This window comes from Brassica napus, chromosome A9, assembly GCF_020379485.1.
Source record: "Brassica napus cultivar Da-Ae chromosome A9, Da-Ae, whole genome shotgun sequence".
Classification (NCBI taxonomy): Eukaryota; Viridiplantae; Streptophyta; class Magnoliopsida; order Brassicales; family Brassicaceae; genus Brassica; species Brassica napus.
In genome coordinates, this window is record NC_063442.1 from 32416847 (window position 1) to 32488643 (window position 71797).

Consider the following 71797-nt stretch of genomic DNA (forward strand, 5'->3'; position numbering starts at 1 on the left):
ACTGGAGCGATGTCCTGCTCAAGAAAAGCCTACTGAGAATGAGCAACTTCGGGTTGCTCAAGTGCACAGATTATTCCCCGAATTTGATGACTAAATCAAAAAATAAGGGACAAACTGTTTGGGAAAAATACTCCGGTATCATATTTTTCCAGACCCCGGGCAGGACATCGGCCTTCAGGTTCGGTGAGACAAAAGGCAACATGGCGAGACAAGCATGGGGCCATTGCAAATTCAAAAAAAAAAGCATTGATAAATGAGTTCGAAATCGTATATCGTCTCTGGTGAAGAAGGACGCAGAAGGCATGGAAGTGCTATGGTGATGTGGTTTGGCTTGAGAAGAAACTAAAGAGAGGTTCTATGTTCTGTTTTTCATATTTACTCTGTTTTTTTATTCATTCATTCAAAAACTGATAGATTTAAATCTCTTTTAAACACAAAGAGGCAGTCATTGTAAAAACATAACTTGAGATTAATATTTTTTTACATTCATTAGAAAATCATTAGAAGAAGGTGAGAGAGTAGTAGTAGTGACTGGTGGAGGTGTAAGTCGATCTCTCTACGAAAGAGCTCGTCCAAATGCAGGAATTGAAAAGATTCTCAATACATCGGTCCATGTGTTCCGTTTATTCGACGGAGACAAATGGACAATCCAAGTTTGGGGAGATGTGATCCATCTGATGCAAACCAGTTTCTAGCAATCTGGTTTTAGTGGTGACTTAGATTCAAACACTCTTTCCACTGAGATCTTATGTGATTTAAGCTTCACTACGTTACTTACCTACTTTCGCAATTAGTCCCCCATAACTTTGAGGATTAAAAAAGTTAATTGCTATCAGTTTTCGTGCAGTCAAAGGTTATTGGCCCACTAATTAGTACTTCCTCCGTTCCTAAAAGATGTATGTTCTGGAAAAAAAATTTGTTTCAAAAAGATATATTTTTTACCTTTTCAATGTATGATTTTATGAAAAATTGTAAGTTTCAAAAAAATTAATGGTGATTATTGAATTTTTATTGGCTAAAAGTTATGGAAAATTGTTATTTACAAAAAACAATGCATATTTAATGAGTTTTCTTAATATATGTGAAAAGTCTAGAATATGCATCTTTTAAAAACAGAGGGAGTAATTAATTACATTGAATCCAACGCCTCTACTAAACTACAAAATAATAAAAGTAAATTTATAGTAAATTTATGGTATAAGTGCGGGACAACTACGGATAAGTGCGGTGCGGTTTAAATATTGATGGCAGAGCGGTTGGTTACCATTCGGAGCCTTAGTTTTCAAGAATGCTCCTGCTGGTCAAATTTGGACTTTTATCACCAATTAAAAGTGCTTACCAGAATAATAGTCGATTAGCTCAGTGGTTGGCCGTAAACCGATCAATAAGACCGACAGATTAAGCATATTGCAATAAAATAAAACGGTTGACTGAATAGTCAGCTATAAAAAAAATTGCAACAGAAAAATTCAGGTGAAGACTATGATTTACGTGACATTGAATACTGAAAATAATCAGTATTGGGAATGAAATTAGGTTATAAAGGGGGACCAAATCGTGTTGTCCCAAATATCACACTATTATTATTGTGATACGGTGTTGGAGTTTGAGAATAGAAACATTGAACAATGAAGTGTTTAGTAACTTGACTGAACTCTAAACTAAAACTGGCTAACCTTTTCAATAAGAACATTGGGATCATGCCATTCTTCTTGGAGATTGAGAAAGGAGTAATCGTAATTACATTATTACCTCCCTTGAGCAACCTTTAATTTTGGCGCCATCACTATCGGAAAGGAAAAGGAAGAAAGGTACGTTGAGTCCATTTGACCAGAGGGCCAGAGCTCTCTGATTTTGGCGGCAATGGGTAAGGGGTATAAGTGGCAAAAACGTAAATCGGTGAACAAAGTAGAGATGTGTTATTTTCCTTAAGCTCCATGATTGTCATCATTAGGACTTTAGGAGTATGAGTGAGTATAGGTGTTGTGTTGTTGCTTTCTTTCGTCGGATTTAGTCTATCAAGACATCAACTCATCAAGTCTCGGATTTGTAGTTTCTTTAAACAAAAAAAAATAGTAGTAATGTATAAATTGTGGCTAATAAAATTTTTTCACCAGTCCTTTTATTAGTGACTTGATTTTTTTAACCATAGATTAATTTCTCTATTATGCAATTATGTGAAACTCATAGTGGCGAAGTAGAAATTGCGTCTTCTGCAATTATTCACTAGTTAACAAACAAAACAATTCTGCCAGCAATTTGTAAATATCTTAAGTTCAACTTATCATATATTCTGATATTCATATGTAGTACGTGTGTTAACGGTGTAAACGATGTTGGATCATGTTCAAGAGTATCGATCTTGTAAATCAAATGAGAGGCAAAGTTTTTAACATAAAAACATTTACCGAAAACCTTGTATTATTGAAAAAGAAGAAATATAAAACCAAACAAAATAAAAGAAGAAAATGTAGGAGTTGAGAGAGGAAACGTGGAATAAGAGAATAATAAGGGTGGCCATATTTTATCATTGCAGAGCACCATGCGATAAATCATAATTTATATGTCACTTTACATATAATTTCCCTGCACTATATATCATAAGATTTTCGAAGTTGACTTTGGAAACTTTAGTGGAATAACGACTAGATTTATTTGATTATCCCGTCTTTTAAGGAGGATGCACAAAATTATATAAAAGTTGAAAGTCCATTCGTAAAATCCTGTAACAAAAAAAATGTCCATTCGTATTATTGGAACTTGTCAATAGTTTTTGTTCTCTTATTTCTACATATACTATATATATATATATATATATATATCCTATGAACGATTTTGTATTAAAATAAATAAATGATAGTTTCATAAGATGTTTAATTAGCCTCGTGCCGATGATTAGTCTCCTTGACTATGTGATCTGCTCACGTATATTACACACAACGTGTTATATTTCTTCATCCTAATCTTTGGTCAAGGATTGTTAATAAATCAAGACTTTTAGATTTACGTCTACGCATTGTAAATGCTATATTTGTATACACTAATTCCCCCTAACAGTAAAAGTACGACATTTTTGTTTTTACACGATTCTGGTCGCATTCTTATTTATTTATAATTTGGTTGTAGCAAAATTTTAGTGTCTTTTAATAGCAGCATGCATACACACTGTTTTGTCAGTTTTGGAGAAGGTGTAAAATCACAATAAAATCCTGATTATAAATCTATAAATAGTAAACTTCTCTTTTAATTCTCTGTTTGATAAGGTTTTTAACTGGATGGGAGAGAAACAAAGTTATATATCTAGCTAGATATGTGACAAAATGATGCTTAATTTCAAAAGAGGACACAAAATCATCAAACATATCATATAAATTTGGCAAAAGAACATATAATATAGGAATACATGCATAATGAATATAATGAATATGTTTACCACTACGTGTGCATGCAGTTTTTGAAAATCCTAATAATACGAATATAAGTGGGTAAAAAAATGATAGGTAGCTGCAAAATTTGAATTGGCTTCTCAATATGTCGGGTGCAACAAGCAAACTAAGCAAAGTTTCATTTCATCATGACGCATCTCATACAAACATGTAAGAATAACATAATCATTAATTAGTTTTTTTTTTTTTGACGAAAAATCATTAATTAGTTTCACTCTCACGTTGTATTGTTTTGGTTTTATAATGTTTTTATAATTATTTTAAACCTTAAACTTCTGAATCATAAGTTTCCGCCTATTATACGTAGGTGCGATCGTTCAAATTGTCAAATTCTAAGAGTAGCAGTTATATATTTTAATTTGCTAGTGTGTTACGTAAGAAGCTAAACATGTTGTAACTTGTCATGTATTATGAGGTGGACCGAGAAAATAAAATACTATAAGTTCGTGTAATGACGATATACCGTTCAGACTTCAGAGGGTAATTTTCTTTTTTATCGAGGAAGTATCGCAGATAGTCCCCACCACAATATCCAATGCCTAAAGCGTAAATTAAGGAAAGGAACAAACCTACTTCAATAGTTGTATTTACTACTATTAAATTATTTGTCTACTCCCTCTTTTTCTAATTTTTTTTATATAGATTAAGAAAATAACAAAAATGTATATTCTTATTAATATATAGATTAAGAAAATAACATAAATGTATTTATATTCTTATTAATTACACCGATTTGACCAATAATATTTGTAATAAATAAATTTATTTATAAATTAATTCTATTAAAATAAAATAAAATAAATATTATCTTGTATTAAAATTCTAAAATTACACCTTTTGTGTACAAGAAAAATGTTAAAATGACATTTTTTAAGAAAAATGGAAAGTAATTATTTTCTCACTTTTTGTAAGATAAATGTTTTAAATATTAAATTTTCATTACACTATTATCAATTTAAAAATTATCAAAATAGTAGCTTACAGGAATAGTGCACTAATAATTAAAATTTAATATGCTTTTTATATTTATGAAAATTTTGAAAATATATTATTCAGAATAAAGAAATTACTAGTTATTATTGTTATTTAACGAGCTGGAATGGAACCACCACCGTCCCTTTACCGGGTCCCAGTTTACCCACCACCTCTCTTTGCCGGCCTTGCGTCGATCTCCGATTATTATTACATCCCATTTTCCTACACCATCTCTTTCCACATTTTTAATTTATCTTATGTCATAGAATACAAATATTATTACTGTTTGAGTGATATATATATATATATATAGTTTTATTTTCTCAGTGCTTTGGAATTTCTGAATTAGCTGACAAATTCGTTGTTAATTCTGACAAACAGTTATATCAGACGGGCAAAAATGTTTTCGAATAGTTCTAATAAAGCTCCGTATTTTTCTTAAAGATTTTAAGCACATACATAAGTTATTATTATTTTTTGGTCAAAGCATATACATAAGTTGTACTTGGAAATAGTTTAACAGGGTGTATCAGAAGATACGTCGAGTTGTTTGTACTATAGTAATGCGTATCATTCCACAAAATCAAACCACCTGATTATATACATGTGAACTAGTGTTCAAAAAAGTAAAATTTAATTTGAATTTGGTTGGTTAGGATACGAAGTTTAATGTGTTACAATTTTGTGTAGGCTTTTTTTTTTGTCTTTCTAATCAGAATTTTATCTACCTAAAATTAGAATGTACTCATACTTGTGTTTCATATTTAATGTGCTAAAAATGAAAGTAATACTTTGGAAAAAAAAGAACAATATAAATACAAACGAAACTAACATTTTTTCAGTGATCCAAAAAAGAACTCAAGTAGCTTAGATGAACTTCAAAAAAAAAAGCTGATTCGAGTTTTGTGCACATTCAAGGGTTGGCAGGATTTTAAATGCATCTATATTATGTGTATAAACTATAAATAATACAATAGCCTGTCATTGTTTATTAAATTGTCCTATTAATTATATTCCCAAATAATATTTTACAAATAGTGGTAGTTAATGAAGTTAGTTAGACTTTTATTTTCTTGATTGGGATAATACCAAAATTCATATAATAAAATCATTACAAAATACATTACACATCGCCGTAAGAATATCACCAAATTCTCCAATTTTAATAGTTCGGTCTTTGTCTTTTTATAGACGTATTTATTATGTCACTGGTAGCGTAAGCTGCGTAACAAATTAAGTAAAATAACAACACTAGTTAATTGTAATTAGTAGAGTAGTCCAATGTAAAGGGGAACGTATCATCACTCTCTCTCTCTCTCTCTTTTAACTCATTCTCTTTGGATCCAAATCTTTCGCCATCGACAAAGGAGATCCTTCCAAAGACGAAGAAGTAGCAAACAAAAATATAAAATCGAGAAGAGACTTCTCACACTCAATAATAATAATAAAAAAAAACAATCACAAACTCAGTTTCTCGTTCGCAAGATTCAAACTTTCGAAATGTTACTCTCCAGACTCTGATCTCTGTGTAGATGTAGAGGTTCTTGATGGGTCTCTGTCATTCCAATTCTCGTCACCCCGACCGAGTTCCCGCCGGAAACAGCCCACTTCCGGCGTCGGAGTCCGTAAAGGCTCCTCCTTTATCAACCTCCGGCGACGGCGACCTCTCTGCAGCGACCAACGAGGGCAAAAAGTCTCCCTTTTTCCCGTTCTACAGCCCGAGCCCAGCTCACTCCTTCTTCTCCAAGAAGACTCCGGCGAGATCTCCGGCGAACTCCAGCTCGACGCCGAAGCGGTTCTTCAAGCGGCCGTTCCCTCCTCCGTCTCCGGCGAAACACATCAGAGCCGTTCTCGCGAGACGGCACGGCTCCGTGAAGCCGAACTCGGCGGCGATCCCCGAAGGCGGCGAAGCGGAGGGAGTGGGGTTGGATAAGAGCTTTGGGTTCTCGAAGAGCTTCGCGAGCAAGTACGAGGTCGGTGATGAGGTTGGTCGTGGCCATTTTGGGTACACTTGTGCTGCTAAGTTTAAGAAAGGTGATTGCAAAGGACAACAAGTCGCTGTTAAGGTTATTCCCAAAGCAAAGGTTTGTTCTTTTTTTTTTATTTGATTTGATGTGTAGTCATGAGATCTGTTAGACTGATTAGAACTTGTTGTGTAGATGACGACGGCTATAGCTATTGAAGATGTGAGGAGAGAAGTGAAGATACTGAGAGCTTTGTCTGGTCATGACAACCTTCCTCATTTCTATGATGCTTATGAGGATCATGACAATGTCTATATAGTGATGGAGTAAGGCTCTCTTCTTTTAGCTCAGTCTTTGTTCCAATATGGAGAGTCTTTAACTAATGGTTTTGTTTTTTTTTTATTTTAGGTTATGTGAAGGAGGAGAGCTTTTAGATAGAATACTCTCAAGGTAAAGGATTGTTTGTTTTAATTAGTTTCTGTTTCGGATACTGAACATGGTTGTGTTGTGCAGAGGTGGGAAGTACACGGAGGAGGATGCAAAGACTGTTATGATACAAATACTGAATGTGGTTGCGTTTTGTCATCTCCAAGGCGTTGTACACCGAGATCTCAAACCCGAGGTGATTAAAAGGCTCTTTACTTCTACTTATACATCTGATGTTTCATCTCTCATCTTATCCAAGTTTTACTTTTGCTACAGAACTTTCTTTTCACCTCAAAGGAAGACACCTCTCAGTTGAAGGCAATAGATTTTGGTTTGTCAGATTACGTGAGACCAGGTACAAAGTCCGTAGATGAGAGGTTTAGTGGCATTGTTCCTTAGTGCTTACTTTGGTGGTTCCATTTGCAGATGAGAGACTCAATGACATTGTTGGTAGCGCATACTACGTAGCACCTGAAGTTCTACACAGATCCTACAGTACAGAAGCTGATATCTGGAGTGTTGGTGTGATAGTGTACATTCTCTTATGTGGAAGCAGACCGTTTTGGGCAAGGACGGAGTCAGGAATCTTCCGTTCTGTTCTAAAAGCAGATCCTAGTTTCGACGACCCTCCTTGGCCTTTGTTATCTTCAGAGGCTAGAGACTTTGTGAAACGGTTGCTTAATAAAGACCCACGTAAAAGATTAACAGCTGCACAAGCCTTAAGTAAGTAAACATATAATGCAATAGCCCTAGCATTTCGGGTGTCGGATAATTCGGATAGGGTCTAGAGGATGCAATTAGTAGCTTAGCTATTTTCGGTTCGGTTTGGTTCAGATATTAATTTTAATATCCAGAAAATACCTGGAAAAATCGGTTTCTACTTGGTTCCGGTTCTGTTATTTTGGATAGTTCGAGTTATTCAGGTAAACTATCAAATATTTTGGGTAGTTTGAATAATTTTTAATAATCTTTTTTCAATATATTCGGATACTTTCAACAAAATTTTAAATTATATAATATATTTGCTTATGTTATATGTATATATAATTAATATTTTTATATGTTCGGGTACCCGTTCAGTTTTCAGTTTCGGTTCGGTTTGTTATTTCAGATATAAAAATATAGGAACAATTTGGGTATTTCAGGGTTTTGGTTCGGGTTTTCGGTTCTGGTTTTTTGACCCAAGCCTAGTTCAATGCAATATTTAAAAGCTGCTAGAATGTGAAAAGATTGTAATCTTCTCCATTTGGTTCAGGTCATCCATGGATAAAGGACTCAAATGACGCAAAGATTCCATTGGATATTCTTGTTTTCAAACTTATGAGAGCTTATTTAAGATCATCATCTCTCCGTAAAGCTGCATTAAGAGTGAGTTTGATAAGTTCTTCAGTGTTTCTACTTAAATGGGTGCTAATGTTTATTGCTTACGGTTTACTGTTTTCTTGCAGGCCTTGTCAAAAACACTTACGGTTGATGAACTGTTTTATCTGAGGGAGCAGTTTGCTTTACTAGAACCTAACAAGAACGGAACTATAAGTCTTGAAAACATCAAATCAGTAAGTTTATCTACCTTCCGTGGTGATTAAGCTTTTGGTTATTTGTCATAACACTGGCTTGGACCTCTCTTTGTTAGGCTCTGATGAAAATGGCAACAGACGCAATGAAGGACTCGCGTATACCTGAGTTCTTAGCACAAGTAAGAGCCTTAGATTGAACAGTTTAAATTTTTGAAATTTGCACAATCTGATCTTTTGTGGACTATGTATAGCTGAGTGCTCTTCAATATAGAAGAATGGACTTTGAAGAGTTCTGTGCAGCTGCATTGAGTGTTCACCAGCTAGAAGCTCTGGATAGATGGGAACAACACGCTCGTTGTGCTTATGAGCTTTTCGAAAAGGAAGGAAACCGACCCATCATGATAGATGAACTCGCTTCGGTCAGTTCTTTTTGTTACAACAATATAGAACAAATCTGAAGTCTTTGAAAATGTTCTAACTAACTCACTGGTTGAACTTGTTTTCAGGAACTTGGTCTTGGTCCTTCTGTACCGGTTCATGCAGTGCTTCATGATTGGCTTAGGCATACCGATGGAAAGCTTAGTTTTCTTGGGTTTGTGAAGTTGTTACATGGTGTGTCTAGCCGCACTATCAAAGCTCATTAGAAGGGTTTAGACAGGTCTGAATATGTGTGAGATTTGTTTGAGATCTCTTCTCTCCCAAGAGCTTTGGAGGTTTATAATATGGCTTTGTCTTTTGTGATGAAAGCTGAGAAGAAGGAAAAAAAAGAGTGTAGCTAAAAAGAGATGTGTGTGTTAGTTTGTAGAAAATGAAGATGTTTTCTAAATTTGGTAACTTGTGATGATTGATGATGTTTCTGACATATCTTCTAGATTTGGATTTGACACAAATCTTATTCCCTGAATGGTTCTCTCTTTTTATTTTTAAATTAAAAGTCTCTTGAAAAGCACCAAAAACTATTAATAACTACTCAATTGTATTTTACTCATTTAATCTTCGACCTTAAAAATGTCCATCTAGATTGAGTTTTGACCATGTTGTAGCCTAAGCTAGACCATTCGATTCAAATTCGGATACCGAATTCACATGTATAAATAACTAGATCAGGAGCAAAATGAAAATGAAAATATTTAGATTCTAAACTAATAATCCATGTTATTATAACACATATTTATATATTATGATATGACTTGACTATTCAGAAATAGTATTTTCTAAACAGTAATCAGAAAACAGCTAATAAAACTCAAAACTAATTAGGGTTATCCAGAAATCCTATAAAACAGTTCATTTAAATGAAGTCAAAAACTTTCATAGTATTTGAAATTGTTTCTTATTGATGCAAAAAAACATTAATCTTCTCAAAAATATATATTAATCTTGTTATAGTAAAATTGAATTGTTTTCATAATTAAAAGTAAAACATAACAACTTTACATTAAAAGTAAACATAATTTTCTACTACATAATAGTTACACACTATAACAATTTTCTTAATGGAATAACTAACTGTTGGGCCGTGTTGGTGTCGAACGCCCACAAGGAGACTTTTGGGATTATCCACAGTAAGTAATAACAAACTGATCACCAAATTTTCTTCTTGCTGTGAGCCTGTGATGGCACTTTTGATCTGTTTGTTAAATCTCTTTGGAGACTATCCCTGGCCTTATAGATTGTTGATTATGCTTAGATTGTTTCTGTGTTTCTAGATGTGGTAAACTGTTGATTAAGTAGTGAGTTTCCTTAGCATGGAAGGAGAGTTAGGAGAGGCCCCTTTTGAACCAAATCAATAGTCCATGAGCTGAAGGTAATCAGTATTTGGCCATGTCTGGTATCACCAGCCTGCTGTAAAGTATATAACAGCTCAACTAGTAAAATGGTATATTTTGTTTCTGGTGATGAAGAACACAGACAGAATAAGTTAACTGGAATTTGCATTCCCGGCATAACACTGGTGCTCTTCTTGTCCTAAGTTCATCTAGTTTTGCAATCCACCTAATAAAATGCATGCTTTGGAATTGCGCATTTGAACCAACTAAAGAAGCCTATAGTATTACTGGTGCTCTCATCGTGAGAGCCTCACAAGTCACATGTCTTCCCCGAAGAGAAGCTTTGTTACTTAACACCTCCAAGGCTCCAACCACCCAACTTACTTTAAGAATCCACAATGCATTTCTACTTTACTTGTCTATTTCTTGATAAATAAATATGTTCAAGAAACGTTTTCAGTGTTCTCTCCTCTCTTTCTTGTTATATATCACCAACACAGTTCAATAGACGAAATAACAGCCAAGACCTAGTCTGTTTTCTCTCACCTAATGTTTGCAGGAATATGACGCGCTCTTCTAGTGATTTATGAATTCACTGATTTTTTAAAAAAAGTTTACAAGATGAAAAAACATGCAATTAATCATTCATAATACAAAAACGAAAAACAATGGTTCACGGCTATATGTGCACGAGTTTACACAGACAGTAAGCTGATACAACTTATAATTAGTGTTAAATGTAGCGTAAATGTCGTACAAAATTTAAATGATAAATATTGCTAAATGATACAAACACACTATTTTTGGCCTTGTTTCGCTCCTTCAGGCAATACAAGCACACAATGCTAGCTCATTTAATGCGTAGTCAAAGTACTCCCAGTGCGTTCCTGATCAAAAAATTATCATTACTCTCTTTTTTTCTAAGAAGGTAAAAAGGTTACATGACTCCTTATTGTTATACTCTTGATGATTATCATTCAAAGCTTCATTCTCTTCTATGAAAATAAATGGCCCTTAGAAGTTCCTCGACGTGACAGCACTTAAAGGACGATTGCTCTTATGTTTTACCTTTAAAGGGGGTCCCTTCTTATTTGTGATCGGATCTTTATTATCTCTATTCACATGACTTGTCGGATCATCTCATGTGTCCTGAATTTAAACACGAAGTCATTGTACCCTTTATAACTTAAAGGCCACAAGAAAAGTTCAAACCTTACTCGACAAGACCAAACATCTCACCCAAAGTAGAAACCAAAAGTTATGAAAATGAGATTGACAGATCATTCACACCAATCATAAACAAGCCCTTTAACGTTACTTATTATACATTCCAAATGCAAGATATACACATACATATCAAATGATCACACATACGTATACGTACCAAACGACTAAAAGAACATTGAATAAAATCAAAACCCCCAAGAATCAAATCATATTTTTAACCACTAGAACCTTGTGTTTGATGGTCGGATATCGAGTTCTTGAGTCCAAGCTCTCTGGTCTTGTACATGAAGACTCCAATATGTTTGAGCCAATACATCAGGATCCATTCCCATCACTCCCGAGCTTTCACCTTCTCCTTCTCCATCTTGGCCTCCAGTATTGAATGATTGCTCTGCGACCGTTCCTCTCGGTGCGATGTTTCTTTCTCTGAAAGCAAATTGTGGAAATATTTTATCGTATCCGACGCTATTATTTTTTTTTTCCAAATGCTTAATGTGCCAAACTGTCAATAGTGTGGACCTTTGCAGTGTGGGGGACTCTAATAAAAGTTCTCCCCTTTTTCGTCGCTCACCATAAATTTCGAGATTCAAGAAATGTATGCTAAATATTTAAAAAAATGGCTTCGAATTAAAAAATAAAATATTAGGGAAGAACAAATGGAACCACGCCATACATACACGGCGAATATATATCTATTAAACAATTTTATTTTAATGATAAAGTTCGATAAGAAAACAGAGATTCTTGATAATTTTTTGAGGTAGAATCTTGTCGGTTTGGATCAGAATCATGCCGTTTGTGGAAGCTATATAAAGTCTAAAATCCCTTTTTGGACATACATTCTGGTTCTTATTTCATCTTATATTATTTTCCTTATTTTTATAGAAATATATATATATATATATATATATATAATTGGAGGAAAACGATCATATAGTTACGTACCTTGGAGGTCCAACTACACCGTCGATGATAACATGAGCCACATGTATTCCAAAAGCTTGATATTCTCTTGCCAAGCATTGAGAAAGAGCCCTCAACGCAAATTTTCCACAGCCTGTTCCAAATTCAAATATTTCTTTACTGGATAATCAGTTTCTATAAGAATATTTATTTTTACAAATCAAATAGTCTAAAGAGAATTACATAGCTCGGAGAAACCCGCAACGCCATTCAATGACGCCGAGCAACCGCTGAAGAGTATTGTTCCTTTCCCTTTATCCATCATCCCCGGAATAACCTTTTTGTACCATATTAAACAAATAAAGTTAAATAAAATATATACTTTACAACGATGTAAGATATATAACAGTTCTTTTTTTTGTCAACATATAACAGTTCAAAATGTATAAATCACTCAATATTATATATACCCTACAAACTAAAGCTAATCACACACACAAAAAAAAACAATATTTTATAATAAATTATACACAACTAGTACGTCAAACACTTGACAAAAAACAAGTGCATCAGCAAATGATTAATTCTATCAAAATGTCCAAATCACTCACTCCAGGCTGCAGGTTGCTCGCAGAAAATAAAATCAGTAGTTTATACACACAACACAACTAGTATGCATCAACAATTTGAATAAATCTATATAAAAATATCATAGTTACGAGAGAAATGATCTTATTCATTTTCGCAAAAATATTAAAGTCTGATAGACCTTGATCACTCCAGCAATATTAACAAGTACTCTTTTAACATAAGTGGATAAAGTATGGGTCGAAACACATGATCATGAAATGCTAACCTTGCTTGAAAAGATAGTTAAAAAAATCCCATAAAATTCATAAATAATGTAAAAGTCGTTTCAGTACTTTTATCAAGATTTGGACAAACGTATACCTGTTGGGCGCACAGAAATGCAGCGAAGACAGAAACGGAAATTGAGGTTTGGAAAGATTGGAACGGAATGTGGGTGAATGAAGTTGGATGGTGGCTTGGGTAAGAAGAAGAAGAATGATAAGCATTGTACACCAAAACCTCCACAAACCCTAAAGACAGCACACCTTCAAAGGCTTCTCTTACGCTTCTTGGATCCGCACAATCAATTCTTATAGCAAACACTTGCGCTTTCTCTTCTCTCGCTATCTCTTCTGCCACTCTAGATAACCTACCTGCAAAATGTAACTGACCATATCAAGAAAGTGGTTGAAGTTTTATATTTCTATTTAGTATATAGTGACGATGAGTGCAACATTTTGTGATTTATATAAGTTTATGGTTGTGACTAGTAAAAAAAACTTGAGTAAGAAAGAAGAGAGAATGAATTAAGAAGAAAGAAGCTTTCAAGCGGACTAATACAAACTAAAATTGTTAATAAGAATAAGTGTAAACCAGTTACATACATTATTTTTTTTATCATCGAACATGTAGAGTAAAAGACTAAAAGTGTAACCGTTTCAACTATTTTTGTCGAATAGAAACTGAAATATGTTTTTATGTAAATAAATAAGTTTCCACTCATCAACTTGTTCTAAAAAGCTGCACGCAACTGGTAAAGCTTCTTGGATGTTTTGATATTTATTTCTTAAGAAGTTATAAGTTAATAGATGGAGTTTGTAGAAAAAAAATATTTATATGTCTTAAGGAATGAAAAAAGAGTAACTGAATTCAAACAAACTATTTACATTGAAAATTTCTCTGTGATGTATTAGTTACAAACCACTGTAATTCAAAGTCAAATTTACACTATAAACTCGAGAAACAAATATGAAATCTTTCTAACACAAAATTTACATTAAAAAAATTGTAAGAATGCACATTTTGACTATACGTATGTGTGTGAAAAACGTTAGCCGCCATATATTTTGTTAAAATCTAATAATAAAACCAGTCAAAAATAACTCCTTTTAAAAAAGAAAAACTGCTACAATTTCTTTATCTTCTTTGGAATATAGATGGAGAAGGGAATTTCAGGGAAGTTCAGCTAGTTTATGAGGTTGTGGCATAAAAGGGTAAGTAGAGAGAAAGGACTCAAACCTAGATCGCGGGCAAGAATGGCGACGGTGTAGCCTTCGTGTGCGAACTTTCGAGCGACGGAACGGCCAAGCTGTGGACCGACGCCGACCACCGCCGCTATGCCTTTCCCGCTGGAGCTCGAACTCCCTACGTTTCTCATCATCGGTTCTTTATGATATTCACTTTCCTTTCCTCGCCTTCTTTCTCTTTATAATCGATACTTCTCTCTAAATTGTGGATAAACGTATCAAAAAATAAATGATAATTTCTACAGTTGTTGTCGGCGTAAGCTGCCCCCTTAACCTAGGTCAATCTCAAAGCTCTCTTTTTTCTCTATTTAAGATTGTGTTGACTGTTGTGAGAAAGAGATATATATTCTTGTGGACTAGATACATTTTCGTTGCTATGTATAAACCTCATGTCATTTTTATCATAAAGTTTCCATATACTGTAAATCCAACTTTGCCATAATGTAAAAGCATCAGTGGACTGTGGATACGTATATGTACCTTTATTGATTTAATATTCGACATATAAAACTTTGTCATGGTGTAAAGTGTAATCTTATACGTATATATACATTTATTCATTTAATATCTTCCATAAATATGTGTTCTTGGTGAAAGAATGGCTTCCAGTGTATATTGTGGTTCTTAGACAAAGAGACATGTCATGTGGAAGCATTTGTGTCAATTGGTTCTTACTCGCTAGACTCAAAAGATGTGTTGAAAAGACTAAGGAGGTGGCCTTTTTGTACATTAAGTGGTTGAGGACTCATCTTTTGGTGAAGACAATGTATCAAGTTGTTCTTTATGCGAATATTTTATTTGCATTTTATTTATCTGATAGATGTAAACAGATCTTAATCTACTTTGGAATTCGTCGCATAGTTAACTCGATTTATAAAGATAAATTAGAAAGATCCTGAGAAATTGTTTTGTATATATTAATCAAGGTTAAAAACTGAGGCGGCATTTATCTGTGATTATCTTCATATAGCACTGTGATATATAAAAGTATAATAGTACTTATATATATTTATATATAAATATATGACTTTTAAAAATCTATTTTATATAGAATGAAGAAAACTTTTTTTTTAACATGAATGAAGAAAACTTATGAAGAAGATAACAAAATGAATAAATTTGAAGCCATTTGCTTTCCTTTATGGGGAATAATATTATTTCCCTTTTGATTTTGTTTTTTCTCTTGCAACTTGGAGATTTGTTGCCCCTTTTCCTCTTCTGTCTACAGCTCATCGGCATATCAAACCATATACATACAAATATAACATATGCAAATGCATGTACATGTCCTTTCTTCACCGAAGTTTCTAGATATACAAATATGTGTATTTGAATTTTTGATTTTTGATTTTTAGAGTTCACACCACGTGATTGGGATCCAAGAACATTGCCATTACTCTTATACTTTTAGACCTAATGAATTGTCAATATCATTACTCTTGATTTTATAGTATACTCATATTCTTCAACATTACTGATCATACTTTTAGAATTATCAAGACTATCCTACGACTGATTTTTAAATCATGTTAGCTATATTGGAGAGGTCTGTGAGTGTGAATTGTGAAAGATCAGAATTTTCTTGATAGGTTATTGCATATGTGAAACGAAAAGAAAATTATCGACGAAAGAATGAAAAATGGCAACGAGATCAAAAGAACAAATACAAAAATATGTTAATTTACTAAATATTGTAACAGAAATGGGCAAGTGAGTAATCCATATCCTCTATGATTGGTGTAATTTCATTCCATTTTTATCTACTACAAAATAGTCATACTAGAAATCTAGGTCCATATATTCAAATAATTTTTTATTGTTTACATTATTTTATTTAATGTATAACATTTCTAAATATTTATAAAGATATTAATAACAAATTCATTTTAACTATAATTTAAATTTTAGTTTTAGGAATAACAAAATCTGTTGAGAAAAAATCTGAAAAAATCTTTTTAAAAATTTAAATATTCTTTTAATTAATGCACTGATTAATTTCGAAATTAGTAGTATAACATTACTATAAATTAATTTTAATTAATTTTTTATTATAAACAAAATAATGAAATTATATGCTAATTTTATAAATTTAATAAGTATGTTCTACATTATATTAAAATAGAAGTAATTAATGAATTACATATTAAAATTATGTTTTTTGTGCAAAGATATTAAAATTATGTTGAATTGGTAAACCAACATATTTTAAAAAATAATTTCATTAAGATAAATAAATAAAATATCATTCACAGGTTAAATTGATTAAAATATCATTCACTTTTTAAAATAATTAATACTCATAAATTATGCAATAATTTTTACAAAAAATAAAATTGTTAACATATGTTAAATTTTAATATTTAGAACTATATATCATTTATTATGTTATTTTTAAAATGACAGCAATATATTATCATAAATTATTATATACAAAATAATATAAAATTTTATATCTATAAATGAAATGTTACCCGTACGGGTGTACGGATTAAAATCTAGTTTTCCATAAATTAGGCAGTTCTTAGTTCCAACGTTGTGAATACTTGATTGTGCAACTCGGACAATCATATATTCCAATTTAAATGCACATAATGATGTTTAAAATTACTTTTCCCTACATACCACGATATACATTTTAACTTTGTACATTGTAAAAGCTGATTATATATGCTTTAATGCTTATATAAAGTCAGTAGAACACTCATATTTATATCAAGTTCTTTGGATTGTGCGATGTGTATTTGACTGGACAAAGTGATTTTGATTCTCTACATTAGAACTTAAAAAATGTTTATACAGCCTCACTAAATACATATCATTGTCAGGTAGTTCGTATGCCTATATAAGTCAGTAGATAACAAATGAAATTAGTATATTCATGTACTTCGTATGTCTATTATTAGATTGTTTGAATCTGTCTTTTTATCTTTTAAAAGGATCATAGATTATCACTGGGATCTGAAAGCCGAATATAAGTCCTTGTTTATACCAGAAGTCGATATCAACTCTAACTCTAAATGAATCATCATAAATTACTAATCTTAATTTTAATTTCCATCGAGTTTTAAATGGTTTGAGATCTTTTATAAATATTTTATATAATAAAATTTAAATGACTTAGATGAACTCGTGTTTGATAGTTCAAAATATATTCTAATTTAATAGATTATATATTTTTAACTTAATTTTTATTTCAAATACAAATGAATATTTTTTAAAATTTTAACAAAATACATTTAAGAAATTATTTCCAAAAAAAAGCAATCACTTTAAATTTCAGTTATCTGTAAAATATGATTAAAATATTTTATGTGATTTTAATTTTAATTTTTAAATCAAAACTGAATTAATTTTAATTATATTTTAATGATAATTAGAATTTAAATTAATTAATTGAAAAATTGAAAATATATTTTTTACAAATTTTGTTAGAAGTTTATAAGGAAAGTTTTTCTTTGTATTTCAAATAAAAATTAAGATATTAAAAGATATTGTAATTAAATTATGTGTAATTTGATAAATTTTCTAAAGGATGATCCAAATAAAAAATCATACATAAAAAGATTATATGACTCTAATTTAATAGATTAGATAACTCTATTGAGTAGTAAGTCCAATAGCAAATTGAGTAGTAAGTAAGTCCAATAGCAAATTTTGTAAAAAAAATTAGTAGTGAAAGAGTAGTTTTAGTAAGTGTGAGGAGTCTTGTGGAACTGACATGTGAGCAATGGCATGCATATACATAAGATACAAAATTAATGTTATTATTTCAAATTGTTTCTCTATTAATAATAAGAGATATAAATGTGCATATATATAACTAGCTGATATATGTCTGATATTAAATTTACTTTTTCTGTTTATTTCTAAAAATATTAATCACTAATCGATATGAAACTGAATCATATGCGAGTCTATTGGGGGTCTATTGCTTACATGTTTTTTCCAATTTAAGTTTTTTTTTTTGTTTTGGTACGAATTGAACTAATCTTTTGTGGTAATTTAAAATATGTTTCTGATAACCAAACTATTTTTTATAGTTATATTCACTTCAGTTCAAGTTCATGTCTACAGTTACGTACGTTGATATCAGCAGTCTACAAATTATGCATCCTACCAAAAATATAGTGTTAATAGTTAATCTACAAACCCTTATAATCTGCACCGCTAAATCACCGCCTTCGAAAGTCAAAAGCGTATTTAACCATCTATGTATGACCATTATGATATGTATAGCATAATTTTTAAGCGACAAAGAAGATAACATAAAGTCTGGTCATTCTCTTTTCTCAAATAAAAAGGTTTGGTCATTTTTTTTTTTTTTTTTTTGGTAAAAATGTAAAGATATTATTACCAAGCTTTTAAATTTTCGACAGAATTACAGAGAATAACAAGAAACGGAAAAAGAAAAAAAAAATCTAAACACAAACTCAAGCAAGTCAAAACAGGGGCAGACGCAACAACAGAAGCGCTATCCAGCAGCTTCGACCAAGTCAACCTACTGCTTGCCGCAAGAAGATGAGCCAAGTTCAACCGAGAGTCGGAACCCGGTAATTTTGGCCTCCCCGATGAATCCGCTCTTAAAGATAATGACCCATCTGAAAACAGCTCGCCGAAGATCTCATAGTACCTGCATACACGAATAGACAACCACAGTAGCGGCCAAGCACACCCATGATAACCAACCCGAGCATTTATTAGGCCTGGAGGCAACCCGGCAACCCGAACGATGCCGCTCCAAGCCAAAACGGGCCGCAACCTCCGTACTCCCTGATCTGAACCCAACCTGCACACAGATGTCCCGCACACCACCACCAAAAGCTCAAGTGAACCTTAGTGATGCTGGGATGTGAGCAAAGACCAAACGTAATAATGCGGCGGCGAACGAAAGCCACCACTACGCTTGTAGTCGCCGAGAACCGACAAACTGAAACTGGAGCTGCTAGACGCCTTCACTCGCCACAGCAAAGGCACGAATACGAACGAGGGCACACTCCGAATGAGACTAAAGCCTCCGGAGCTCAACAAAATCAGGAAACCACGAAGAGAAAGTCCGAAGTGTAGAGGCCAATACAAACGGTCACTGAAGCGGCATAGACGACCGCCCGATAAACCGCTGACAAAGCCCACGCGAGCCAGACTGAACTCAAGCACCACCACCTTCGTACTCAAGCACACGACACGCCACCGTGGTAGCAAAACCCACCGGCGCACACAACAGCTAAAGAGAGAGGCACCCAGTGGTCGACGATACCGTCGAGAACTGAGAGAAACCATCCCGAGCCGATTGACCACCTGGAACCGAGGCGGAGATCCACCAAAGCCCTGAAGGAGCCAAACCTTTCTTCCTCCTCGCGAACAGAGACGACCGGACGAGATCTGAGAGAGAAAATTAACCTCAATCCTGAGCCCAAAAAGCCGACTGCAGTCTTCGTCCACCGCTCACCCTTCTCGCCAAAGCCCCAGAGAAAGCCGAGAGGCCATCGGAGCCGCATCTCCTCTGCAGCGGAGCACTCTCCGGAACCAAACCCTAACTCAGGACGTCGTGCATATCGAAGGAGAGTGAGACAGACGAAGCGGCAGCAAACGAGGAAACTGAAACTAAAACGGTGTGGCCTCCGGCGCCGGCACGCGCGCGCACGCGCCGCCGGACGCCAGGGGAGAGCTCAGATTTCGATTTGAACGCGAGAGAGAAAGTCGGGGAGGAGAGAGAAAGTCTGATTATCTTTTCCTAAAAAAAGGTTTGGTCATTCTCATCATATTCTGATTTTTCGTTAAAAATTTAACGTACTCTTTTTATTCACAATAAATAAGAGATGGGATGTATAGCTCTTTTTCTGATTTGTCTCGCAACCTTACCAGAAAAATAAAAAATGGAGTTTAAAATGTTTATTTCATTTTTGTTTTCAGTTACGTCTTCTTTTGATGTGTGGGGATGATGTCAATTACAAGCATTAATTCAAGAGGTCCCGAAGGAGTTGGTGAGTAGCTGTAATTGGAATTCACAAATTCATTTTAGTTATGTTTCTATTATTGTGTTCGTAATATATCATTTTCCAAAACTGTATACGAAAATCCTTTTGAAAACATAAGAGTTTGGATAAACATGTCCGATTCTTGCTGGAAAGCGTATATCTTCTGCTTAAAGAATAATTAAATGGTTTGAGTCTATACACTTGAAGATTTATGGCCAACAATTCCAAATCTCTCATTTATAAAAAAAAAAACATAAGAAAGAAAATTTTCAAATAATTTTGATATTTTATATATCCTTTTCATGTTCATCATCAGCAATCTGCATACAAATAACTTAGTTTCGATACCCGACAATGGAAAGCTCGATTAATATAAGAGTAATATAATTTATATCTTCTATCATGATATCCAGCACAATTACCACATATATTCACGTTATATCTTTTATCATGATATCCATCACAATTACCACATATATTCACGTTATCTTTCATAATTATTTTTTAGTTCATCAATCGCCAATTTTTTTAACTATAAGTATAAAAATATGTTGACGCAAAATAAAATAGATATTAATTGATAGGTTTTGAAAAATATATTGCTTGAAAAAGTACAGGTTTGTCTACTACTCGAATGACCCAGGCAAAGCCCAAAAGGCTATTTTTAGTAGCCCATGTTTTATTTGTTTTCATCTTGTTGAATCCGAATATTGATTGAAAACGGCAAACTAGTTTTCGATTTGTATAGGCATAGATGAAAATCCACAAGCATATCGAATTAAAGAAATGTAAATAAATTTGAAATTAGCAGATAAGACAAATTAAAAACTATTATTTTATTAATTAGACAAAGAATTAATCAAAAAATGTCCATCGGAAATGGACTAAACAAAACAAAACCCTAACAGAAAACTAAAGAAAAAATCAAAGAAAACACAAAACGTTGGAGAGACGCTTAGTTTTTCTTGGCGTGCTTGATGTGACAAGAGTACTGAAGGAGAGGAGCAAAGAAATGGCTCTTGAACATCATGTGAAGATGGCCGTTACACTTCTTGTCCATATTCAAAACGATCTCACAACACTCTTTGTCCAAAGACAAGTCGTTATCTGCCCAACTCGAAAAGACCTGCGAGAAACATTTCTCCGACCCCTTCGACTTATCCCCAGTCAAACACTTCTCTAACTCACTGGACTGCGACACGAGAACAGACTCGAACGGGCTAAATGATCCTCCTAGACTAGGAATGTTAGGTAGACCAGGGATGTTCGGTATTTCTGGGAACTGTGGGATAGGGATGTTTGGTATTCCTGGGATCTGTGGGATAGGGATGTTCGGTATTCCTGGGATCTGTGGGATCTGTGGGATAGGGATGTTCGGTATCCCTGGGATCTGTGGGATAGGGATGTTCGGTATCGCTGGAATCTGTGGGATAGGGATTTGAGGGATGTTTGGTATCCCGGGAATGTTGGGGATAGTGGGGAACGAGCCAGGGGGTGAAGGAGGAGAGTTTGGATCGGATGACTCGGAGCAAGCCCAAGAAACCTTAGAGTCACCGAACTTTCCATTGTGGTTGGCTAGGTCGGACGGCATAGGCCACGGTTTCTTTTGTGATCCCACGGTAGGATTTGGTAGAGAGAGGAGGCATATAGCTACTACGATGACAATGATGCTCTTCACCATGGTTAATGAGATTTGAAAACGACTGATATTTCGTAGTTGTAAAACCTAAAAATGAGTGAGTATGAATACGTTTATATAGAAGATTAATTCGTTTATATAGGGAAAAGATATCATACAAAGGTGATGACAACTGAATATCCGCATCTACGTGATATGGGTATCTAGTAGCAGTTATCTCTATAAAATGATTTTTTGGACCTATTATCTTCGAAAAACAAATAATAATACATTTTAAAAATCACGTCGTGTAGATTTCACAATATAATTACTAAAATTAAATAGTTTTGGCAAAGAAAGATCTGAACAATAAGATGACAGATGAAAATATACCTCGAATATTTTCTGATCATTTGATACGGGATATTTTCGAAAATAACGCCATCTTATTAACTGCTACAGAAAACCATCAAACAGAACGTCGTGTATATGATGTGTTTGTTGCAAAAGATCTTTAGGTTAAAAGTTGTTAAGGACTAAATTTAGTAAATCTCTTCAATCATTTGACTGAGGGATATATATACTTTTGGATACCAAATGATATTTAAAATAGATTTTTATTAAGTTTACTAGATATTGACCCGCCCTCGAGAGGGCGGGTATATTTTTTGCTTTTAAAATTATTGCCTAATATAGGTTTCGAAAGGTGACTATCGTCCCGCCGCAGTAACAAAAATCTTTACATATACTATATATCTATACATTTTAATAACTGTTAAAACCGCACCGCAGTTAAACCGATTGTCCTGCACCGTTCAAACTGCAGTCACCATTCAGAACCATAATTTATATGTTTGTGTGTTTATATAATCAAATTTTTGTATGATATGAATTTAATAGAATAGATAATTTTTGTAAGTATATTAAATAAACCAAGTTTCATAAGTATGTACTTGTGTCTTTTTTGAGAAATTTAATTTTTATATTTGTGTTATTTTTTTGTAATCAAATTTCTGTTTAATATTAATTTAATTTAATATAATTTTGGTAACTATATTAAATATGTCAAGTTGCATAACTATAAACTTGTGCCATATACATTCGAAGAAATTATTTTTAAACTTTATTTTTAAAATTTGCAACATATTATATTTTGAGAATTTGTACTCCCTACACACCAAATATCCTCTATTTGCACTCCATACTCTATTTCTCCCCCCAATTTTCTTCCCCCATCATTATCATTTTCCCTCCATTCTATGGTATATCACCTTTTTTACTGTATTGAGCTAATTTGCTCTTATATTTTCTTAATAGTTACCTAACATAATTAGTCAAGAATATTCGTACTCAGAAATCCAACTCGGAATCGACCCTAATATCAAAGTCTCTACTCTATTAGACCTGGACTATATACTCGAACGGTTCTTAAAGTGTAATATACGAAAACCAATATCAAATCCAACCCGCACCGAGAACCGAATAAAAATTTTGAAAAATATTTTTAATATATATATATATATACACGTAAATGGGTTAATATAGTTTTCACTAACTTTAAGTAAAATCACATTTAATAAATATTTTTTAATCCAATAACCTATTTAAAACCTGTTAAACTAAATGCGTTTATATGAATATTTATTTCTACTAAAAGTTCAGTTAAACCATATTAAACTATATGTTAACATCACGTTCTTTGTTAACTGATAAATTTAATGTCTGTGTAAAACATTTAATAAATTAATATATGGTTGAATATATCTTACGGGCTGAGATATAAGTTATGTCGTTGTAGTGTATATTTTTTTTAATAACCGGTAAAATCACAATCACGAAAACATAAATCATTACCTGATACACTATAAAAGTAAATATTATAAATATTAACTAACTTCAAATATTTTATTTTTTATTAAATAAATACATAATGATTTTATTTGTGACCATATTATATTAACTGATTTTTTAAAATTTACTTAAATCATATATATATATATATATATATATATATATATTGATCTCTAAATTTGGTCGTTTCTTGTAAAAAAAACATTAAAGCTAATGTTATACTATATATTTGATAGGTTAATTATAAAACCAAAAATACGAACCAAAGAACTAAATATTATAAGTAAAATAACTGATTGTAGTGTTCTGCGATGATAAATAATTAAATACCATGAATATCTGAAACTTGATGGTGGCCTTCATTTATTATATGTTAGTCAAGCATATAGTAGTTATTTATTTTCACTCGTTCAAATAAATTTTGTAACTGTCGCTATATTTATGAGAGAAGTTCCGAAAATGTTGCAACTAAAAGAGAAATTAGAAAATATTTATATTATTAATGGGTAGTTACATATAGATGAATGGCAGTTTATATATTTAAAAGTATTTATATAATTAGTTGGACTAAACATTTATCAATTGGTCATGTTGCTGTTTTAATAGTATTGATTAACCAAGTTAAAGCAGTTAAGTTAACCTACAATTAATATTTGATTCAATATATCGCTTACGTTGTTTACTACAATTTTATTTTGAATTTTTTTTACCTCAATGAATTGAATATGAAAAAACTTATGTGAATTATATGTGATTTTGTTTAAAATAAAGTTGGAAATTTACACAGTCGTAGTCAAAGACTTGGATATGAAAATCATGAAATGAAACTTTTATTTTCATCTAATTTCTATTTGGCAGATTGTAAGATTTTAAAAGCCAAAAATTGGAGACAACAAAAGAAGGTGATTTATGCAAGAAGAACAAAGTGTGAATAAACTGAAGTATATACCAAAACAAATTTACGAATAAAAAGGAACATAAACATTTAATTCGTGATCAAATTCATGTTCTTAATTACTCGTTCCCCAAGTTCAAAAAAATTACTCGTTCCCGAATATTGATTTTAGTTTCCAACCGGAATATCACACTTTCTATAAATAAGGCTTCGATATCTATTGCGGAACCAGCATAGATATGATACAACAGTTTTCAACAATTAGATCACGTCTCCCGTAGTTGAATACTTGAATGCGGTTGAATTTGTTGGTAAACAATTTTTCTTTCTCATTTGCAAAGAGAAAACAGCTAGAAAGAAAGCCATATTATAAGCCCTTTAAAAAAAAACATATTAATAGTAATGAATTAGAACGTATAACAAAAAAAGGAGTCCACAAGATATAGACGACACCAATATCGCATGACTAATGTACTTTCGCTTTAGGTTTAACCAAATTAACAAGAACATACCATTAAAGAATTAAAAACCCCTAATACAATATTTTACAAAATCCAGAAGGTGACATGACAATATTCCATAAAAATAAAAAAATATTTTCTATAATTTAAAAAAACTTAAAACTATAACTTTCTAAATATAATTTTTATATTTATTATAATATTATAATTTTTTGATATTTTTATAATTATATAAAATATAAATATTGTTAATTTATTATTTAACCGATGTTGCATTTGATAGTTAACCAGTAATAAATATCCCAAAACGCATTAATTTCTAACCGCAGAACCAATCGTACAAATCTCTTCAAACCGATAGAAACCGCAACCAACTGTATTCGCAACCGCATCCGCTACGTTTGAACCAGTTAGGCCCGTAATATCCAACCAACAATTTTTTAAGAAGCATTTAGAATAACATTTAAGTGATGCAAATATTCTCCAAATGCTCTATACCCATGTTTTCATAAGAAGTTTTTGGTAGAGCATTTTCATTTAAAATATATAAAATCTTTAACATAATTTGATATAATTAATTTATTTTATTTAATAATATCACAAATTATATTTATATACAAAAATATATTATTTTCAAATTCTTTTTTTTAGTTTTTTTTTTAAATTAATTTTTTCTAGTTTTAAAAGTTATTCCTTTTTAAAAATATTTAAAAATATTTTAATAAAATTGTTTCACATTTAAAATATAATTAATTATATATAGTTAAATATAATTAATTGTTGTCAATAAAATAGAAAAAATAATATATATATTAGAAATATTATATATCTATATTATTCATAAATAAGTAAATTATATATCATATACTAACTTTATGATAATTTTATGTATGAATCATTTATTGCTATGCCAATCACAACATTAACTGCAATTAGTGTTTTTGGTAGGTGCAGATTCTATCTACTTCACTGAGGCTTAGTAAAGCTAATATAGGGGCCCGTTTATAATCGTTGCCAGGCTTATAGAGCGACTTTATTTGCAGACGCTGATGACACGGCGTCGTTTTAAATTAGAGAGTATCCGACCCGGAGAAGAGAGATCCGGAAAACCCGACCCGAATGTCTTACATCTTACTACCTTTTACCGACTGCTATTGATTTTTCTCATCTTCCCATTCGATCTCACTCTGAGGAAGATTAATGAACTCATAATCTAACGCCAGATCTACGAGAAGGTAAACCAAAACGAACAGTTTCAAACGATCATCTGGATCAATAGTCTTGTTACCAGCTTCTCTCTTTGATCGATCTGAATCGTAATTGTTCTTTCAGGAGAGAAGAGAGCAGCTATGGAATGGGCAACGGTGCAGCATCTGGATCTGCGCCACGTAGGTCGCGGTGTCAGCAAGCCGCTTCAGCCTCATACGGCGGCGTTTCATCCCACGCAGGCCGTAATCGCTGTCGCAGTCGGCTCTCACATCATGGGTAAAACAATCTCCCGCATTGATTCGTAGTTATGATGATGATGCTTCGATGTTGAACCGATTTTGGTTTTTCAGAGTTTGATGCGTTAACTGGATGTAAGATCGCGTCTATTGATATTGGATCTCCAGCTGTTAAGATGTTGTATAGTCCTACTAGCAGCAACGCCGTCGTTGCCATTCTTGAGGTCAGTTTCCTCATTAGATCATGTACTGAAAGACTCTGTGTTTAATAACTGTTTGGTGTTTTAGGATTGTACAATTAGGTCTTGTGACTTTGAAACGGAGCAGACTTGTGTCTTGCACTCTCCTGAGAAGAGGAGTGAGCACATTTCCTCTGATACAGAAGTCCATCTCGCAGTGACGCCACTACAACCTGTTGTGTTTTTTGGATTCCCGAAAAGAATGAGTGTGACAGGTTTTTGTTCTCACTTCCCTGACTTTCTCATGGATTAGCAGATCTAGGTGGATTTTTGCTGATGGCCTTTTATGTTTCGTTGCTGTAGTTGTTGGAACTGTTGAAGGAGGAAGAGCTCCGACGAAAATTAAGACGGATTTGAAGAAACCTATTGTGAACATTGCTTGCCATCCTCGGCTTCCTGTCCTGGTATGATATGATACATCATCCATGTTTAATGTTGTGTGGAATCTGGTTTTATTGCACTATAGCTTGATTTTTTTAATTGTTGTGTCTTTTCAGTATGTAGCATATGCAGAGGGGTTGATTAGAGCCTACAACATTCATACTTATGCTGTTCATTATACACTACAGCGTGAGTATATGAGGAGGATCTCTCGTTTCTCATTTTCTTTCTTCTTCTCGCTTGAGGTGTCATAGGGATTAGGTATCACTTACAAGAGCCCTTTGTTATCCTTGCAGTGGATAATACTATTAAACTCATCGGTGCCAGTGCATTTGCTTTTCACCCGACGCTAGAATGGATTTTTGTTGGAGATAGGAGGGGTACACTTTTAGCCTGGGATGTTTCAACTGAAAGACCCAATATGATTGGAATGTAAGTGAATTTTCGTTGCTTTCAGCTTGCTCATTGGATTCCTATCACTTGTTTTCCCTCGTAATATTCATCTCTGTTCTTTTTTTCTTTTGGTATCACTGCAGTACGCAAGTGGGTTCACAACCCATCACTTCAATTTCTTGGCTTCCTATGTTGCGGGTACTTGTCACTGTGTCCAAGGATGGATCTCTTCAAGTCTGGAAGACTCGAGTTATAATAAATCCTAACAGGCCTTCGACGCAAACTAACTTTTTTGAGCCTGCCGGTAAGCTTGATGTCTCTTAGAGTGGATCCACATACGAGGCAATAGATTTTCCTATGAATTGGTTCGGAAGCTGTGTTTATTCAGTGTAGCACTATCCCTTCTTTTTTTCTGTTGCAGCTATGGAATCAATAGACATTCCTCGAATTCTCTCTCAACAGGGTGGGGAAGCTGTTTACCCTTTACCACGAATCAAAACTTTAGAAGTTCATACAAAGCTGAACTTAGCAGCTTTGATTTTTGCAGTTAAGAACATTCATTTTACATTCTACTGTCAGTCCTCAGTTAGGTAGAAGTATGGCTTCTGTCTCTTGACATACTGGGTTTCTATGCAGAACATGGCGGGTAATGAGAACACTCAAAATCGAGCAGCTCAGACCAGGGAAGGAAGAAAGCAGCTCTTTGCAGTTCTGCAAAGTGCTAGGGGATCGTCAGGTGATTGAGACTTAAATTTATTTGTTCATAACAAGTAATTCTCTTCTTAAGCTTTACGGATGCGTCTCTTGAGGAGTCACTAATCCTCGGATGATAACAAGGGCTGTAGGCTCGTCTATAATTGTTCGTATCCATCCTGCTTTCTAACATTTGAGGTGATTAACAGCTTCTGTTCTAAAGGAAAAGCTTTCATCGATGGGTTCCTCTGGAATTTTAGCCGAGCATCAACTCCAAGCTCTGCTACAAGAGCAACATCACAAGGGGTAAGTGGATATTACCTTATGCAATCAATGTTGGACCTTTTTCTTAAAAGTTTAGTAGCATATGCTTGGAATATGCCGTGAGTCCCGTTTGAAATGACTCAAGTTTTCAATATTTCATCCGCTTCACATTTTCTTCTGTTACTTTTCTGCAGCCAAAATCAGCTAACAATATCAGATATTGCACGGAAGGCATTCCTGTATAGTGTATGACTGCCTTACCTTCTTGATTACAAATTATTTTTGTTTATTATTTGGAACTATTTTTAGCTAAGTCCGTCACGTAATCCATACAGCATTTTATGGAGGGTCATGCCAAAACTGCTCCGATATCAAGGTTACCCCTTATTACCGTCATGGATACAAAGGATCAACTAAAAGACATTCCTGTTTGCCAGGTATGTAACTACTGTTTTGAACTTGTTTTCTGTAGTAGTTGATTTATGCCTGACTGGTCGAATTCTTTGGCAGCCATTCCATTTGGAGCTGAATTTCTTCAACAAGCCAAATAGGGTCCTTCATTATCCTGTGAGGGCCTTTTATATCGAGGGCCTTAACCTCATGGCACACAATCTCTGTTCTGGAACGGACAGCATCTACAAGAAGCTGTACACATCGGTAATATCTGATATTATGTGATTTCAATTTATCTATGTTTTTTTAACTTGCGTTTTTTTCCCTTTCAGATTCCCGCAAATGTAGAGTATCACTCGAAACAAATTGTTTACAGTCGTAAAAGGAATCTCTTTCTGGTTGTCTATGAATTCAGTGGTGCTACAAATGAAGTTGTGCTTTACTGGGAAAATACAGGTTCTCAGCTGCCTAACAGTAAAGGAAGCACTGCTAAAGGTTTGTCTGATTATGGGATCCCCTTGCTATCTGTAGAGAACTAAATTTTCAGCGTCGGATTTTTTAGTTTTTGAGAACATTAAATGTTATCATACCGCATCCGATCATCTAGTTAACCAGGTGTACAATGTATTCTATATACACCAGTAGGTGCTCGTTCCGTGGGGAACTGATGGGTAACGTTTAATGCCGTTTACCCTACGGACTAAAATGATCTGTTAACTTGAAAAGGATGCTAGCTTACAAATACTTATGGGGTTCATCCTTTTTTGTTTTCCGATGTTACTGACGACTATATTAAAGCTATATTTTTTTTTTCTCTGCAGGTTGTGATGCTGCCTTTATCGGCCCAAATGATGATCAGTTTGTAATTCTCGACGAGGATAAGACAGGGCTGTCTATGTATATCCTCCCAAAACTTACCACAATCGAAGAGAATGAGAAGAATTTGTTATCTGAAGAGAACCAAACCAAGGAGGAGAATCCTTCCGCAATTCAGGGTCCTCAACAATTTTTGTTTGAGACAGAAGTTGATCGTGTTTTTTCCACACCGATAGGTGACGCATCAGAAATCTCATTCTTGAAAATTACATATCATTAGGAGTATGGCAGCGCTAACTGATGCCAGTTTTTATTACAGAGTCCACTCTGATGTTTGCTTGTAATGGAACCCAACTTGGGCTGGCAAAGCTGTTTCAAGGTTACCGTCTCTCAGCTTCAGATGGTCATTATATTTCAACACAAGGCGAAGGACGAAAATCAATCAGGTTGAAGAAACATGAAATAGCTCTTCAGGTATGAAATTCCTTACATAACATGAATGACCTGCTGATTTCTGCTACAGGCGCTACTGCAACATCTATTATAACTTTGTAGTGGAGGAGAATTGTCTAGCCAAACAAACTTTTGGTATTTAATATCTGTTTCTATGACCAGCCCAATTTGTGTTAAAAAAAGAAAAAAATATTGACCAGCCCAGTTAGTGCTGTCGTTTTTCTCCATTACCCCCTTCATGTGGTCTGCATCTAGCCAGTTCTCTCTTGAAATGGAATTGACTCGTGATGTTTGGTGTTAGCTGTTCTATGACTGTTAAAAATTAATTTACTCTTCAACGGTCAATCAACTTTTGTCTTTATGTAGAGTTTTTTCAAAATCACAGGTTCAGTGGCAAGAAACACCCAGAGGATATGTCGCAGGGGTATTAACAACCCAAAGGGTGCTGATGGTGTCTGCGGATTTTGATATATTGGCAAGCAGTTCGACAAAATATGATAGAGGCCTACCATCAATATCCTGATTAAACTACCTTTCGTTCATTTGAATTATGTGCATTATGTTTAACACTATTTGGATGTGTGCTCATTGATTATTGAGAAAAGCCTTAACTTCTGCGAACTTTAGATCTCTTCTATGGGTTGGACCTGCCCTACTCTTTTCGACAACAACTGCTGTATGTTTACTTGGCTGGGATGGGAAAGTGAGGACCATTCTTTCTATAAGTACACCATATGCAGGTAAGCAGATCTTGTTTCACTAAATGCTTAAGGTGAACTTACTGTATATCATTCTCGTATATTTATTCTCTTCAACGCAGCTCTAGTTGGTGCTCTGAATGACCGCCTTTTGCTCGCTAATCCCACTGATATAAGTCCGAAGCAGAAAAAAGGGATTGAAATCAAGAGCTGTCTTGTTGGGCTACTTGAACCACTTTTAATTGGATTTTCTACAATGCAACAAACGTTTCAGCAGAAACTGGACCTTTCTGAAATATTGTATCAAATAACAACAAGGTTATCTTGCTGTCCTTTTTCTTTCTCTTACACGTTTGGAATTTTGTTACATATTTAAGATCAAAATTTTAAAGTAGGTGTGCAGGATGCATCGTAACTATATTAGTTTTCTTATTTTGTTTGATTTATTGATTGCAGATTTGATAGTTTGCGAATTACTCCAAGATCTCTTGATATTCTAGCTAGTAGCCCTCCAGTATGCGGAGATCTTGCTGTGTCACTAGCTCAAGCAGGCCCGCAGTTCAACCAGGTGAGTCCATTTTATTAAAAACAGACCCCTCTTCTGGAAGTTATCTCGTTTACTAAATGGCTTGGAACAAAATTTAGGTATTACGTTGTACATATGCAATCAAGGCTCTTCGGTTCTCCACTGCTTTGTCAGTTTTGAAGGACGAGTTCTTACGTTCGAGAGACTACCCAAAATGCCCTCCAACATCGCTTTTATTCCAGAGATTCCGGCAGCTTGGATATGCATGTATCAAGTAAGTCAACTTTCGTTGCAGGGCATATATAACAGCAGAGTCTCTGGTTACACATATAGTTAGCTATTGTTGTACGGTTTGTTTATTTAACTCTATGTTTTAGTACGAATATGTAAGGAAGTTTTAGTGCATCTTGAACTGGACCTTGAAAAGTTGATCTCAGTTACTATCTATAGTTACTTGGAATTTGGATAAACACTTCTTGATCCTCCTAAGTCCATAAATTACTACTCTGCTCTAGTTTCTTATAGAAATGTTTTTGGCAAGGTTCAAGCATCTAACTGCTTCGGACATTTTGTACTGTAGATATGGTCAATTTGATTATGCAAAGGAGACTTTCGAAGTAATAGGTGACAACGAGAGCCTGCTAGATCTTTTCATATGCCATCTGAACCCTAGTGCTATGCGTCGTCTTGCCCAGAAATTGGAAGAAGAAAGCGGAGATCCTGAGTTGAGGCGATATTGTGAAAGGATTTTACGAGCACGGTCTACAGGATGGACCCAGGGGATTTTTGCTAATTTCGCAGCTGAGAGTATGGTACCAAAAGGACCAGAATGGGGTGGTGGCAACTGGGATATAAAGACTCCAACCGACATGAAGAGCATACCTCAATGGGAGCTAGCTGGGGAAGTAATGCCATACATGAAGAGTGATGATGGAACCATACCCTCAATAGTAGCTGATCATATCGGTGTCTATTTGGGTTGCGTCAAAGGCAGAGTTAATGTGGTGGAGATTAAAGAAGACAGTTTAGTTTCTAAACCTGGAGGGCTTCTTAGTTCCTTGGGTAAACCTCTGTCAGATAAACCTTTGGCCCTTCCTGCTGGTGAATCCAGTTCCTTAATGGGTCTGGAATCTCTAGGGAAACAAAACGTGGCTGATGAACAGGCGAAGGCTGCTGAGGAATTCAAGAAAACAATGTACGGGGCTGCTGGTGATGGCAGCAGCAGTGACGAGGAAGGTGTACCAAAAACTAAGAAGCTGCAAATTAGAATACGAGAAAAGCCAACATCTACCACTGTGGACGTCAATAAGCTTAAAGAAGCTACTAGAACGTTCAAACTCGGAGATGGGCTAGGCCTCCCAATGAGTAGAACAAAATCAACTAGTGCTGGATCCCAGGATTTGGGTGAGATGTTAAGCCAGCCTTCTCCCTCAACAACTGCTCCGGTTTCTGCATCTGCTCCTGTTGATCCTTTCGCAATGAGCTCATGGACTCAGCCTCCTCAGCCAATGTCCCAACCAGCTCCGTCTGGTAGTACGGGTATGGTAGCTGGTCCCATACCCGAAGACTTTTTCCAAAACACAATCCCATCTGTTGAGGTTGCCAAGACATTGCTCCCTGCTGGTACTTATCTTTCGAAAATGGACCAAATCGCTCAAGCTGCAAAGAATGCTCCAAACCAAGCAAACAATCCTACTCAGCCTGATATTGGTCTTCCTGGAGGTGGCGTTCCTCCGACAACTCAACAACCTGGTGTTCCATACCAGACCGTTGGACTCCCTGACGGCGGTGTTCCTCCACAGTTTCCTGGTCAGACTCAGGGGACGCCACAGCTTCCTGGGCAGACTCAGGGAGCACCACAGGTTCCAGTTTATTCGCAGCCTCTTGATCTTAGCGTTCTTGGAGTTCCAAATACAGATTCTGGAAAGCCTCCTGGGCAGCCTACGTCTCCTCCTGCTTCAGTTCGTCCTGGACAGGTGAATCTCCATTTTGTTTCTTCCTATCTGTTTGCATGCCATTACATATAAAAGTGCATAAAATCTCACTGTTACTTGTCTCCCATCTATGATTATTACTCTCCTCAGGTTCCACGTGGAGCAGCAGCTCCGCTTTGTTTCAAGACTGGACTTGCCCATCTTGAACAAAACCAGCTTCCAGATGCACTGTCTTGCTTCGACGAAGCATTCTTGGCTCTGGCCAAGGATCAATCACGTGGGGCTGATATCAAAGCTCAAGCCACTATCTGTGCTCAGTACAAGATAGCTGTTACTCTCCTTCGGGTAAATTAATTATTCATACCCTCTTTGTTAGTTTTCAACCAAATATAAAATCATTTTTCTTTTCTCCCGCACTTGCAGGAAATCTTGAGGCTACAAAGAGTCCAAGGCGCGAGTGCATTAAGCGCAAAGGACGAAATGGCAAGGCTCTCAAGGCATCTAGCTTCACTGCCACTACTAGCAAAGCACCGCATTAACTGCATACGCACTGCAATCAAACGAAACATGGAAGTTCAAAACTACGGCTACTCCAAGCAGATGCTGGAACTGCTTTTATCAAAGGCACCAGCGAGCAAACAAGAAGAATTAAGAGGACTAGTCGATCTCTGTGTCCAAAGAGGCACTTCGAACAAATCCATCGACCCGCTTGAAGATCCGTCTCAGTTATGCTCAGCTACGCTCAGCAGGTTATCGACCATTGGGTACGATGTCTGCGATCTCTGTGGCGCAAAGTTTGCTGCTCTTTCGTCGCCTGGTTGTATCATTTGTGGTATGGGAAGCATTAAACGGTCTGATGCACTCGCTGGACCCGCACCTGTGACCACACCGTTCGGCTAAATGTTGTTTGTATACATGATGATTAAGGTTGGTTTTAATTAACATTAAGAAAATTTCAAACAGGTTTCATGTAATAACCTTCTATTTTGTGGGGTTTACTTTCGTTTTTGTTTGTCAGTATATTGATTTGATTTGATTTGTATCTTAATTTTAACGTGACGTTTAATTTGTCCACCAGGCTTCTTTTCGATATCTTTTTTGTTTTGTTTTGTTTTGTTTATCAAGAAGCTCTCTCCATGTTGTTGGTTTTTGAACTTGTGACTTTGATAACACTTTTCTTTTGGTGGTCAACTAAGACACCGGTTAAGCCAATGGATGGGCCATCAATCTTACTTTCCAAAAATCAAGATATGGTCTCGTCCGACGGGATCGATATCCGAGCAGGTGTTGACTAGTAGTAGTTTGGACTTTGGAAATGAAAAAAAGCAGAAACAAAGGCTCCGAGTAGCATTCGGAAATTTCGAACGCAGATCTAGTATCGTTGTCTAAAATGCAAATCTTCATACTTCATTACATAACTAAAACGGGAACAACTAGAACATGTACAAACTTTAACGCCAAACAAATGATGAAACGAATTCTCAAACAAGAATCGAAAGTGAATAGTAGGATTTCTAGCGGATAATGTCAGTTTATTGATTTTGATATGAATAGAGAAAGGGGTAATCACACGAGTCCACAGCGAGACAGTTTATAAAATCTAAAAGAGTAATCACCTAGCTATAATATCAAATATGCAGATAAAATGTGAAAGCAAAGGAATCAAGACGCAAAAATAGATGCATGCATGATGAAAAAATTTCTCAAAATAACTATGAAATTTATCTGCAAAATTGCAATGAGTTCTCATCAATGGAGAAAATACGTCAAAGATAAATGGAGAAAAATGAGACGAACAAACGTGGAAGTACTACTCTTTTGTTATGTTCCAGTTGTATTATTGCGTGATAACAAATAAAATGATAACAACCCCCGTTTTCTGATATTTAGTTTGCAGTATGATGAGCTTAATGAGGCACACATAAAAGTGGGTCGATTGCTTATGGCAAACCGAACTGTGGACATAAGGTAGGTTAATTATTAATGCATTGGTTCAGATCCTTTCATAGAGCTTCTATCTAACCATCTATAGCATTCGTCACTCTATTGATCTTGTTATATAACTCTCCTTGTAAGACATCGTTACTCCTTAATTTAGTGATTTTTGTAACTTCCTACATATCTCTTTGTAATAGCCCTAAAACATTGTATAATGTTATAAGAACCCGCTCTTAAATATTTTATTTAAGAGTCGGTTTTTAACTTTTTCAGTTAAAAATTAAGAGACGATTTCTTATATTCCGCTACGAATTCACTCTAAGAACTCTTCTTAATGTCAGAGAAACCCGAAAAGGGAAAGAAAAATAAGGGCAACCGCATCAGTGCATTTTAGTGAGTCTCTTGGAAAAATAAATAATAGAAAATGAAGAATTGAGCAAAAAAAATGAAAATGTAAAACTAAATGTAAATGAAAATCGTTCTTGTTTAAGATACGATGCTCTTAACAATTTTTTTGAGGAACTGGTTTAGCACATGTCACTCATCTATTGATTAGTATTAAAAAAACATTCACAAGTTTGTTTAAAATTTTAATAGGAGTCTCTCCCGGTAATAATAGCCTAAGGTAACGTACTTATTCAGAAAAGAAAAAAGGAGAAATAACAATAAAGAAGAAAAGAAAAGAAAGTTGGTAAATTTGTTTACTCATTTGTTTATAGTTCAACCAAACGTCCACGTGACAACGGCGTCATTATGCTTTCGTTATTGCACATACTCTACTCTTTGTCTTTAGCGACCAAATTAACAACATCCGTCGAAATAAGAAGAATATTCGTATTATGTGTACGAATTCTAATTAGGCTTCTTGGTGCACTACAAGAACATGGTTTACAATAATGATATGCTACTTTAAATTTATGTTTTGCACTATTATACTTATAGCCTTATAGTTATGATACTTTTTCAAGATGTGCTTTATCAGATCTCCTCCATAGTGAGGTTCCTGTACAAACGCTTTAGTAGACCATTAATAAGAGTAAAATAAAACCCCGTAAGGTTGCATGGGGTCATCACTGATTAATCGTCTGATAATTTATTGACTCTGGTACAAAAAGGTTGTTCTTTTGTTGACACACTCACTCTTCGGCTAATTAAAAAAAAACTGCATATTTTCATAATTTCATTATTTAGAAGATCACTAAATAAAAAACAAAAATGTTGTATATGTACAAGTATTGATGTAGGATGCACCAACTTCTCAGCCACGGCAACAAATCAACACAACAACTGAAAGTTGTAGAAATTAGTTAGGCCAGGCCTCAGTGTGTTGTTTTCTCAAAAACAAAAATGTTTTAATAGTGAAAAGCGCGATGTCAGAAAAAAAAAGGTGAAAAGCGCCAAATAGCTAAATAGCTGTTCGTTTCCCCAATTTGGAAATCTATAGACCTTCCATTTATTCTAGCTTTTTTTTTTAGCAACCCATTTATTCTAACTTTGTTTTGACCCTATCGAAACAAATACGGACGTACAAAATATCTTCTACAGTTAAATACTTCAGAATATATTTGCAATCAGCAGTACTCATTCTTACGTACTTCGGATTATATATATAATTCATGTTGGCAAATAAGGGCTTTTATAACTTAATCTGATATGATATGTAAAAATATCTGAATGGATCATGAAAGCGGTATTTTAGGTTATGAATTTTATACGAATCCAAGTTTAAGCTGCGGATACCCAAATATCCGAACAAAAATACAAACCTGAATATCTGAGAAGTACCCAAAATAGTATTTATAGCGTAAATAAGTAATTAAAGTATTTAATGTCATATTTATTTTGATGTGTTATATAATGATTTCGAATTATTATTAACCAAACCAAAATGGATTTGGATCTAGAATATATCTTTAAAATTTATAAAAACTATCTGAACCTGAAATATTATTAATCAAACCCAAACAAATATAAATTCGAATGTAACCTACCAAACTAAACCCAAAAATCCAATGTGAACTCAAATTGGTGGAACGGTCATCATTACGATATAACAAGTACGATTAAAAAATCATAACGAACAAACAATATCAACATACAAACTCATACAACAACATCAAGAGTTTCGGATGTTACAAAACATTTTTATTATTGATAAGTCGAAACAAAAATTATCCCTAGTTTATTCTTGATTTGGAATTATGAATCCATCATTAAATATTACAAATGTGTATATATTATAAAATAATTTCAAAAATGCATATAGTAGTGTAATGTATTAAATGAAGCTAGCAGCTATTAAGTTTTAGGCTCATCGTTCTCGACGGCATGACCAACTCCGGGGCTATGTCCTGGTGTCGTAGGCTTGAAGTCATCTCCTTTCTTATGACCCATACCGGGACTGTTTCCTGGAGTAGTAGGTGCGAAGTCCTCCGTAGTTCCGGTTTTAAAATGATCTTGACCGTCCATTTTTGTCGATTTTCTTTCTTCCGTGGGCTCAAAGTTATCTTTAAGCCCTTCAACATTTGCACTCCCTTTCTTGTGGCCCATCCCAGGACTGTGTCCCGGAGAAGTAGGTGCAAAATCGTCAGTCAATCCGGTTTTGAAATGAGACTGACCGTTCGTTTTCTGCAGCATTCTTCCTTGCGTAGGCTTGAAGTTATCTTCAACCCCTTTAACATTTGCATGTCCTTTCTTATGCCCTATCCCGGGACTGTTTCCTGGAGAAGTAGGCGCGAAATCGTCCGTAACTCCGGTTTTGAAATGATCTTGACCACTGGTTTTGTGAACTTTTTTTCCTTCCGTGGGCTTGAAGTCATCTTGGAACCCTTCGACATTTGCATTACCTCTTTTATGTCCCATGCCAGGACTGTTTCCTGGAGAAGAAGGCACAAACTCATCTGTAGATCCAGCTTTGAAATGATCTTGGCCGGTTGTTTTCCTCAACTTTCTTGCTTCAGTGGTGATCGGTGCTTGATCAAATATTATCGATATGATAATAGTTCTCAAAATGAGAGCGAATAGCTTCATGTTTCCTTCTTGTTTCGAAGGACTTTAGAGCTCAGGTTTATGAGTTTGTATATATGAGTAATACTTGTGTTTGGATCTGGAGTAAGAATGCCCCAAAGGTGTTGTATTTATAAGGCCATGAGATTGTTTATGTTGCCATTCGTTGAATTTAAAATGTGTGGACAGTGACCACATTGATTGATTTTGGACCGTCTATTTATTAATTTAAGAATAGTGATTTACACTACAAAGTGTTCATGTAATTATACCAAGACCGTCTTAATTTTTTTGAAGGTTTCTGTTTTAAAATGAAAAACAAAACGTTCAAATATATTCAGTCACATGCAAATGTAGCTAAAATATGTGATGTTCGAAATTTTGAATGTCACGATCGAATCCTCTCTCAAATTGTGAAAATAATATCACACTCTCTATTTATCACTCCATGATTTTTTTTCCTACAAAAATGTAGTCAGTGCAGTCTCTAAAGAGAGGACAATAAGACAATAGATGCAATCGTTATGATGTCAACTAGAACTGTACCTGAGATTTTGAAAACTTTGCTCAAAACTGTATCCTATACCTCCCTCATCTAAAGAGAGGGCAATAAGAGAATAAATACAAAAAAATTTCTTTTAAAAATCATATAAAATTATATTCATATTCAAGTCATAATAATATAGAATCCACCAAATATTTTACTATCATCTCTAGCATTAAGTAAAACTCTTTAGTCAGTTTTTTTTTTTTTTGGTAAAATATTAGTCAGTTTTTTTCTTGTACACTTAATATTTTTATATATATACCATATGAAAACACACACACACACACACACACACACACATATATATATATATATATATGTGGTTTTTAAATGGGGAACCTAAAAATGAGGATTCTACAGAAATTTTTCAAAAGCCAAATATAAAACTTCAACAAATATTTTTATTGTTTTCATTGTAAAACTATACAAATATTATACATATTTAAAAAAAAAATACTATACATTTTTATCTTAGAATCCATGAAAACGTTGAGTATGCCGTTTTTACTAAAGTGTTATTATAGCAAAACGTAATTATTAGAAAATATACGATTTTGTGTGAAATTCCCATTCGCACATGCAAATATATAATATATTATTTCTTTCTTCTTTTGAAACAAACAAGTGGGGGCACGCGTTCGTATTTTGTTGCTCGTGTAAACTAAAATAAAAAAATGCTATAATAGACTAACAATGAACGATGAATATTGCCCGTCTTAAAAGGAGATTCCAAATGTTGGTCGATGGCTATTCCTGTGTAAGGTGAAGTATACAATATTACAAAAGCCTCTTATAGTGCTCCATTGTTGAATTTATAATGGAAATGATTACATTTGCTTTGTAAGTTATATTAATAATCTAAATTAATCGGTACATTGGTTGTTTTGAAATGAAATCAAAGGCTAAGAAAAGCCGCCCTTTGGACGCCACGGAAATGCACAAGGTTACACAATTTCACACGAGTTTAAAGAATACTAATGATTTGACAAAAGATATTCTTAATTGACTTTTATCCCCTTTTAAAGGTCGAATATAATACGATTCTATGTATGTTTGACTATATATTTCATACTGTTGAGATTTCTCAATATATATTATATCTTTACATCCTAAGCATAAGATGATCTCATCAGTCACACTCACAAATGCAAGATCTTTGTATGAAAAGACTTCGCAGTGATCAGCCTTCATATTGTGTGATATTGTATACTTCACCTTCAACAGAAATAGAAATCTACCAATATTTTTAATTTCCTTCAAGACAGGCAATATTGTTTACAATAATTTATTGTCTATCTTATTGTTGGTCGTTGCATTGTCCAGTTTTTATTAGCAAATTTTTAAAGATAACAAATGACATATCTTACTCTTACATTATATACGACAAAACAAATTCAGAAAGTTTAATCCATATCTTAAACTACATATCAGTTCAACCAATAATATCAGATCAATACAGAGTTTGTTGAGTTTTCTGAGTTGTACAAAGTTTTTAGTTAGTGTGTTTAGCATTGTAGCCAAATTGGATATTAACTGGGTTATTTGGTTTACTTGTCCGACCTCTAGTCACAGATACAACATTGTTTTTAACTGAATCTCATGACCAAAAATGTTAAAGAGTTGTTTCTAAACATTGATTGTATATGTAATATGGAAAAAATCGATGCCAGTCTTCAATTGAGGGGGCAAAAATCGCTATATTATATGTGTGTATGGATGTTATTGTTAAAATTTTCAACTCGCATGTGTCCGACAACGCCGCCATGCTTCCAAGAAATATATCATTTCCAAATTAAATAATAATGACAAAACACACAAATTTAAAGAGGGAATAAAAACTAAATCAATATATAGAAGAAAAAAAAACAAAGTGGTCAATAGATTCACTAGAACAATGTCAAAGACACCATCACCATCAACAAAACCACTATATGGCCCCTACCAATCACTCACCACTCACTTATATTTGTTTTTCGTTTTCGCCGAACCAATGTATGACATAACAACATATTAAAAGATACTGTATATCATGTTTATTTAAGAATTTAGTCAATATTGTTACTATTGAAGCATATACTTACTTAACTGGACATCACATCTCGTACTTCTCAAAGTTTTGATTCCTAGGCGTATTTCTATTCAATCTCCTCAAGTTTGAGCATTTTTGGAGGACATAAGAAATAAGATTTGAAGAAGGTATGATAATCAGCATCATAATTCATTTTAATAGATTGATATATTATGACAAAATAGATATTTTTGCAATTTGTAAATCGTTTGAATGTGTAGTGCGTTATAATCCTCCACTTCAGCTCGAGCAATCACCTATTTATATAGAAGACTGCGCATGCCTATAAATATATACACACTTGAGATTGCGGAAATAAAAGGGGTGTAGTTCTATAAAAGTGATAAATATGCTGAGATGACATGTTGAAAGTGAAAGAAAGCTTTTGGTTGGCTCCTGCACACAAGGAAGTCAGATAAAGGAACTCACCGTAGACTCCACTGGCCAAGCTTCTATTTATACACACAATCAAATACAATTACAAAAAAAATTGCTTTCTTTAATTTGTATTTAAACGTAAGACTGAAGATTTAAAATGTTAATATTTATATATCTGCCATTCTTAGAATTTAAATGGTTTATGCTGAATCGTGAATATATGAAATCTTACATGTGGTGATTCATGTGGAACTTGTAAATCGTATGAGACAAAACGTCCGGCTGTGCAAGATTCTTGTTTGATTAATTCTGTCAACAAATAATATCACAATCTTATGTCTTATATTTATAATGTTTCAAAACCTCCCAGTTTTTGAATAGTAAATCATACCCTCCGCTAGCTCATTTAAAACTAGTTATTAATTATTTGTCATCTAGAAACAACACTATGAAAAACATTAAGGAAAGAGGAGAAAAATATAGACATCGAGTTTTGAAGATTAAGAAGAAAAAAAAAATTGAAAACTAGGCATTACTTATTTCACAACAAATAAAACTAGAAATTTCTATAGCTAGGAAGTAAGAAATAATGGAGCGTTTTGTTCAGAAAGAAATTACGTAAGATTATCTTCTTCTCTTTTTTTTTCGTTTTTTGAGAAAAATCTCCTTCTCCTCTTTTCCCCTGAAACATTTTGTTTATCTATTGGATAATCTGTTTGTTAGAAAGATATTTTAGAGCATGATTAACGGTAGGAGAGGTTATGGGGGTTCTTATTCTTTTATTATTTTTTATTTTTTTTATCTAATTTAAAAAAATAAAAAAATTAAAAACGAACCATTCGCGAGCCGCCATGTAGCAGTGGAACCCGCGAACAACACTCAGCCTCGTCTCCTGCTGAAGAGAAAGAGGAGCTGAGTTTTAATAAAAATGTGGGTCCTACTCATGTTAAGGGGTTAATTATGGTCTTAGATCATCTCCAATGTATTTCTCTATTTTTTCCTCTATAATAGAGGAACTCTATAATAGAGGTGAGTTTCTCTCCAATGTATTCCACTATTTTTTCCCCTAAAAAGGAATATTCTTGGAAGATTCTTTTTTTTATTTTACATTTTACACCTCTAACTTGTAAATGTTGAAAATTAACCCATTCATTATATTTTTTGAATTTTTTTCATAAAATTATAATATTATTTAAATTAAACATTTTATTACAAAAGACATTAGACAAAAAAAAAACAAAGTACCATTATCTAACAATCATTATTACTAAATGTTTCTCATAAATGATCAATTAATGCATTCCGAAGTGAGAAATAAGCTTCTTTATCTTTGATTTTTCTGAATCGACTTAGAAACTCTTGGAATCGGTTATCTTCATTATCTGGTATTTGGACTTCCGGAGGTGGAGCTTCTCTTCCAATTCCAATCGGTGCATCGAGATCACGCTCGTCCTCAATAATCATATTATGTAAAATTATACATGTAGTCATTATATCATGTAGTACTTTGTTTTTTCCAAAAACGTACATGCCTTTTACAATCGCAAAACGTGATTGTAAAACTCCGAATGCATGTTCTACATCTTTTCTACATGCTTCTTGTTGTGCTGCAAAATATTTTTTCTTTGGAGTATTAAGTTGTTTTAATATGTTGTATTGATTAATATTTAAATAAAAAGTCTTTGACTTTTAAATAAAATAATAACCTTTTTATTTTATTTTAATTATAATTGACTTTTAAATAAATAATAATAATTTTATTTTAATTATAATTTATTTTAATTATAACTATAGTTATAAAAATTAATAATTAGTATGTAAACAAAAAACTGTGATTTTATATTGTAAGAATTGTATTTCTTCATACACAAGTATTTTAGTTACAATCATAAAAAGTTTGAGGACTACTTTGTAAATAAAAAAGTTTACCTCTATTATAGAGGAATGCTATTTTTTCCTCTATATATAGAGGAAAAAATAGCAATCTCTATTTTAGTGGAAGAAATAGGGGTGGGTTGGAGCTGATTTTACTCTATTATAGCATTTAGAGGCAAATATAGAGAAGGATTAGAGATGCTCTTAGACAACTCTTTTTACGCAAAAGAAGAATGAAGAGACAACAATCACGTACCTAAGAGTTTTAGAAATCTTGGAATTAGGGTTCTCTGTACTATGCAAGATAAAAATTAATTACGTGATTCATTAGTTCGGGATATAAGAGAGATAAATATGCCAGAAACATATACAATGTATTCGTTTACGTGAACTATATATTTAATCGATATAAAACGACAGTGTGGCGTCAGGGACTCGGGCACTAAGTGTTCTACGGAGGTCTATAGACTCTATACTAGATTCAAGCAAGCTTAGTTAGAAAGAAAGAAAAATAGTCACGAGGTATAAATATTGGAATAGGCACATAGCAACATTCTTGTTTAACGTTGTCGCGCTTCTGCTAATAAATATTGACAAATTAATGAGAATAAAGAACACAAAAGTGTTTATGAAAAAATTATATTTGACTTTTATGAAATAATGTTACAAGATGCTTAGTTTATATAGAAAATAAATCAACTTAATTTCCTAAACTAATATGGAATAGTATATTGTATATAATAGATAATGATAATTTTTCTATTTTAATATATTGATGTATATCGACCGTTGGATTAGGTCGATCTTCTAGATCTCCAATACTCTTCCTCAAGCTCACGTATAAGATTGGACAATTTTGTAGTAAAAATAATCCAAAGGATTGTGAAACAACGATGGGTGTTAATGGTGCGGAAGCTTGATGAATGTCCAATAACTCTTTTGCGGTTTCGGAAGTTGAGATAGATGATCTGATTTTTGGTTTGATTGTTTGTTTTATCCATTTTACAATGATATGATTGTTTGATGTCCAATCTTTACGATAGGGTGAATCGGCTGCCGGTAGACTGCCGTCGAGAAATCTGAATCTTTCGTAAGCTAATAGCCATACGAAAGTTGATGAATGAATGTTTAAATTGTTGAATGCATTTTCCCTGCTTCAAATTGAGAAATAAAGGAATAGAGAATAAGTTTGTTGATTTGCGATTTTGCAAAGACATCAAGACTATGAATGAATGAAAATCTTCTTCTTCAAATCGTGAATAAAAAGTTCTAAATGAAGTGATGTTGTTATGCGATTTTCACAAAGCAACACGAGGAATAAGATGAATTTGAGCGATTAGTTTTGTTCTTCCTCTGATACCATGACAAATTGATGAGAATAAATAACACAAAATTGTTTATGGAAAAATTATATTAGACTCTCATGAAAATAATGTTTTTTTTTGTCATCCTCATGAAAATAATGTTACAAAATACATAGTTTATATAGAAAATAAATCAACTTAATTTTTTAAACTAATATGGAATAGTATATAACAAATAATGATAAGTTTTCTATTTTAATATATTGATATATATCTTAATATTGACCGTTGAATTAGGTCGATCTTCTAGATCTCCAGTAAATATATATGTGTGTGTCTTAACTATAATGGATTCATTTATAATTTCTAGATGTGGTTTAGTTTCAAATCACATTAAAGTTTCAATGCGTAATACAATTCTCATTTACATAACCATAGAAAAAAGTTACTGTTCCCTTGAAACTTCATGAAATCAGCGTTTTACAAGGAATCACATGTCACTATCATACATTTGTAACACCCCCACAGGCTGTTTTCATCAACTTTCCAACCTTAAAGTTGGTCCGTCTCAGAGTTAGCGGTTCAAAGGCCTTCACTCCGTCTTTTCCCCCTTTCTTTTGGTCTTCGCCACAAGCACTTTTTCATTTAGTTATATCATTTCGAAGCTTCTTTTGTTTCTTCCTCTCCCAAAGTGAATCTTTCGAATGAAAGTAAAGATATTATTCTCTCTGATTAATCAGTAGGCACAATCTTGATTTGTTTTCTTTTAAAGATATCTTTTCACAATAATAAAGAAGACAACCATCATTACAGAATAAAGATCCTATTTCTATGATATGGTTATAATTACAATCTTCACCACCTCCCATGTGGGCGTTGAACAAGTTGTTAATAAGTCATTAGGTTAAAATGGCAAAGAAAATGAATGTAAGCATTTCCACCAATTGCTCTATGTTTCTTTCTTGCAATAGAGATTGCTTTTTGTTATATTATATTTAAGGAAAAATGTAATTTCTCTATCATAAAGACATATTTTTTTTAAATGATTCATTAACTAAGTTTTTTATTATTATTATAACTATTAACTATATAAATAGTTTTGAGTAGTATAATTTTTATAAGAAAATAGAGTCGCATTATTATTAAAATAAAAAATGTTTTAAGAAATATTTAGTTTAGATAACATCATAATTTTAAGTAAATATAGTAAAAGTTAAAATAAATGGAGTTAATTTTCACTTTCATAAATAAAAACTATTGGTTGTAAAATTAAAATAAAATATATTTAAAAAATTTAGAGAAAAATAAAATAATATGTTGGTGATACACATTTTTATTATAGAATGCTACTATTTTATAAGAAAAAATAAAAAAATACATTTGGAATGGTAATTGTGTTATGGTATGAAAACATTAAGGCTGTAACTAGTTACCAATTTAAAGAATATCATGAATGAATGAAATTTAAAAAAAAAGGAACGTAGATGAATAGAATAAAAAAAATTGAATTTCATTTCACTCATTCTACTTATTCATGAACTTTTTTAATCATGAATGTTTTATAAGAACATTCCATTTTTTTCCAGACTTTTCAAAAAAAATTATTGGAATGAGATTTGTTTTTTGTTCCATTCAAATGGTAAAAAAAATTTGGAATATGTAAGAATAAACCATTCACCCTAATTTCTCCACCATGATTATTAATCTTTGTCGACGAGAAGAGGCCCAACATGATTATATTAAGGCCACAAAATTAGCATCTTAAAAAACTCCTTGAAAACAGGATTCTTGATGGTTTTCATGGGCCTTTTTAGAGGCCTATTTCACCCATGAAAATAAGTAAGTGTGTCTTACTAAGGGCAACTTGGTTGATCTCTAAAAGGGAGCAATTAACTCCAAAAGCAAATACATCTTCCAGTCCCTATACAGCCAGTTACTAATATAGAAGTTTCAAAACAAGAAAGACCCTATTTTGCATTTTGCAAAACCTTTAATTAAACGTAGAAAAAAGAGTCATGGCATAATTATTATTATTTTTTAAACACTAGTAATCTGCTCGTAGAAACTTCTCATACTCAGTCCCATTCAATGTCTTATTTATATCTTCCCAGTTCTTGATGTGATCTGACAAATCCCCTCTGTGTATCTTCACCTGTCTGCTTGACAAATTCTTCACAGGAATGTTCAAAAACTCTTGAACTTGTTCCAGTCTCTGCATCAAACACCCCAAAAAGAAGTCAAGCAAAATGTATATCACTTTAAATTCTTTAATTGTTATGAAACCTCACCGTCCGATTGGTTATGAGATCTTCATAGAAGACAACCATATGACGAGTAGTGTTGAAATACTCCAAAGCCTTTGCAGCTAAACTCTCTGTTTCTTGCAAATCATGAATCAACGATGTTGAGTTGATAACAGGCTTGTACCTAGAAAGTGCATCTGCCTGCAGTACCAAGAAACTATTTCAAAATCAAGAATCCAAAAAAATATATATATATATCATAAGATTTGTTTTAAACCTCTTCAGGAGAATGAACATGAGACTTGTGTGTTCCATTCAAAAGCTTAGCGTAGCGATCATAAGAGTTAGCCAACACAGAAACCATTCTCCTCAGAGGATTCCTTCTGAACAAAAAAATAGCGGAGACGCCTCTCCGGTTAAAGTAATCAACAATCTCTTGGTGGTTATCAATCAAACCCTGGTTAAGCATCCATTTGAACCCAATCGCAGCAGAGCATTCGTTCTTCGAAGCGCTCGTAAACCAATCGAGGTTATAAACTCTATCAAGAGTCTTAACGATTGAAGAAACGTTCCTTCTTCGGTCCAAGACCGAGAAGATCTCTCCGTTGGAACTCACGTTGTCGTGACTGTTTAACAACGTTTCGAACCAGCCGCTTCCTGATCTCTGCATTGAGAGTATCGCAAAGAACCTCACCGGATTGTGCCCACATTCAGATCTGTTTTCAAAAAGAAAGAAAGTGAAATAGACAAAGAAAGAAAGAAAGAAAGAAACAGAACAAAGAGTTGTTGTTACCTATTGAAAGTCTGTGGCTTTGGGTAATGAATCCGAGTAGTGATAGGAGTTGGAACAAGTTGTGAGGTTTGGAAACTGAACTGTTTTAAGCAGACGGAGGAAATGTAGAGACCGCAGACCATTGCAAACACCAAAACTATCATTCTTAGGAACAAAGGTGATCTCTTTGGTTGCTTTATTACAATAGATGCACTGTCCTGTAACGTCAAACATCAAAACCTGAGAATATGCTTCAACAATTTCATATGTTATGAAGATAAAGAGAAGGTTTTGAAGGTTGATTCAGTTGATAAAACAAACATGCAGAGAAACCCAGAAGCTTAAATAATTAAAGAAGGTAGAAAGAGAGGACCTTTCCGTATAAACAGATGAACTCCGCCATTGATGCTTCTGGAAGCTTCTGAAACAGAGTAAACGACAGAAGAGAAGAAGAGGGAGCTTAGATAGGGGGAGGAGATGGATTCATGGATTTTCTACAGAGAATCTGAGAAGGAAGAAGGCCAAAAGAGATTAGCATTTTAAGGGTCTGGGCAGAGAGATTTTGTATAAAATTATAAAGTTTCAACCTCGTGGAAAGTCGAGCCACTGACATTAAAACATGGGGACTGTCTTTTTCTTTTTTTTTTTCCGTCTAAATATTATCATTAAAAAGGGACAAAGCCCAAACAGAACCAAACCACAATCGGCCCAAACAGACCGGCCCAACTAAATCCAGAACGAAAGGCCATCAGCCCCAACAAACTGGGCCTTCAGCCCACACCCAAACCCTAGGTCAGGGAACACTAATTTTCGCGCCACACCGAACGACGGCGGCGCAGCCCAACCCCCACTCACCACCGCGCTAACTTCACGTCGCATGGGATCTTTCATCGGAGAGCATCATTCCCATCGCGATCTCATCCGTATCCCATGCCGACAGGACCAAACACACATCAACCACGATCTGTGTAGTCTCATGAGAACCGTCTACCATTGACCCAACACCCCCGACATTCACGAGTCGTTTCAGGTGAGAGATCAAGAGGCGGAATAGCTTTGAAGCTTGAGAATCCGACAACACCGAGAACGAAAGACCAGAAAAAAAAACTACAACTACAAAGACTGAAGCGAAAAGACAAAACCAAAGCCGAGAAGAGCGATACTAACTGAGCTACCGCCTTCCGGAAGCAGGAGCCGGCGATGACGGTGCTAACAGAGCCACCGTCTCCCAGAAACAAAGACCGGCGGTCGTAGAGCTGAGAGAGCCTCTACTCCCCGGAGACTAACACTGAACTCACTAGCCGTCTGCCGCTTCGATTAACCGTTCTTCACCCCTCACCCCGGATCCAGAGAAAACAGCATCGCCGCCGTCTGGAGCACCGTACGAGCCGAGCCCTTCTTGGCGCAATACCCTAGCCAGAGCCGTCGGCATGTCGGGGGAATCGGTAGATCGAAGCCCACAGCGGAAATCCTTGACTTGTCCGGAAGAAAATGAGCCACCGACGCCGTCACGCGCGCGGACGCGCCACCGGACGTCGGGGACTCCGACGCTTTTCTCTCTCTTCTCTCTCTCTTTTCTCTCTAAAAGTATGACTCACTGCCAACCATCTCGGGGACTGTCTTTTTCTTCTTCGCTCATTAATCTCAGACTAATATTAATTAATTGTTTTTTTGTTCTAGTCAAGTTCTAGTTTGGCTTTCGTTTTCTCCCCATATTCAATATTAAGTATCAGGAAATTATTATTAAGCTACTAGTATAATATTTCATTGTTGAAATATACTAGTATCATGTATTGTCTGTCATTACGAGTGTCCTTGAATTAGTGTTGAAGTAGAAACTGTAGCTGTAGTTAAAAAGAAGAGTTTTTTTGGGAATGTAATTTCAACCACTAATAGTATTTTGTTATTTATATTCTATAGTTTTAAAAAAGAAACAAAATAATTAGTATTTGCTAAATTATATTATGTTTTAAAATAAAAAAAGTACAAATAAATAAAAAATAGTAATTGCTACAAAAAAATGATTTTTTGTAAATATTTTTAATATCGTCAGCAAAACACTAAATCTTAATATAATTCTAAATTTTTGGGTAAATCTTAAATTCTTGGGTAAATCCTAAACCATTTGATAAATCTTAAATCATAAACAATAACCTTTAATCCTAAAGAGTAAACTTTTGAATAGATCTGAAACTCTAAGATTTATAGTTTATCCAAAGATTGAGGGTTTATTTAAGAGTTTAAAGTTTATCAAAGGTTTATGATTTAATATTTAAGATTTAGTTTTTCTGCTGAGAGCGTTAGAACTATTTAAAAAAAAAAATACTTTTGCAACTAATTTTATTTTTTATTTATTTTTTATTTTTTTATTTTTAAAACATAATATAACTTAGCAAATATTTATTATTTTGTTTCTTTTAAAAAACATAAAATATAAAATAACAAAATACTATTAGTTGATGAACCTATAACTTTATGAACTCTAGGGGCAGTGAACTTTACGGGGTGAAGCCGAGAAAAATTCTAAAAAGTATTAATCGAAAGTTTATTTCGAAGTAGAAATTGACTACATTTTTTAACTTGTTTGATGAATTTTGACTTATTCAACTATTTTGAAGTAGAGAGGAAATTGCATTCAATTGTACGTGTCAGGTCACGCGCACAGTCTGTAATTTATTTTACATTGACCGTTATACTAGTTTTTTACTTCGAAATTACTCAAAATTTTAATTAAATAGCTCTGTTCGTCTTTGTTTCCTTTGGGTAAAATTTTACATTTGGGTTGAATACATAGTTCAACATTTACATTTAAAAAAACAAAGACAAATTAAATGGTAAATATTTTGTATTAAATTTCAATAAATAGTTTTACGAAAGAGACATCTAATAAATTTCTTTAAGGGAAAATCAAGTTTAAAATGAAACTTTCTTCAATTTTTTTTATCTCATCTGTTTATTCCATTATTCAATGTATAGCTGTTAAAAAAATTGCAGTCCATTGAACGTGTCTTGTGGGTGAGCAAGTAAAATTTTTGAAGCGGGATATCAAGTAAAAGTGGACTTTTGTGTTCGGTTCAAGTATATTTGGGTTTTAGTTTTTTGAGGCAAAAAATTTAAATTTCATTCGAATATATTAAATTTTGATTTAGGTTCGGATCAGATTGTTGTGAGTTTGATTAGAGTCCGGATATTCATTTAAATTATATACAAAAAAATAAAAAAAATCCTAACATACCCTATTTTTAAAAATTTCAACAACAAAAAATACACAATATATAAATCCGAATAATATATGTTAAGAGCAGCTCCAGTGGTCATAAACTGTGAAAGTTTCTAAAAGAAAAAATAATATTATTAACTTTTTATTTTTTAAACCAATCAAAAACATCTATTTCATGTTACTTGAGTGAGATATGTCTTCTGAAGTTTTAAAAAGTTTCTTAAAAACTTTGAAAACAGAACTTTTGTTCAGTTAAACAAAATGGCGGATCGCTTTGCACACAATGCTAGGAAACAACCATTTTTCGTCTTACACATGGAGAGTTACCAAATTGATTTACAGAGTCTATATGAGTCTACGAATGTTTGCTGTAAAAAAAAAAACTTTTGTTCAGTTCCTCCCTATTTTGCTATTATTTATTTTTTAATGAAAAACTTTTCTTAGGGCATCTCCAACTCATACCTATTTTTTCCGCTATAATTTCCATAAAAATAAAGTAACTCTATTATAGAGTAAGTTTTGCTCCAATGGTTTACTCTAATAATAGAGTTGCTCTATTATTTAGAGTGAAAAAAATGAAATGCTTCTATTTTTTACTCTATAATAGATCAACTCTATTATAGAGTAAACCATTTGAGCAAAACTTACTCTATAATCGAGTTACTTTATTTTTGTTGGAATTATAGAGGAAAAAATATGTATGAGTTGGAGATGGTCTTAGAGTCTACAGTTAAAGGTGCTCTAAATAACTAAAAGTATCATGATAATAGGTTCAATTTAGGTATTTAAATAGAGAATCAGTAGGTATTTAAAGTATTTGCAGTGTTTTGTGTTTTTGGATATTTTCTTTAACTATCTTCAAATATTTTGGATCATTTCAATTATTTTTTTATTTTGGATATTTTGATTATTTTTGATATTTTGGTATTTGAACTCGAGTATCCAGGAAAAAGCCAAATTTTTGATGAAAGAACAGGAGATCTTTTTGAACAGCCTTTAGATATTAGAAAAATAAAATAATAATATATTTAAATGTATAGTTATGATTTGGGTATATTTAGATATCCAAAATACTTTAGTTCGGATCGGGTTCAGATTATATTCTTCAGATACCAAAAAATTTAGATCCATTTGGACATTTTATCAATTTTAGTTTAAATTTGGTATAATTGTTTTTGTCGGGTTTAGTTTTTTTGGTATTTGGATATTTTGCCCTGTCCTAAATCCAAGAAAGAGTTCTAATGAGTTCACCCACAAGACACGTTCAATGGATTGCAATTTTCTAATGGTTAATCAAGATCTATTGTCAGTTTGCAATACAATATTTAAAAGTTAAAAAAATCCTAAAAACAGCTAAAAGGAATAAGTTTACGTGAAATATTGAACCACTCTTCAAATTTATACTCCTTGAATAGAGTACATTTTCAAATTAACAACAGAAATTCAAAAGCATAAATGACAATAGAAGTAAATACAAACATATTAGAATTCGAGCTACCGACACCGTACGTTATAACTGGTTGGCTTATAAAACAGAATCAATTGTATTTATTTGGTCTTTACTAGATTTTATGTTACACCTAATCACAAGAAACTTGGCTTCACTAATTCCAACTTCTCGTATCTACTCAATCCGTTTCCAAAAATATGATTTTCTAAAATTATTTTTTGGAAGAAATTAGTAGGAGATGAATTTAATTAGGTAGAGAAATGATTGATTTTAAGAATCAAGAAATTTGTTAAAATTATAAAAAGTTCTAATGAGTTTTTCATATTTAAGAAGTTATGAAACTATTCTACTACAATAATTTTGAGAATCTTGAATATATATGGAATATTTTGAAAGTTTTGTTTTATAAGTTAGAATGTTAAGAATCTAAGTTCCAATAACACTAGATTTTGATAGAGTTAAGAATTTTTAAAACCCAAATTTTTTGAATAACAGTGGATTTTATATGTCATCAAAGAATCATCAAACCAATAACACTTAATTTTATAAGAATGTTAGAATCCATTAGCCACTGACTATAAACTTTTAAAATTCTAAAAATCATTATAATTGTATCTCCTACTAACATCCCCTTTGTTCCAAAATAATAAATTTTCTAGAATTTTAAAGTACTTTTAGTAATAAATTGTATACTCTTAAGAAATATTAATTGAAAATATTTGAATTGATTAAATACTATTGGTTGATAGTTATTGAAAATAAATAATAAATTTAATTGTTAACATTTATTATATTCTTAATATGGATGAATATTCTATAATACTACTAATGAAACTTTTGTTAGTAGTATAAACTACTCTAAACCGGGATTGTCGCAGTTTCAGACGGTCCATTGAGGATTACGCTTTATTTGAGCAACCCTATTTATTTAGCCCGAAGCTAGTGTGCTGGCATATATGCGTGGTACATATATATTTGTATAAATTATAATTAGTGTAAACACAAAGGAATGTTAACTTGGAATACACTAAAATTATCTTTTCTGGTCATCTTCGGAGATCAAACACACCAGCTTTCCAAACAAATTAGTTATATCTAGCTTCAAGTTGACCATAATTATTTTCATTTAAAAGAAACTCAAGATATTTAGAATTTTTTTTATCTATAAGTCTATTTGTCCGAGAAAAATGCACTTTAGTGCTTAATACAAAAACATACCATACACGAGTTTGGAATATCTTCGAATGGTGGACTGGACGTCTTACGTCCCACCATATTAATTCAAAATATGAATGTATAATATTATATGCATTTTAATGAAGTCATACCAACGACATGCATAATTATGCATATCAAATGAACATATATCATTATTAGGGTTGAACAAGCTGCATGCAAATTAATATATAAATGAACTGTACATAGAAATATTATCATTATTAGAATTTGGCTGGCGATATATATTTGTAAAGTTAGCACAAGAAAGATATATAATGATATATCATCATTGTATAACATTATTAGCGTTAGGCATGCTGCATGCAAACGAATATATAAATGAACTATATAACATGCTGCACGCAAACGAATATATATATAAATGAACTATATAACATTCTTAGAATTGGTATGCGATATGAAGTAGTTTTCATACTTCATCATGATGACCTACAGACAATAATGATTCAGTTTGCAATGTTCTCCTGCACAGCTATACATACGAGAGAAAAGAAATCTAAATATTGGGGGAAAGCAGCCTCAATTATCAAACACCCACCAAACTAGTATCATTCGATTTCTTATAATGTTTTGAATAAATGTATTAGTTTTCTTGTTATTAAAAGAAAAAGAGAGCTTTGTTTAGTTTATTAGATTGTCCTGGCCTTATTTGTTTAATATTCCTTAAGAAACGAAAAGGATCTGGGTTGGTATCACATGTTTCAAGTCTTTGATCGTCTGAGTGCTATCCAACGTGGCTCTCATTGAAGTACGAATCAAAATGGTGCGGACAAAGTATTTGTCTTCTAGGTATATGTGTGCATTTGTTATGGGAATTTTAGTTTTGTTAGTTTATAGGGAAAATATTAGTTTTGTTGATTATTGGGTTCAAGGGTCCTTGCTACCAACACCAACTTAGATTTGGTTGATTTTGGAGAATTTTGGATCCGGAGGTACAATAAGGCCCAATTAGATGGTCTCTGAAAACCTACTTCAATTTATTTATTCGGTGGTCAAAGTAAGCACATTTGCATTTAAAAGCCCAGGTGTCTTTTGCGCAAGACCGATACTAGGCTGTTTCTTAGTGTAACTTTTCATTTTGAGTGTAAAGTATTTGTCTTCTAGGTATATGTGTGCATTTGTTATGGGAATTTTAGTTTTGTTAGTTTATAGGGAAAATATTAGTTTTGTTGATTATTGGGTTCAAGGGTCCTTGCTACCAACACCAACTTAGATTTGGTTGATTTTGGAGAATTTTGGATCCGGAGGTACAATAAGGCCCAATTAGATGGTCTCTGAAAACCTACTTCAATTTATTTATTCGGTGGTCAAAGTAAGCACATTTGCATTTAAAAGCCTAGGTGTCTTTTGCGCAAGGCCGATACTAGGCTGTTTTTTAGTGTAACTTTTCATTTTGAGAAAATCTGAAACTATACTGGGAGGTAATTACTGGTATCTGAAAACTGAATGATTGATAAATATCTTAGTCCTTTTGTCGAAAATTGTGTAATCATGGAATTTTTAATAGAAAAGATAAAATACGGATGTACAGTAGAAAGCGAGGAAAAGTTGAAGTTAGATAACTAAGAAGTAGTTGCTCAAAAAAAAAAGATAACTAAGAAGTTTGGTCGTTTGAATTCTGGATTGCCTTATTCCAACAAGAGAAGAATCAAACAGAATTAAGAAGTTTGACGTGAATGAAACTATTTTAACTCTGTAATTAATGTCATTATATTTCCAAACAAAGCTTCTCCAATGATTGAATATGTTAACATTACAATATGTGCTACAATTTAACCAAGTAGCGATAGCCAACTAAGTAGTAAGAGATTTGGAGCAAGGTGTAAATTCATCGGTCATCGGTCATGAATTTGATTTTTGTTGAGAAAAAATTGATATTTTTTGGCAAAGTTACGTTTGGACTTCGATCCATGCAGTTTACATAGTAATCCAATAACAAGTAACATATGATCTAGTTACCCTCAGGCATTAATCAAAGAAAAAAGTATTCAATCCAGTTTGTAGCACAAAGTACATTCTTCCTAAAACCAACCACTATCTTGTATGATTGTATGTATCTTTTATGATTACTAAAGATTTATGTATATTTAGATATTGGAAGGTTTATTTATTTTGAAATTTTTTATTTATTTTTGGGCATGATTTTTTTCAGTCCAGTGGGTTTAGGAATTTCTTTTGATACGAGTAATGCATCCTACTGCTTTGGACCTATATTATTAATTTATCCCTAAACACAACCCATATACGTGGATATATAGGGATAGGCAAATGAATATATGTAGGTATGAATGGTGACCAAGTAACGACGATGAATAATACATTTCCTAACATTCTTAAGAAAAATCACCATTCATAAGGAATAATTTTTTCTTCTCATTTTCTACTGTAAAGTAAATATGATTTATTGGTTATAGTTTAGAACTGAACAGTTAACCTTGCTCTGATACCATATAAGGTTGAGATTATCTATCTTTCGAAGAGTTGAGTCTCTGTTATTCTCGAACTACTTTGGCATAAGCATCACCAAGATCTATCACTCAATCACTTGCTATGATCCCTTGACAGACAACACCAAAGCGAGACTCATCAAGACTCATAACAAATTGATGAACCTTCTCTTCTTCTCGTTCCTTCTCATATTCAGTAGCAGCACTACAACTGCATGCTGGAACTGGTTTGTACATATCTAGCTCTTCCCACATCTTGGCTAGACGTCCATAATACTCCATCACCGATTGACCATCTTGTTTGCACGACGACAACTGTTCCTTCAGATGATGAACTCTAACTTTGTTTCCCACAGAGAAACGCTTCTTAAGGTTATCCCACAACTTGTGAGAGTCAGAAATAAACGTAACTGTTGAACGGACTCGAGCTTCGATTGATGAACGAATCCATCCCACTATCATTGAGTTAACAGATGACCACAACTCAAGATTAGGATCATCAATGGACGGTTTTGGTATCATTCCATCAATGAACCCTAGCTTACGCTTAGCTTTGAGTGCGTTTACCAACTCAGTAGACCACTCATTATAATTCTCACCAGTAAACATCACAGATGTTATCAAAGCACCGGGATTGTTTGACGCATGTAACGAATAAGAAGCTCCGACTTTACTTTGCTCAACTAGAGCAGTCTTACTTGCGGAAGAAGCATCACCGTCCACCATAATTGAGACAACTTTCTCAGAACGATGAAGAAAATAATTTTGATCTCAGAATACTAATGCTTTGATACCATGTAAAGTAGATATGATTTATGAACTGTTAACTTTTAAATTATATCGAGCAATTGCTCTTGTTTATATACATGACATACTCGACTTAGACCGTAGAGGATAAGGACAAATATAATTTATCTATAAGCGATATATACACCTCTATTATGATAAATACTAGTATAATTGTCGTCCATATCCTCATTAATACCTACCATTCTTTTTTTTGTAAAGAAATAAAGAATAAAGTTATTTCTTGTTAAATATGAGATGTAACAACTATTCATTTTCATTTCTGTAATTTTATTCTCATTCGTTTCTCTTGCTTCTAGAATGGTCACCAGTCAAGTAGTTAAGCATAAATGTTTTTGAGTTTGAGCCCTAGCTATTTGTATAGCTTCTTACATATAACTAAAATATAGCTTGTCCTATTCGGCTAGTCCATACTCCATAATCATGCCAATTATCAATTGGTGTATATATTTATTACATTGATACCTCGTATTTATTACACACTGAATTGTCATTACGTGTAGGGTTTTTCTAGAAATTGGTAACACAGAATTGATTAAAAAAGTTCGGGCATACACTTTTTGGGGCAGATTCCACAAAACCAGTGAACAAAGAAAGCTAAAAAAATTCATGAAGTTGATTTCTGTGGCGAATGTCGCTGGTCTTTCACATTAATATATATTTCCAATTTTTTTGTGTGTACCAAAGTCTTCATTACTATAATTAAACGGTTACAATAAGTAGAATCATCATCGTACAAACCACTACGTGCGAGTCGACGGGCTAAATAGCAAACATATAATTCAACACGAGACAAAGATAGAGACACAAATTTATAACATAAGTATATATTGGCACATTTTTGTTATTTATTTCCTCCGGCTTAGTTGTCATAAACTCATAATCCATCAAGTGATGCTATAGTTGAGTACGTATTCGTATATAAGTTATGCAATATATGCATATACCATGGCAAACTATATATTATAGCATTTTTGGGTCAAAATATATAGCATATTATTAATTTATTATTGGACTTATGTCAGTGACACAATACATAGTTATATATAATTTATTTGCAAAATGTAGAACCAAAACATCATACCATCTAACTTTTTACATTTGCTTCCAACACAGTGACAAACATAACGGTTTCATCCGAATGAAATACTTTATTTTTTATCAACATCCGAATGATATACTTATAAGACAAACATTTAATGATAAATGTTATGACTCCACAAAACACGACATGCTTCTTCATTTGGATCTCATATTGCTAATCAAACTTGTGAAATCTCATCAAACTTTTTCAGGTCACTGAACTAACCAAAGTTTGATTTAAAAAATATAATAATATGCCTGTGAGATTCCAATAATGCTCATATATATACATAATCAAGGCACGGGAAGTTTAGTTTGTTTTTATTACATAAGAAAAGGTTGGGGCAGAAGAGACCACGTGAATAATGCCATTTTCATGCCTACATCGGTTTGATGCATAAGCGAAGAAGAAAGATTATAAATCCACTTTAGTTCAATTATTTCTACAAAAATTATTCATGAGTCTTCCTCTCAGAAAGAGAGTCTTGTAGAGTAATAGCAGCCTTAGACCAGCCGCAACGCTGATCCTTAATGGATCCTTAGCACCTAATCCGATGGTTATCGGAATAAAGAAATATTATTTAACCGAAATAATCCAAGGATCAATCCGTAAATAGGATTTAACGGAGTTGACCCTTAGAGACGTGGCACGTTTTGGTTCGTCCGTCGGCTTTGTCATTCGTACGTATCAAAAAAAAATTATTCATTTTCGACCAAAGGCGAGGAAAAAAGAAACGTCTCGAGTGAAGGCGATATCAAAGGCGATTCGATCCATCCCGAGAAGAAGGTAAATCGTAGGGTGATTTTGTAGATTTATGCGTCGAGATTTTGTTTTCTTTGTTGTTTTCTCCTCAAATTAGGGTTAGGTTGTGAAGATTCAATCGATTTGTCTTTTAAAATTAGGGTTTCAATCGATTTGGGGTTTTCACTCGATTTAGGGTTTTCAATCTATTTTGTTTTGAAACGATTTGCGGATATTCTCGTTCAATTACAATCTTCTTTGATGTTCTTATTTGTGTTAGCTTACGGTTTATATGTGATTCATGTTTGCTTACGGTTTGTTCAATCCGTGCTCGTTTCTAAAGATCTGTGGTTGTTGTTGTTTATATCATCTTCGTTACTAAAAATCTTGGTTTTCTTTCAGGTTTAACCAATCATGGGACAAGACTATTCGTACAGCCAGCCGTCTTCGTCAGATGAGTTCGACATGACGTACCTTCTTGAAGCAGAGGCTGCTCTTTACGCGGATGAAGGACAGAGTAGTTTCTCTGTTGGCGAGCCGGTTCGCAACCCACCTGAGGCTGATGATGGCATCCCAACGAGATGTTACTGTGGCAGTGAGGCTGCTATTGCAACTTCTTAACACGCGAAAAGATCCAGGGAGGTTGTACTACACGTGCGAGAATAGAGATGATGGGGGCTGCCACATATGGAAATGGTGGGATGTGGCAGTCACGGAGGAGGTGTTTGAGGTTCAGAGAGAACTCAGGCTGCTTAAGGAGCAAGGTTTCGAGTGTGATCAGAAGCTGCTTAAGCTACAGAAGACCGTCTGTGAGCTCAAGAAGAACAAAGAGTCTACAAATGGCTATGCATTGGAAGTTTGTGTAATGGTCTCCGTATTGGTTTTTCTAGGTTTGGCACTTATGTTTGTCAATGGTACGTATCTCTCTTGAGTTTTTGTTTGTTCTTCATGATATTTTGTAAAACTTATGACAGTTTGATCTAATGTTTATGCAGGAAGAGCTTCAAAGATGTAAACGAGAGTGTCGAGAAGCTCGAGTCTCTCTTTAGGTACGATACCACAACTGCCTAGTCTCTTTTCTAATAACTATAAACGTATAGTAGTGTATTTGTATTTGTATACCTCATAAATTGGTTCTAGTTTAGTAGAAGCTAGTTGTTTGGTTTCTCTGCATTGGTGGTAATTACTAGTTAAGTAGAACCTATTTAGTTTGGTTTCTATCTTCCTACCGCCATAGATTTGATTGTTTTAAATGGCTGTTACCGTGATTTGATTGGTGTTTAATGCAAGTAGTTAGCTTTCTACCTTCCTCACTGCTCGGTTTTAATTGGCTTTTAATGTTTGTTAGTTTAATCTCGCCTATTTAACTATCTGTGTTGCTATTAGAGTAACACAGAGCAATCTCTAAACATGGATAAGCAAACTAGTTATGTAAACCTCAGCTTTAGTCATTCTCAGACTACAGTGGACCTTGAATCACCCGAACCTTATTTGGAACAAATTTGGTGATGAATATTAATAAGTCTTGTATCTTTTTATTGAATCATGAATAATAAATAAAAATTTTAATTTCACTTTTTTTTTAAAAAAATTATTTATTTATTCCTAAGGATTCCAAATCGAATATCACCATTACACACATATTTCTGATTATGATCCTTAACAATTCAAAAAGAAAAAAAAAATTATTCTAATCCTAAGGACTCCTGAGACAGTATCACCATTGCACGTGCTCTTAGGAACTCCATAGGAAAGTGGTAGAAAACGATCTGCTTTCTTTCCCCGCTATAATTGAGTTGGGTGAATAATATATAAAAGTACCCAGTAAAATATATCACTTTTTTTTCCATCAAATTTTGATTTTATAAAAGATTACGGGTCAAGCCCAATGGCCGAAGCCCACATACAGAGGCTCACATTACTAATCGGCCAACCAAACAAACCAGACCAAACCCTAAGCCCAAATTGGCTTAACAGGCCCAAGCCCAAATTGGCTTAACAGGCCCAAGCCCACCTACTCGAACCCAGCACCGACCGACTCTGGGAAACATATGAATTTCCCCCTTTTTAATCCTTAGAAGAAAAACGTAACATTTTTCTTTAGGTATAAAGTTGTCGTCAGCTTTCTTTGGCATATGAATTTTATTAACTCCATTTTATAAAATCTATCTCTCCCTTTGTTAATTGTTACCACTTTTATTTCTCACCAATTTCATTAACTATATGTTTAGCTAAGTATGCATACATTTTCAATCATTTATAAAGGGCATCATAAATTAAGTCGATTATACAATTTTAAACTCCAGCGCTTTAAATTACGATCTCATCTCCACGTTATAAAACATACTTTTCCGAAAACATATAGATCTCGTACTGATACAGTGATACACTATGTAGGTACAAAAGGCCATACAGTGTGTAGTGAACTGTTATATTACTTGTTGTTTTATAATTATCCAATTAGGTCTAAGTTCTTTTACTGAAGTCAGTTTTATAATTTTCTTTAGATGGGCCTAACAAGTTTCTCAGTAAAGTTATAGTTTGATCCATTATTTTTGAAAGACATATTTGATTTCTCCTAGTTTGGCAATCGACACTCTACTGGATTTGGAATGAGAGAAACTCCCGAGGGCATGCAAACACCTTTCGCTCGGTAGATTCTCTCTTCCTCCAAATCGATCGCCAGGTAAGAAACAAGACTCAAAGCATTCGTGAATCAAACCCTGTCCGTTCATCCCAGATGCTTCAGCAGTGGCTCACTCATGGTTAAAGGAAGGACCAGATCGCAAAGCTATTATCTCTCTCTCACCCGTGAACTTCCCAACTACCTCCATTACCACTCTTTCAGAAACTGCCTCTTCGGCTTTACTATGGGTTTTACTTGGGTTCTACTTGTGATTCAACTGGGCTGGGCTCTTAACTAGCTTTTAGCTTGTAAAACTTTTTTGGTCTCATGCTTTTAATATTAAGAATGCCTTTTACAAAAAAAAAAAAAAGACATATTTGATTCATCTACAAATAATGATGAAAGACATGTTTTTAACTTCTTGCGTAATAGACTTGTACTTCATTTCAAAAAGAGAGAAAAATGTGAAGAAATTTATTTATTACTCCACAATTTTATTTTTTTTAAATCGATTTGGTTATCGTTTTTTTTGTTCTCTTTGGTGAGTCGATCATGTTTAGTGTTCAAATGATAACATTATATTCCTAGAAGAACTCAGTCTAATTCTAAGAGGACAAACATCAAAAACAAAAAAAAACTCACAAAGGACAATATTATACTCCATCCGTTCCTAAATATAAGACATTTTAGATAAAACACAGTTATTCAAAAAAATCTATTTTTATCTAAAATATATTATTAAAATTATAAATTAAAAACAATTGAACCAATTACAAAATAGAACTATTAAATTTAATTGGTTACACAGTTTTTGATAAAGTTAAAGTTACCTTAAAAATTCTTCTAAACATCATATATTCAGGAACAGAGGGAGTATCGCATAAGCATATGTAAATCAGAATATTACATTTTAATTAGCTTTGATAATTTTGTTAAGCTTTGGTTCAGAATAGTTAGCCTTGTTTTTGTCCACTCCAACCTCCACCGATTATTATTTCCTTTTTCTTTTATATATTTTTGATTAGATGGTCTGTTGACTTAAGCTTGAAGATAACTTAGAGTATAAGTTATCCTAATGAGATTAGGATTATATAGATTGAGAGTTATCTATAAGATATGTTTTCTAATGAGTTTAGGAATTTAAATGAGATATATAAGGAGATGCTATGATTGTGGCATAACTTATGAGTTTGAGTTTGAGATCTTAATAAAGTGAGTACTTGTTGGGATCATTGTCTTGGAGCATAAGTTTACGATTCAATAATTGGTATCAGAGCATTCTATTGAATTCTTAAACAAAATCCAAGAAGAGAAGGTTTGTGAGACAACATGGGTGACAAAGATATAGTTACGACAAACTATTAATCCAAAGGCGCATACTACGACAATCCAATGTCCTATGCTCACTGCCACCAACTACACGGTGTGGAGCATGAGGATGAAAGTGGCGCTCAAGGTGCATAAAGTGTGGGAAACAATAGAACAAGGGATAGATGATGGAGATAAGAACGATATGGCTCGTGCATTGTTGTTTCAGTCCATACCGGAAGCCCTAATTCTGCAAGTAGGCGATCTTGAGACATCAAAACTTGTGTGGGAAGCAATAAAGGCAAGACATGTGGGAGCTGACAGAGTTCGTGAGGCTAGGTTACAAACACTCATGGACGAGTTTAGTCGATTGAAGATGAAAGAAACAGAAACTATTGATGATTTCTCCGGTAAACTCGCAGAGATGTCTTCAAAATCCTCAGCCTTAGGAGAAGACATAGAGGAGTCTAAACTTGTCAAGAAATTTCTTAACAGCCTTCCAAGGAAGAAATATATATATATCATAGCTGCTCTTGAACAGGTTATAAACCTCAACACCACCAGCTTTGAAGATATTGTGGGAAGACTAAAAGCCTATGAGGAAAGGATCGTAGATGATGATCAACCCGATGATCAAGGAAAACTCATGTATGCCAATGCAGATTCCCAATCACAAACAGAAACCTATGGAAGAGGAAGAGGACGTGGTGGACGTTATGGTAACAGAGGAAGAGGGCGTGGACGTTATAACAATCAGCAAGACTGGAAACAAGGAAGAGACACGTCTCGGGTGGTCTGTTTCAGGTGCGATAAAACTGGTCACTATGCCTATCTGTGTCCAGACCGGTTGCTTAAACTCCAAGAAACACAAGAGAATGATGCTGAGAGCACACACGAAGCTGAGGAGCTTATGATGAATGAAGTTGTGTACTTAAATGAGGAGAATGTGACACCAAGCAAGTTCGAGACACACACTGATAAAGACAATGTCTGGTACTTGGATAATGGCGCATCCAATCACATGTCAGGAAACCGAGAGTATTTTACGAAGATTGATGAGAAGATCACTGGGAAAGTAAGATTTGGAGATGACTCGCGCATAGACATCAAAAGAAAAGGTTCAATTGTTTTCATAAGCAAGGATGGAAAGAAGAAAATCTTGGCCGATGTCTACTTTATATCGGACTTGAAGAGCAATATTATTAGTCTTGGACAAGCTACAGAGTCTGGCTGTGATGTACGAATGAGAAAAGACTATCTCACGTTGCTTGATCGTGACGGGAACTTACTGGTAAAAGCCATCAGGTCCAAGAATCGACTGTACAAAGTGACGATGGAGGTTGACAGTACTAGGTGTCTTCAGGTCTTGAGAGATGATGATTCAGCTGTTTGGCATGCGAGACTTGGGCATGTAAACCGAGAAACCATGCGAAGCATGATGAGTAAAGAGGTAGTTACAGGCATACCTAACCTGAGCATTGAGAATGAGACTTGCTCATCATGTCTGCTAGGAAAACAAACACGGAAAATCTTTCCTAAAGCCACTGCATATCGTGCCTCACACGTCCTGGAGCTCATTCATGGAGACCTTTGCGGACCAATATCACCAACAACGGCAGGCAAGAAGAGGTATGTGTTCGTATTGATTGATGATCATACACGTTATATGTGGTCTATACTGTTGGAGGAGAAAAGGAAAGCTTTCGAGAAGTTCAAAGTTTTCAAAAGATTTGTGGAGCAAGAAACAGGAAGTGTCATCGGTACATTAAGAACTGATAGGGGTGGTGAGTTTACTTCTTAAGACTTCCAAGCCTTCTGCGATCAACATGGAATAAAACGTCATTTGACAGCACTGTATTCACCTCAGCAAAACGGAGTCGTTGAGAGACGAAACCGTACTCTAATGGAGATGACTCGCAGCGTGATGAAACATATGAGTGTGCCAAGTTACTTATGGGGCGAAGCTGTGAGGCACTCAACGTACCTTATCAATAGAGTTGCGACAAGAACTCTGAAACTACAAACACCATATGAGTCCTACAAGAAGAAGAAGCCAAACGTTGGACATCTGAGGGTATTTGGCTGCGTCTGCTATGCTAAGAATGAGGCACCACATCTCAAGAAGTTAGACGACAGATCCAAAGAGTTGGTACACCTAGGAATTGAACCAGGATCAAAAGCATACCGCTTATACGATCCTACAAACCGAAGAGTTGTTGTGAGCAGAGATGTGATCTTTGCCGAAAGTAAACAATGGAAGTGGAATGAGAAGGAAACTCATAAGCCTATTATGATAACGCTTCCTATGGCAAGTAGTGAATCTACCTCTGATACAGTTGCTGAGGAAGACGAGAGTGAGCACGCGTCTAGCAATGATGAAGAAACTGAGGAAACTGAGGAAACAGAGGATCAAGTGATCTTGAGAAAATCTACAAGGCAAACGTCAACACCAAGTTATTTGGATGATTACGTGTTGATGTCTGAGATAGAAGAGATTGAACGTATTCTTTTGCTTGTTGATGAGGAACCATGGGACTGAAACGAGGTAAAAGATCAGAAGGTGTGGAGGAATGCGTGCGAGGAAGAGATTACTTCTATTAAGAAGAATAAAACTTGGACTCTTGTTGATCTACCAGAAGGAAGCAAAGCAATTGGGTTGAATTGGGTCTTCAAGGTGAAACGTAATGCGGATGGTAGCGTTAACAAGTTTAAGCAAGGCTAGTGGCTAAGGGTTATGTGCAGCGCCACGGTGTTGATTTCGATGAGGTTTTCGCTCCAGTCGCAAGGTTAGAGACGGTACGAGTAATCATAGCCTTAGCTGCGTCCAGTGGTTGGGAGATACATCACCTTGATGTGAACACCGCATTTCTTCACGGTGAGTTAAAAGAAGAAGTATTTGTTTCGCAGCCAGAAGGATTCAAGATCAAAGGAAGTGAACACAAGGTATACAAACTGCATAAAGCCCTCTACGGCTTGAAACAGGCCCCAAGGGCGTGGAACATTAAACTGAATCAGATTCTAAAAGAGCTTGGGTTCACACGGTGTTCCAAGGAGTCCTCATTGTATCAGAGAAAGACAAAACACTCACTTCTTCTTGTTGCAGTTTATGTTGATGATTTACTCGTCACAGACTAAAGTAGATGACATAAGAGTTTTTAAGGAAGAGATGGGAAGTAAGTTCGAGATGAGTGATCTCGGGAAACTTAACTATTACCTTGGGATTGAGGTTATCCAGACTAAAAATGGAGTGCTGCTGAAACAAGAGAGATATGCTATGAAAATACTTGAAGAAGCAAGAATGTCTGAGTGCAACGCTGTACATATTCCAATGGAGCCAGGGTTAAAGCTTGGTAAAGGTGCAGAGGAGGCAACGATAAACGAGAGAGAGTTTAGGCGCAACATTGGCTGTCTTCGATACTTGATTCATACCAGACCCGATCTTGCTCAGTGTGTTGGAGTATTAAGCCGTTACATGCATGATCCAAGAAGCTCTCATGGAGCTGCACTGAAACAAGTGCTTCGGTATTTGAAGGGAACGTGCTCTCTTGGGCTTTTCTATGAGAACAACGGTATGAAGGAACTAATAGGATACAGTAAGAGTAGCTATAATGTGGATCCTGACGATGGCAAGAGCACAACAGGTCATATCTTCTACTTAAACTCTTGTCCTGTGACTTGGTGCTCTCAGAAGCATAGCATGTATTGCAAGTTTGATTTTGCAGTCGGCTTTGGATTTGAAAACACGACCCACATAAAAGTCATCTCCCTCGTATTGGATGTCGGCCAGAGTCGTGTCAACCCCTACAAAGTCAATGAAACATTCAGCTGCATGTCAATTGTTTTATATAGTATGGAATTAGTTACTACATTCCAAATATAGTATAGAAAGCGGGCATTAGAAATCCATTCTATCAAATTTCATTCCTTATGATGTAGCTTTACATTTGTATTTACTTAGAAGTTAATTTTTACCTGTTCCCTCCCGATTGTTGAATACAGGTGGAGCATCCCTTCCAAAAAAAGCTGGCGTATACGGGTTGTTTAGCATCTCGTGGAGTGCTTCATCGAATTTACCCCAGTGTAGACCATCGTCTAATGGTAATTCTTCAGAATCATCTGAACCAGAGTTTGAATCTCCAACTCCACCGTCAGTGTCTGGAATGCCAGCATTTCCAAATAATAGACGTCTCCAGACCGGCCTAGACCCTTCTCCGGTTTCACCAACAACCGGGGGAATAACAGGAACGACCATGTCATCATCTGAGTCAGACTCTGATTCTGTTTCCTCTTCCACAGGACGTTTGTTTTTTCCCCTATCACTCGGGCCTGTCTGACGCCTGGTAGCGCGGGTAGGATCACCTCTTTCTGTGATTACTATTCCACCTGGAGAAGGTGGAATAGTAGGGAGTCGTTCTTTAGATCGCACCGCCTTTGAAACAGAATAGTCCGGAACTTCATGTGGAATCGCCTTTGTTTTCGGTTGAGTGAGTGGAATGGTCAGTGGGGTTTCGGATAGTGCAAAGGTATGCCAGTCTTCTTCATCGATTCCATCTCCACCATCCTCGGCCATAGGCACCCTCTGTTCTGTCTCGCGCTCCTTAGTAAGTAGCTTCCCTCCATGTGATTGGCGGTAGATAGAGACATATAGAGGAACTTCTTCAATAGATCTCCTCATGTTTAGAAACACACCGAGTTATGTGTCCTCGGTTATGTACTGAGGCATTTCGAGCTCCGCATCTCCAAAGCTCACCCATTCGGGATATTGATATGAAAGCTTGAGCGTAGCATCTGTCGATGATAGTTGATAGCGTTCTCTCACCGAAGTCAATAACTCTGTCATCGTCATCCCGGAGAAAATCCGAATGAAATGTTCTACTTTGGCCGTTATGTCAGGTTCAAATATCCACCGTTGATCGCTATCACGGACCCACGTCCCATAGACAAGTAAGACTTTATCCTGCCCTGTCATCTGTAGGTTGGAGGAAAAAAATTACTATCTCAGATCTACATCAAATGGTCCATTCCATATTGAGACAATCATACATATTAAAGACTATACTGATCATCAACTACAAATACAGATAAATACAATGATTAGTTGGTTGTTACTGATGATTACCTGTTCGAATCTGCTGAGCATTAACTCGTTCTCTGCTTTCACCTTCGTCAATGTCTTTTTCTTACTTAACAAGAGATGGACAGACTGTCAAAATATATGGAATGCTAGATATTTTCTGAGGGTGGTCTATTATCATCCACATATTTACTGAACTCAGTAAATAGCATGCGGTTATTTTCATGAGGACGTGGCTTCTACTCTCTCCTTATGATATGCACAGTGCATGGTGAATATCATCCATTCCTCCTTCCCGCAACGTCATCTCTTTCTCTATCACATCGTCATCTATTTAATTTCCTAAACGTCATTTATCTCTCTCTCACCGAAGACTTGTAAGCGTGGAGGGTAGAACCGGATGAGGTGAGAGACAATTGTTACCCATTTAATTATGTCAAAATCATGTTCATATACTTAATTTCTCTTCCAGACTTAGCTATTTCGCCAATTAGCCCATAAATATATGTGAAAAAAATATTTAAATTTATTTTGGTCAAGGGCCCATGATATCTTTGAACCAGCCCTCGTGACAATGCATCAAAATTTACAAAAACGCTTCCGCCACAGTGAAAACCGCGGCTCCCATTCATAACCCGAGAATGACTTTATTAATAACTTTTCGTCTTTTTATTGTGGTCTCTCCGTTTCTGTTCCTATTTTTCTTTCTTGTCATTATTATCTATCTTACTTTAAATACTAATTAGGCTCCGAATGGTGATTGCAGATTGAGCGGTACGGGACAAGCGGTTTAAATGCGGTGCGGTTCTAACAATTATAAAAATGTATAGATATAAGATATATATAGAGATTTTTGTTACTGTTAACTACGGTGCGGAGCGGAAAGCTGATTACCATTCGAAGCCTAAACTCAAGGTTCAATTCAACGATTCAATGAAAAAAAATCAGAGGTTACGATGAAGATGTGTAATTGTCGTACTTGTACTGATCGATTAAAGAAACTGACACCAACACCAAGTCACCAAGATGCGGGAATATACACTAAAATCCATGTTTGCTTACCACTCTTTTAACAAAAAAAAATGTAAGAAAATATTTTTCTCTTCTTTTTTGGTTTCTTTTTTATCTCTTGTGAAGAAGAGGGGCCGACAAAAAAAAACTTATATAAGCTGGACTTAACGACCTAATAGAGATTTTTTTTTTTCTGAACACATTGTACACACATACACCAAACGTTTTAATAATTGTTTTTTTTTCTTTGATTTGATTTACTTCTCGTTACTTGGTTTGTTTGATTGCCAATTTATTTTAAATCTGGCAAAGTTTTTAATTATTCTTTTGTATGCTTCTTCCAATAGATTTGGAGAGATAAAAGTTTCAGTTCAATTGAACCGTTTAGAAAATGTAATTGACAGATCTACTGCGGATGGTGGCGACGGATCTTACCGGCTTCAATCGTTGATGGTTCTTCATGTGACAGTGATGGAGTTCTTGCTGCAAACTATGGTTACTTCAAAAAGCAGCATCAAATTCTATGGAACGTAATCTCTTTGACTCTATTATTATCAATAGAGCAATATAAAGAGTTGTCTTATCTCAGTGGCTCCTACTGGAGTATTAAAAAGAGAGTGACAATCGTTCTTAATTCATTCTGAAGCGTGGTGTTTTTGGATTAATACGAAGATTATCTCCCTTGAGATTCAGCTTCTCCAAAAGCAATATGGAGTTTTTATATGAAAATCTTTAGTCATCCATACGCAAGATGTGTTGTTAGTTTACTTTGGATTCCTACTGGTGTATCCCTTTTCTACTCTTTCGTTTTGATAATTCTCATTGTTTAGAATTTTTTGACTATAAGACTTAATAATACAATCCAGCGTTAAAAAAAAAATTGTTTTTTTTTCAATAATTCTTTTGAGCGATTCATGTGTTTAGACCAAGATTCAGAATTCGGTGAATCGGATGGTCGTTCTGAGTCTAACCTTTAGACTCCTTCCTTAAACAAATACATTATTATGATAAGTCTTCCAGAAATAGAATTGTGTTAGAAGAGTGGCAGAGTCTACAACCACGAGAATTTACTAAGCTACATTATTTGTCAACATTCACTTTTTCAATCAACATATTTTTAATGAAAGAATCAGAAATGTTGGTTACATTTTTGTTCTAAACTAACTACACACATTTCTCCGAGTGTTACTCTTCTAGATAATCTGTAAGTCAGAAGTAATTTTATAGTTCGGTAAGTCCAATAATCTTACAAGTTATTAACCAACATTATCTCAGAAAAATCCATTGTGAATGAACAAGTTCCGGCCGATGTAGACCATTTGAACAGTCCATGTGAATATGTAATAAGTAGGGACCATAAACGATTATGCATTAATAGATATATTCCAGTGCGCATATTTAACTATATAAGATGGAGAGACGTGAGAGAAATGCATGCATACAACTCACAACTAAAAGTGACAATACACTTTCTTTTCCTTTTAGCTACACACAAATCTTCACTTGCATTTAATTAAAAAAACGGATATTCCCAAAAAAGACAGATTCCTGAACAAACCAAAACAAGAACTTACAAGAACAACAAAACATGTGAGCCGAAAAGAGTTGTTTGAACCATACGAACATGTGGATACAATACAGTACCAATCTAGATTATCAGAAATAATCTAAATTAATTTCTAGAAACCAAAGTGAGAGCTCTACAATTCCATCATCATGTATCTCCAACTTGACTCTCCCACGTCGCAGCATTCCCTAAAATCCAAAAAGATTTCCATCAGCTAAACCCTAAGATAAATACGATAAAAGCCAATTAAAGAGAAAAGTTTGTTGGTTTAAGCAAAAAAAAAAAAAAAATGAGAAAAGTTTGTTGGTGTACCAGAGATGGTTTTGTCATCAAGTTTATCGGGCATCTTAGATCTAACATGGGCTCTCTTGAGGCCCAATAGCTCCTTCCATGTACCCTTTGAGGAAAAGGACGAAGAAGGTAAAAATAGTGGCCTGATGGAAAAGATGTTGCCATCGACAGGACCCTCTTCATCGACCAGAAGCTCTTCTCTTAAGGTCCTATGAACATGAGTGGTCTCCTTGAACGGTAATATCTTTCCTTTGAGGAAGATCTCATCAGCCGGAATCATGGCGTAGTCGGTGACAGAGAACTCGAAATCATCAGGGGTTTTGGAGAAAGAGCTTCTAGTGTTGACGTTGTTGCTCTTAGTACTATTCTTTTCTGATCTGATTTCGACGAATTCATTAGAGAATGAGATCCTAGCTGCACCATTTATGGAGTTATGCATGTCCATGCATGCCATTGTGGCTTGATAAAAAATGAAAGACTTGTTGAGAAAGAAAGAGATAGAGACTCGACTGCAGATAGAAATAGAGATCTAAGGCCTAAGTCATTAAGTTGTAACCTTCATTATATAGAGAGAGAGAGAGTTGCGATGAGATGATCAGTGTCCAACTCATATATCCATCAATTAAGTTCGATTTTTATATATATGTCAATAACATGCATTATGCAGGCTTGAGCCATCTCTTGAATCTAGATGATAATACTAACATAATCAAGTAGACTACATGTCTTGTCTTGTCCATTACACTCGATCTATATATGAATAATTTTCCGGAGAGGTTAGTAAAAAGTGTTGTATAATATCATTCATTGGCAAGATATTGATATTCGTATCTTTGTGGAGTTCAAGATCACATGTGGGCACGTGAGAACCATCGACTGTCCTGTGTTATTTCTTGTTTTCTTGATTACCATCAAACAAATAACTATTGGATATCTCAATAATGATTGGGATAATAAGTTCTAATTAATATCCACGTAACATATAATTGTAACGTGCAGTCAAAGGACCAGGGTTGTCAATTCACGTTCTCAAAAGTTCAATGGATGTTTCTGCCATGTGTTGAGCTGGGACAAGGCCACATATCACTAATCTTATGATTGGTCATGTGAAAAGTGGTTCTCGTTTGAGTTAGCTTCAACGGTCATATTGACTATTGGGCTTCGTTGTGATATGAAGACAGTATAATGGGCCGTGCTGGTAGCCCATTGAGAATAGACGGATCAGCTAAGTAGAGCTGAGCTGAGAGTCGTCGTCTTTAAAAAAAACTCTTATCCTCTTCTCTGTTCTTTTCTGTTACGAGAGCTGTAGCTAAAGTCGTTGTAACGGTCTATCACATATAGTGCATTCCAGGATACTGATCCTGAAGAGAGAAGTACCCGGTGGTGAAGAGGGGAACTCTATAATCTTTGTGTGTACTTTGTTCTTTGCGCAAAACAAACAAA

General features: G+C 34.3%; 7 protein-coding genes across 7 annotated transcripts; 2 read left to right on the forward strand and 5 right to left on the reverse strand.

Moving 5' to 3' along the window:
- Nucleotides 1–5706: 5706 nt before the first annotated feature.
- LOC106405649 (CDPK-related kinase 5-like) lies at nucleotides 5707–9232 on the forward strand. The gene is made up of 11 exons (XM_048741021.1): nucleotides 5707–6505; nucleotides 6581–6711; nucleotides 6794–6835; nucleotides 6899–7007; nucleotides 7088–7166; nucleotides 7238–7534; nucleotides 8067–8179; nucleotides 8260–8367; nucleotides 8445–8507; nucleotides 8580–8747; nucleotides 8835–9232. Exons 1-11 carry the CDS (start codon nucleotides 5969–5971, stop codon nucleotides 8970–8972), a joined length of 1785 nt encoding a protein of 594 aa, XP_048596978.1. The 5' UTR covers nucleotides 5707–5968; the 3' UTR covers nucleotides 8973–9232.
- Nucleotides 9233–11320: 2088 nt separating this feature from the next.
- LOC106405659 (3-oxoacyl-[acyl-carrier-protein] reductase FabG-like) lies at nucleotides 11321–14673 on the reverse strand. The gene is made up of 5 exons (XM_013846184.3): nucleotides 14316–14673; nucleotides 13179–13450; nucleotides 12471–12564; nucleotides 12270–12381; nucleotides 11321–11750 (listed from the first exon to the last, which is right to left on the reverse strand). The coding sequence occupies exons 1-5, from the start codon at nucleotides 14455–14457 to the stop codon at nucleotides 11546–11548; spliced, it is 825 nt and encodes a 274-aa protein (XP_013701638.1). The 5' UTR covers nucleotides 14458–14673; the 3' UTR covers nucleotides 11321–11545.
- A 6451-nt stretch (nucleotides 14674–21124) lies between these two features.
- LOC106415636 (pre-mRNA polyadenylation factor FIP1-like) lies at nucleotides 21125–22041 on the reverse strand. The gene has a single exon (XM_013856395.3). The coding sequence runs from the start codon at nucleotides 21977–21979 to the stop codon at nucleotides 21254–21256; it is 726 nt and encodes a 241-aa protein (XP_013711849.2). The 5' UTR covers nucleotides 21980–22041; the 3' UTR covers nucleotides 21125–21253.
- A 4168-nt stretch (nucleotides 22042–26209) lies between these two features.
- Nucleotides 26210–34450, forward strand: LOC106405670. The gene is made up of 25 exons (XM_013846194.3): nucleotides 26210–26358; nucleotides 26456–26608; nucleotides 26683–26792; nucleotides 26857–27022; nucleotides 27111–27211; nucleotides 27305–27377; nucleotides 27485–27620; nucleotides 27725–27885; nucleotides 28003–28127; nucleotides 28218–28317; nucleotides 28484–28580; nucleotides 28733–28784; nucleotides 28874–28975; nucleotides 29049–29195; nucleotides 29264–29426; nucleotides 29753–29983; nucleotides 30067–30221; nucleotides 30586–30714; nucleotides 30823–30940; nucleotides 31021–31216; nucleotides 31355–31466; nucleotides 31544–31698; nucleotides 32005–33400; nucleotides 33509–33703; nucleotides 33782–34450. The coding sequence occupies exons 2-25, from the start codon at nucleotides 26473–26475 to the stop codon at nucleotides 34256–34258; spliced, it is 4833 nt and encodes a 1610-aa protein (XP_013701648.2). The 5' UTR covers nucleotides 26210–26358; nucleotides 26456–26472; the 3' UTR covers nucleotides 34259–34450.
- A 2936-nt stretch (nucleotides 34451–37386) lies between these two features.
- LOC106426052 (precursor of CEP9-like) lies at nucleotides 37387–38957 on the reverse strand. The gene has a single exon (XM_013866770.3). The coding sequence runs from the start codon at nucleotides 38324–38326 to the stop codon at nucleotides 37595–37597; it is 732 nt and encodes a 243-aa protein (XP_013722224.2). The 5' UTR covers nucleotides 38327–38957; the 3' UTR covers nucleotides 37387–37594.
- Nucleotides 38958–46328: 7371 nt separating this feature from the next.
- On the reverse strand, nucleotides 46329–48072 carry LOC106426064 (nodulation protein H). Its single transcript, XM_013866779.3, has 5 exons — nucleotides 47863–48072; nucleotides 47511–47707; nucleotides 46995–47433; nucleotides 46763–46918; nucleotides 46329–46686 (listed from the first exon to the last, which is right to left on the reverse strand). Exons 1-5 carry the CDS (start codon nucleotides 47890–47892, stop codon nucleotides 46519–46521), a joined length of 990 nt encoding a protein of 329 aa, XP_013722233.2. The 5' UTR covers nucleotides 47893–48072; the 3' UTR covers nucleotides 46329–46518.
- A 21977-nt stretch (nucleotides 48073–70049) lies between these two features.
- Nucleotides 70050–71428, reverse strand: LOC106415656. The gene is made up of 2 exons (XM_013856415.3): nucleotides 70376–71428; nucleotides 70050–70251 (listed from the first exon to the last, which is right to left on the reverse strand). Exons 1-2 carry the CDS (start codon nucleotides 70806–70808, stop codon nucleotides 70211–70213), a joined length of 474 nt encoding a protein of 157 aa, XP_013711869.2. The 5' UTR covers nucleotides 70809–71428; the 3' UTR covers nucleotides 70050–70210.
- Nucleotides 71429–71797: the final 369 nt, after the last annotated feature.

Coding starts and splice junctions, on each gene's coding strand:
- LOC106405649 (XM_048741021.1), top strand. CDS start 5,969: ATGGGTCTCTGTCATTCCAATTCTCGTCACCCCGACCGAGTTCCCGCC. Junction 8,180..8,259: donor TCCGTAAAGCTGCATTAAGA/GTGAGTTTGATA, acceptor GTTTTCTTGCAG/GCCTTGTCAAAAACACTTAC. Junction 8,748..8,834: donor TGATAGATGAACTCGCTTCG/GTCAGTTCTTTT, acceptor ACTTGTTTTCAG/GAACTTGGTCTTGGTCCTTC.
- LOC106405659 (XM_013846184.3), bottom strand. CDS start 14,457: ATGATGAGAAACGTAGGGAGTTCGAGCTCCAGCGGGAAAGGCATAGCG. Junction 12,382..12,470: donor TGCGGGTTTCTCCGAGCTAT/GTAATTCTCTTT, acceptor AATTTGGAACAG/GCTGTGGAAAATTTGCGTTG. Junction 11,751..12,269: donor GGTGTAGTTGGACCTCCAAG/GTACGTAACTAT, acceptor ATTTGCTTTCAG/AGAAAGAAACATCGCACCGA.
- LOC106415636 (XM_013856395.3), bottom strand. CDS start 21,979: ATGGTGAAGAGCATCATTGTCATCGTAGTAGCTATATGCCTCCTCTCT.
- LOC106405670 (XM_013846194.3), top strand. CDS start 26,473: ATGGAATGGGCAACGGTGCAGCATCTGGATCTGCGCCACGTAGGTCGC. Junction 27,886..28,002: donor TAACTTTTTTGAGCCTGCCG/GTAAGCTTGATG, acceptor TTTCTGTTGCAG/CTATGGAATCAATAGACATT. Junction 28,581..28,732: donor CAAGAGCAACATCACAAGGG/GTAAGTGGATAT, acceptor ACTTTTCTGCAG/CCAAAATCAGCTAACAATAT.
- LOC106426052 (XM_013866770.3), bottom strand. CDS start 38,326: ATGAAGCTATTCGCTCTCATTTTGAGAACTATTATCATATCGATAATA.
- LOC106426064 (XM_013866779.3), bottom strand. CDS start 47,892: ATGGCGGAGTTCATCTGTTTATACGGAAAG. Junction 47,434..47,510: donor AAGCCACAGACTTTCAATAG/GTAACAACAACT, acceptor TTTTGAAAACAG/ATCTGAATGTGGGCACAATC. Junction 46,919..46,994: donor ATGTTCATTCTCCTGAAGAG/GTTTAAAACAAA, acceptor TTGGTACTGCAG/GCAGATGCACTTTCTAGGTA.
- LOC106415656 (XM_013856415.3), bottom strand. CDS start 70,808: ATGGCATGCATGGACATGCATAACTCCATAAATGGTGCAGCTAGGATC. Junction 70,252..70,375: donor TGATGACAAAACCATCTCTG/GTACACCAACAA, acceptor TTTGGATTTTAG/GGAATGCTGCGACGTGGGAG.